Below are 72,089 nucleotides of genomic sequence, written 5' to 3'. Positions count from 1 at the left end.
TCATGTGGCAGTGCATCATCCAGTCATCACAGAAAACATCTCGTGGATTGCTTTTTTTCCCATTTGGCTGTGCCACAGCTTTTTCTTATGTTTCAGCTTGGCTTTCATTTCCAACTTCAACTAACAACATGTGAACAATCACCTCTGTTAGATGATCAGCTCTATCCTTCACATTTACTGTTTTGACAGATTTGGGCAGGGTCCTGACCCTCGACTCTGGCAGAGCTTTGAACTGCAGATTAAAAGCAAAGCAAAGGGTGACTATGTTCCAGTACTGCAGAGTTACAGATGAATGAGAATACTGTATATACAGGATGAAGAAATGTGCATTAAATTGCCATTACACTTAATGAAATGGAATTGGTTTCAGGAAAAAGATAAATTATAAGAGTTAAGGTCTGCGCTCCTGGAATACAAAGGAAATACAGTATGTAAAAGCATACTTCTCATCTACAGAAGCGTGTTAGCATGGGGAATCACAGAAAACAGGTCAAGAAGGGATCCAAGAAGGTCAGTTAGTCTATCCCCTGCTCTAAGGCAGGATAAGCTATATATAAATCATCCCTGACAGACAGCTGTGTTATGTCCTGCTAAAAAAAAACCCAGCGAGGGAGACACTATAGCTCCCTGGGCAGTCTACTCCATTACTCAACAATCTTGCCATTAGAGAGTTTATCTCTTGCCACAGTGTAAGCCCCCGCTTCTTCTGTCATTGCTTGATAGAGAAAAACAAGGTTTATTCCCTTTCTCTTTGCAGCAAGCATGTATCACGAAAGAGCAGAACACTGTCAGGAGAGTGGTCTACATATGGAGACTGTGATAGGGGCCATAATCTTTTCCCAATTTTAGCAAAGTCAGTGGGCCTATTCGGTTATTAAACTTGCGTAATGAGTTACCTATCTATACAAGTTACTGAACAGAAAGCTAAAGTGTTAATTTAAATCTTGCTAGCGACTCCCTACCACCTTTCCCTGTGGGTGCTTTTAGATATGTCTATATGACATGCGCACACGTACTTTGCCCTGGCCTCAGACCAGGAGTTTGTGATGGATCACGTTAGCAGGACATGTACTAAAGGACTGCCTGTCTAGGGAGGTGACTGTGAGTCAAGCCAGGACACAGACACACCAGGGCATGAGCTGCTCCATAAGAAATGCCCGTGTAGGAGGCATGCACTGAACATTAGGTACAGAGGAGTGGCAGGTTGACTAATTAAAAGACCTCCCCCTATTTTCCTGACCCAATTATGAAGCTCTGTGCATTGAGTAATGCCATGCGAGTCAGGCCACCATGTGCCTTGAGTGATGTGGCAAAAGCCGTGCTACAATGTGACATGGAAAAGACAGAGCACAAAGCTGTACATGGAGACAATCTGGTGCCTAGAGGGGACTGTTAGTTGCAGAGCCTTGCACAGAGGTAAGGCTAATGTCCTTGGCTCCTCAGGAGAAATAAGGGCTTTTTACAGCTCTGGATCTTGTATAAGAGGTGCCACTGGTTGGTGAATCAATGCATGAGTGGGCTCATGCGGGACAGGGCCACCAGGAGCAGGATGTGTGAGGGTCTCAGTGCAGGGAAGGTTATGTGCTCTAATTTCACACACCCCCTTACTTCTCCAAAATGTCACTCCCATATGTTAGCCCTAAAAGTACTTTTGTGTGATGTAGCTTACTTGACATTCAGTATGGGGCAAATTATCTCAATCTTAATGGGCCACCAAGATGATCAAGGGTCTGGGAAGCCTACCGTATAAGGATAGGGTGAGAGCTGCATTTGTTCAGCCTTGAGAAAAGGAGACTTAGAGGTGATCTCATCACCATGTACCAGTACTTAAAGGGGAGCTACAAAGAAGATGGAGACTCCCTTTTTACAAGGAGTCATATGGTGAGGAGAATGGGTAATGAGTACAAGTTACTCCCAGGGAGATTCTGATTGGATACGAGAGGTAAATTTTTCACAATGAGAACAGTCAATCATTGGAATAATCTCCCCAGGGAAGTGGTTGACTCTGCTACGCTGAACATGTTTAAGACTCAGGTGGACGTGGTGCTGGGCCTTCTCATCTAGATTGTGCTAGAAAGGTTGGACCAGATGATTCTTGAGGTCCCTTCCAACTTGGTATTCTATGATTCTATGATAATGTATAGTATGGAACTGGAACATGACATATCCTAGCTCACTGATTTCCCCATGTAGATGGGGAAGGGAAGTGGCAGGCTGGGGGAGGAGTGGCAGGCTGGGGGAGGAGTGGCTGGAGAGCTGTCTGGCGGAAAAGGACCTGGGGGTGTTGGTTGACAGCCGCCTGAACATGAGCCAGCAGTGTGCCCAGGTGGCCAAGAGGGCCAATGGCATCCTGGCCTGTATCAAGAATAGTGTGGCCAGCAGGACCAGGGAGGTGATAGTGGCCCTGTACTCGGCATTGGTGAGGCTGCACCTCGAGTACTGTGTTCAGTTTTGGGTCCCTCACTACAAGAAGGACATCGAGGTGCTGGACCGTGTCCAGAGGAGGGCAACGAAGTTGGTGAAGGGTCTAGAGCACATGTCTTATGAGGAGTGGCTGAGGGAGCTGGGGTTGTTTAGCCTGGAGAAGAGGAGGCTGAGGGGAGACCTTATTGCTCTTTACAGCTACCTGAAAGGAGGTTGTAGCGAGGTGGGGGTCGGTCTCTTCTCCCTAGTAATGAGTGATAGAACGAGAAGAAACGGCCTCAAGCTGCGCCAGGGGAGGTTTAGGTTAGACATTAGGAAAAACTTCTTCACCGAGAGGGTGGTCAAGCATTGGACCAGGCTGCCCAGTGAAGTGGTTGAGTCCCCATCCCTGGAGGTATTTAAAGAATGGATAGATACAGTGCTTGAGGACATGGTATAGATGGACTTGGCAGTGATAGGTTGACGGTTAGACTTGATGATCTTAAGGGTCTTTTCCAACCTTGACGATTCTATGATTCTATGTGCCCACACAGGGAAAAGTAGAATTTAGTTCAAACTAAATGTCTTTCACCTGACATTTTCTCTTTCCTCTTTTCTTCTTTTTTCACTATATTTCTAACTGACCCTGGTTTCCTCAAAGTAGGGTAAGAATTCAATAGCTTTCACATGTTATTGAAATTAGGTAGAGTTCACCCTTCCTTAATATTGAAGGTAAACTAGAAAATTACAAAAGTACACAAATTTAGGTTTAATACCTTCTCTAATTTTACTTCATCCTTTATAGCCTATATGATTCATGAAACTATGGACTGATACAAGATAATTTTAAGAACAAGAAACACTGCTGAGTGGTTGAGTCAGGAGTTTTGGTTCCAACAATGAATTTTCCAGCTTTTACACTCATGTCTGTGCTAAAATAGTGAACACATTATTCTGCCAAAGAATCTCCATCCCCACCAACTGAACAAAATAAAAATAATAGGCAGAACTGTGAGAGATGCACACATATACACCTACTTCCTTCAGAACCCTTACAGTACTTCTATGCATACATTAATATTGTGAATACATGACATGATAATGAAAATAAGACTAATGGTTTGCTGTAGGATTCTAAAGCTTCTTAATGAAATTGAAGAGATTGGAGATAACACTCAATTGCATAGTGTGTTTGGACTATGGATTCTGTACTTCTGTTCTTGAACAAGTCTGAAAATAACTCTGTATTGATAGACATATAACAGATATCATAACGCACCTCCTGTCCGCAGAAGCAGTCCACCTCAATGCTTTAAACATAACCATTCTAACCTTTGCAGATCATATTCTTCTATCAGTCAAAGAGCGGTTATTTTTTCTCTCAAAACATGTATATTTTATGAATGTAGAAGATTGGCATGTCTATACCTAAGAAGGACATTCCTGATGAAAGCTTACCTGAAATCCATCTTTCTTTTCTTTGACATCTGGGAATAAGGCTGGGGAAGAAAGGTGGGGTTTTTTTTCACTTTCTGCAGAGTATTTTGCTTTCCTCTGGCAACCTGCTGATTTCAATGTTATGGTGAAGTTTTAAAATGTCACTTTTATTTATGAGTAATTAAGTTGTACATATGTATGTGACTTTTCAGCGTTTAGTTTTAAGGTGGAATGTATGTGTAAGAATACATAACTACAGAGACAGTACATCAAGAGAAAAACTTGTTTCTACAGTATTGTATTTTTAAAAGACTTACACATGCATGTAGGGATAATGGAAATGGGAGAGTTTCTGTACAGTAGAAAATAAATCAAGGACAGAACTTTCCCAGTGTTTCTAGCAGCAGAGATGTGTTCTTTCTCAAGTTTAAATCCAATATCAACAGACTTGGTTAAGCCATTAAAATCCACAGAGGTTTAGGATTCTTCATGTTGCTAGGAATCCCAGAACATACACATCCTTAAAACAATATGCTTTTGAGACATATGTCATCTTGTTTTTTCTATGAAAAATAGATTAAAAAGCCTAAAATAGAGAAAAAACCTAAAATATGGCTTTCAGCGACCAAGACAAAGAGCCTTGCATGAGGCACAATGTAATTAGGAATTTGCAATACATTGATGCTCAATGCCTTCCCAATCTGCAGGCTAATCAGGATGGTGCAGATCATTTATTCTGAAGCCTGATGCAGCCTATTATTGTTACCTTTGGGCAACCTTGTCCAGTCTGCAATGGCTCCTGTTCTTACCGGTCCTTTGGGACATGGCAGTTGAATAAGGGAATAGTCCTGAATTCTGAAATTGTGACTGTGACCTTGACTGTCTGTTGGAGGGTAAATACTCCTTTTAGTCAAGTCTACAATGACTTATTACATTCTGGGTTTTAATATTTATAAAAGCCTTAGACAAAAGGTGCTGCATATTGCAAATTACAGTTACAAGACTATGCCCTGAAGTCTTTTTTTCAGTTTACCTGATCAGTAGGATTTTAGTTGAATTAACATCTGGCCTGTTTATTATTACTAATGCATACTAAAAGAACTATTCAAGCTTGTTTTGCCTATTTTCAGGAGGGTTTAAACTGTTCCAAACTGCATTACAGAAGGCAAAATCAGAATCATTCATTTTCTCATATCTCTGTTGAGGTCCTGAAGCATTTTATCTTAAGACACATTAAAATTCCTTGCTTATACATTTAATCAGAGCATAGAGAGTTTATAGGGAATAAAAAAGAGATTGGGTAGAAAAGGCTTTAGATGTGACTCATGATCATGAGTGTTCAGTTCAGAAATCTGAACTCAGGTCTGCCTAAATGTCAGAGGATGCTGCTTGTACGTAGGATTAAACTTTCAACATTTTCCTCATGTTGTTTTTGCTGTATTGCACAGGTTACCTTTGCCCCACAAAAGGCTGTTGGTTACTACACGCTCTAGTATACGTGAACAGCAAATTAAAAGCAGAGAAACAGGTCTACAGCACAACAGACTATTTTAGTGCCCAGTGAAACTAGGGTAAAGGTTGCAGCTTCTTAACAAATATTTTGGCAGAGCATATAAAGGAGTGAAAAAAGAAATCCAGAATGCTGAGGTTTGCACTATCAAAGACTTTTCAATTTGTATTAATTTTTAAACACCATAAAATGCTTCGCTTGAACATACAGGCATAAAATAGCATTCGTAATGTTTTTTAATACGAAGGCTTGAAACAAGATGCTGCTGACACAGAACTTTTGAAGACAACTCTAGCATTACATTTCAATGAAGGAAATTTACTTTTGAGCTATTACATATCAAGGCAGCTAAATACATTGGCTGGAAATATAGAATAGGATGAACCAGTTTATTCCTGTTGCTGTACTCCTCCTAAATGTGGTTCAGCAGAAACAGGATTATCTTCTTTTAAGGCTTGACTTCACTGCCCTGGTCAGATTGAATTACCACACTTGAACAATACACACAGGGTTTAACTCACAGGAATTCAGAGAGAGCAGAGAAGGAGATGACCAGAACTGGTCTGGACTGCATAAAGTCTCAGTATTAGCAGAGGGACCACATGAGCTCTCCCACTCCACATCAGCATCAGCAGAACAGGAGTTGCAAACTGTCCCCCAGCCTGACACCATAAGCATCACCTCAAGTACTGCTCAGTTTGAATTGGAAGGCTTTGCCAGTATGGATGAGTATTCAATTAGGCACTGAGCTGGCCTTGTACTCTGGGCTGACACTCCTGCCGAGACAGGCCTTTATCCTGAGCGTGCCTCACAGCACCAGAAGATCCACCTTTCCTCCTGTCCACCTTGTAAAGCCAGGCTTGAGGCAGGTCTAAGCCTGGCCACCCGGTTGATGCTCAGTCTATGGGGTGGGGGAATTCACTGCAAGTGAATTATACAAGAACTTACAATAGCTTACAGAAGGTGCACTCATTATTAGTTTGACATTCACTGGAGACTGTGTTTAAGTCAAGTCAAGTTTTCCTTAAAGAGTACTAAGTATAGATTATTTACAGAAGGCCAAGCAGACAGTCAAACTTTGTTTGCCTCAGAAGAACAGAGATTTTCAGGGTAAAGTTAGTGTTGTTTCCTATTTCTCAGAATATCAGTGGACTTTTACCAGCACCGTATGTAACTTGGCATGCTGTGCTATCAGGTGCTGTAGTGCATGTTTGCTCTGGTTCTTCCAGCAGTCCCCTATATCTCCCTCGCTTGATGCTGGGAAGAGAGGCAGGAGAGGTTACAGCTGCAAAGTACATGATGTTGTTTTGAACACATTTTTGGAAGAAGGAGTGATATTCTGGAACTTTCTCACCAGTTCAGTCTCTCTCCCACTGAATTAATGCCAATAACTGACAGCAGCAGTCCTTGATACAACAGAACTAGCATTTGAGGTTTTGCTCCAAATAAAATAGAAGTATTTTCCACAAGAAGCTATAAGCAATTTAAAATATATGATTTGGCGTACCATATATGAGACAGCTTTAGATGAATGTGATATAGTATGTTAGCAGAGGGACCTTTTGACATACCCAGTTAGATGGATAGTCAGTCCACCTTCCAAACAGATTTTCTCATAATTACATCATGTGTTTTTCAGCCACCCCATATAACATAAGGCAACTGCAGAAGGGATTGCAGTGAGAGTCTGAGCAAATATGAACAGGACAAACTACACAAAAGATGTAAGCTATTACAAGACTTCCACAAAATACTTTAACCTGCTTTCAATGGGTATTTTGTTCCACATATATCTTTGAAAGTTACTTCCCTAAAGATGCTCAGCACGGATACCGTACCTAGTTGTTATCATCCGCATGCTTTTCACCTTGCTTTCCTGGCTTGTAAGCATGAGTAGTGAAAATTACTTCCCAGTAGCACCCCATGATTGTTTCAAAGCAGGGCATGGCCACAAATGGTTTTCTCTGAAGATCTATCTGCTTGTGGCAGCAGGTCATACAATTGTTTTTTTCATTCTTTATATAGTTTTAAATGAATGTAGAGGATCTAGAAGTTCATGGATTTTGAAAGGTGACACTGTGTTCCAGGGCTTTCTTCAGAATGAGGTGCACAAAGAATAACTAAAAAGAAAAATTTGCTGTAAAAACATATTTTCCCTTGAATGTGCTAGAAAATGCTAGAATTTCCCCCTGCATCTGTAACAAAAACCAGAAAAATGGTGCCTAGTAGTTGACCAGAAGACTATGTGAAGCATCAGCTACTATACAGTGGATCTAGCTTTTGTCTTTTGAGGAGTACAACAAAGTCTTGCTTTTTAACTCACAGTACTAGAAAATGTACCAGGTAGGTACAAAGGATCAAATTTCAAAGGATCTAGTTTTTAGGGCTCAAAACTTTTGTAAAGATGGTACAAGTTTTAAACTTTCCATATAGAAGCTAACTTGGAGTGTCAGCAGTGCAGAGAGATTGCCACACAGAAGCGTTGTCTCAGTTCACACATATCCTTTCTGAGATGAATTAAATGGCACAAAAGATGCCTTGCTGTGCTGAGCATTAGAGTTAGAGAGAAAATGTACAACCCAGGCTCCTTCCTGTCCCCTTGGAGTCCTACATGTCCCAGCAGAGGAGTGGATGGTGCAGCCCACGTTCCCCAGAGTGTAAAGCCTGCGGCGGTACTGGGCTTACTTACAGCAGAGGGAAGAGCACTCTGGTGGTGTTTCTTTGAAAACAGCAAAGAGATTCTGGCCCTTTGAAAGTTTTTCATGAAAGCTGACCATGCTTATTCTGTCGTATCAGAACTCAGCCAGAAAACTTTGCTTTCTCAAAGTAAATTCCATTAAAATCAGCTGCTGCTGTAGTTGGTGGGATTGTTGCAATAAGAAAGGTTTTGGGGATCCAGCTCCTTTGTTGTATATCACCTTTACTGGAACTCTACATGTGCTTAACAAGTAACAGTAGCCAAAAGTAAGGAAAGATATCACTTTGGATGACATTGTTTATAAGATGGAAAACTGAGAGTACAGGAAAATGCAAGCAGGTGGGCAAGGGAAGTGGCAGAGTCTCCCTGTTTCACTGCCTTCAAAGTGAGACTAAGTGCTTCCTGAAAGATATTTTTCAGCCAGATGCAAGTTATTGGGCTCAGCCGAGGCCAATATCCTGTGGCCTCTGTTGTACAGGAGCTTGGATGAGTTTATTTACTAGTCCTTAAACTCAATGAATCTGTGAAACGCAAGAGGAAGGGCTCCAGCCCAATCAGTATGGGCTGTATGAGCTGAAAGAAAGGCAAGGGAAAGCAAAGACAGTAATGAGGAGAGGAAAGAGACAGAACCTTTCCAGTCTTATAAATCAGAAATGAATCCCTTGGCACCAACACATCAATGTAACAGCAGAACAAGACCTATATGCAGCTATGCTAAAAAGCCTTGCAAGGGAAATTATAAAGTTTCTCAAATTTGAGGCTCTTCATAGACTCTGAGAAAAAAAAAGGTAAAAAAAGCACCCATAAAGGACTTTTTAGTTTTAACAGTATATAAAGCAACTTAGTATGTTGTTTGATGTGTACAGGTAATAATAGTGTTGCATTTCTGTGTTTTCCCCAGTATCGCATGCTCTGTGGGTAAATATATTTTTTTCCTGTTGCTGGTAGCTTATGAAGGGTTGATAGTACTATACGTGAGTAGTGCCGTAAGTACTAGAAAAAGCATTGTAGTGCATATTGCAGAGAACCAATAAACGGCCAACAATGTATGGCTAAATGTGAAATTACTGGCTGCTCTTCAACAGTGCTCTAGGAAAATTGTGATTTTCAGATACGATCTGTTCAGTCAAATTAAAGTCTCATGACTGCCTCAAAATGTCCATTTATCACCCAAAATAAATCAAACTGAGAGAACAGGCAACAATACATGATTATATTCAAAGGCAACGCATCAGCACCTATGGGTAAAATTTTCATCAGCAGTCAGATAACAGGGGCAGGAAATAAGACTACAACAATAGATCACGTCACGACAGGATATTATAGAATCTCTGCTTGGTTCATAAATATAAAATAATGAACTACTGCTTTCATAGTCTTACCTGTCAAACTGTATTAAAAAACTCAAAAAAATGTTATTGTCTCCTGTTACAGCTGAAGATTTGGTCAAGGAATTACATAGATTGTACTGAAACAAGTACACCTACTTTTCTAATGTATGCAGACCTGAAAGCAAGAAAAAGAAAGATAACAGAGTATGTAATGCTCATTTTTAAACTACAGTTTCCTCCTTGATTTTGTTTTTGGATTCAGATTAAAATCTTATGAAACCTTTTGGTGATCTTCAAATTTGAAAGCTTTACTAGCAACCCTCAAAGATTGCCCAGAGCTACAGTTTAGTGCCTATGCAAAAAATCGGGAAAAAATTATTTGAAAATTCAGGTGAAAATCTGTGTGGAATTACAATTCTTCTCCAAGCATTAGTTGGAGAGTGTGAAGAATATTTGAGCAGAAAGTCTGGCCACCAGATGGAGGACCAAGATAATTGGAGATAATGTAGATCAACAGATGGAAGCCTCAGAAATATCTGAAAATGAAACCTTAAGAAAGCAATTTGTTGTACTGAGCACTTTATGTCTTTCTTTGTCTTGCAAAATGTGCAAGTTGCAAAGCAAATGTGTGCCCAAAGTGGACGTGTTGAGCTAAGTGGACATGCTGAGCTAAGTATTAGAAATGGGAAAGAAAGGGGCTCCTTCCCTGCATGTCAGAGAGTCTCTATGTAAGCTGGTACAGCCCTGCAGGCTATGTCCCGGCACAATGAGATGGGCCCTTGCACAACAACAGCTTCTCAACCACTGCTCTGAAGGACTTCTACCTCATTCAATTTAAATCACAGCATTATCAGCACTGAGCTTCACAACAGGAGGAGGTCTACACCACTGGGCAGACATCTGCATATATTTGCATAACTCTATTCCTTGCAGCACTCTAGAGGACAAAGTCTAATTTTCCATGTCGCACAGTCTGTGAAATACTCCTGAGGGTAGACTGAAAGCACCCACTGGAGGAGAAAAATCTGAAGGCCCTCCCACACAAAATCTGAATAACTCACCAGCTGGACTTTCCCCAGTTAAAGTGCCTAGGGCTCCTGAATTCAAAACATTTTTAAAGACTGCTGACAAGAAGGGCCATCTGAGTTAGAGATGAACTAGAAACTGCTCCTGGATAATGCTGCACAATGAGGTAGGATGAACCTGTGTACATGTTGAGGATTTGCAAAAGAATGAGCTAAATATATCTACTTCTGCAGCCACTTAAGCTACAAAAGAGCTCCCTATCCTAATTGCACACTCATTAAATTGCAGTGAATGTAACAACATTTTCATAGAAAGGACATTTCATAGAAAGGACATTTCATAGAAAGGACATTTCATAGAAAGGGCATTATCAGGCTCCCTAGTACCTCAATTGCTATTCAGATTTAGTTATGTACCTGAGCTCCCCATGGACACTGGAGTCATGAGGACAGAGTTGCATACAGCTGGCAGAAGAGGATATGACTATCTGCGCCTTGCGGGTGAGCACCTACACATCACAGTTGTTAGTTTCATTGGAATGAGTGGGTTCTTTCTTATTGAGAAGGAAGTGCAGTAATTCTGAAACCTGCAGTAGATGTGCACATGGCTCACTCTTATGTGCATGAATTGCCTGTGGGATCTCAGTGATTGTGGAATACAATGGAACGGCAGCCCATGTGATTGTATTAAGCACTGGCCTTGCCCAGGGAACACTGGCTAGGGAAAAATGTCATCTTCACATCCCACGTAGCACAGCTGAGTGTACTATTCCCCTTGAATACAGCAAAGATGTCCAGGATGGTATCGACTTTCACCAGACAGGAAAGGAGCAGATGGTGGTGGCCTGCAGACTTTCATGACTTTCACAGCCACAACAGATTTACTAACACCAAATTGCTGTGCCATGGATCTATAGGAGTCTGGCACAAACAGCTTCCAAGGAGAAATGCCCATACATTTCTAGACTGGGAAAAGGAAAACAGAAAGAAGTGTGACGCATCTCTGGCACTGAGCAGTTTCCGAGATAGACCCATGAAGGTAATCTTTTGCATCCAGAAATTAGCAACACATGAATGTAAATCACCAGGAGGGGCTCATGATGCGTGTCCAGAATTATTAAGACTTGGCAAAACCAAGTTTGGTGGTGGTATCTGCCATGCTTTTAGTGCACCAGAAAACAGCAGAGATTCAGCTGGTGCTGGCACAACTTTTGAAGAGTGTATTCTAGGAGATCCAGTAGCCAAATGGCCTCCAGCAACTATCCAGGGTGATGGGTTTTGCTGTCCTTGAATCTGGAGGCACCTGGAGCTCTTTGCTGCCTCTGTTGCCCTTTGTCAACCTCACAAGATGTAGCTTGTTGTCATGCATTGAGTACAGTGCAGATGCTGTAAGATGGTGGCAGGCAGTGGTCCTACAGGCCCTGTAGTCTGTGCAGGAGTAAGAGGTGTCTTTTGAAGGAGATATAAGAGCTTCCATGATTGTAGTCATGTCCTTGAGAACTTCATCCTTGATAAAGCAGGAACATACCTGTGGCAAACTAGGGGAACTGCAGACTCAAACAAGGCACTGCAGCCTGGGGCCTCCTTATTGCGGTCATGGGAACAGTGTAGACATGGACTAATTCTGCTTACTTGCCTTGTGGCACTGCAGATCTATGGAAGAAACAGCTGAACACACAAATACTTATGTGTAAGATTTCCACGTAGCTCAAATATGCATACATATAAAAGGCCAGTGCTAATGATGCATTTCCAAGCTTCATTACAGATTTCTTACAGTTTGAATACTTGCTTTCAGATCTTCACTTCTGTAAAAAGATGTGAGATTCTTTTAGGTAGGTGTTAAGATTGTGCCTTTTTCTCCTACAAGCCTAAAATGACAAAAATGACTCTAATGATCCTTTGGCAAGATGCTGCAAATTTGCAGAAGATGGAATCTGGAGCCATAAAGCAGCCAAGAGGCAGTCCTTTCCAAGCTGAGCCTGCTGCCAGTGCAGAGAAGAGGGTGAGCCAGATTACATTTAGTACCTGGAATAGTACATCAGGGAAACCACAGGGAGAGGATTTCACCCAGCGGGAACACAGCTGCTTTACAGACCCTCTTGTGCTTCTGAGATGCTGCCAGGGCCACCCTGGTGGTCCTTGTGAGCTCTGCTCCTCGGGAAGACACCTGCAACAGTTCAATCTCTTGTTTTTGAGCTCATGTGTTTGCAGGCATCCTTCTGCCTCCAGTGAGGGGTGGCAGGACCAAATTACACCATTAGCTTGTAATTCCTAAATTACTTAACTGTGATACAAATGAAACGTTTGACATAGACTAAGTGCTTGAGTTTTAACAACTCAATAGAGAAACCCTAAATAAATGAATCAAGGGAAAGGAAACGGTGCTTTCAAAACTACAAAAGACTATCTATTTCAGAACTATCAAAGTTCCTATCAATTTCAAAACCATAAAATAATTCTTTGATACAAATTACTATTAGAGCAACATTTTGCAATCATATTTTGTTAAGAAAATTGTGAAGTTCTGCAGTAAGATTTTCTGATCTAACTTTTGCTCATTTTTTGTACTTCTGGCAAATTAAAGAAGTCATTATAGTGTAATAAAAAAGGGTATTATTTTGGACTGGATTATAATTAAAATGAACGAGGTCAATGAACTGTATCTGAATCCCTGCTTTCATACTCAGAAATGCTGTTTGGTTCAGATGATATTTTATGTTTCTATTATACGTACCACACTTTCAGACGAATCAAAAAATCTAAAACTGTATCTGTGATATATAGACAAAATCACAGTAATTATGTGAATAAAATTGAGTGTCTGAGCATAGGATTTGCTCTTACTTTTTGGGTTTTAATTTCTTTCTGACTAGCTAACCTTGCTCTATGTGCTGTTGTGATTGATGCACAACCATCTTGTGTATGTTTGCCTGAAATTCTGAATATTGCAAATTGTGCATAAAAGAACATGCTTAAAGATTTAAACAATTTAATTTGAACTGCTCTTATTTGTGAATACTTTCTTTAATAAGGTAATTGGAAAACAGCACTTCATTATAAAGTTGCAGGTTTTAAGTTTTTGAGAATGATTTTCTCCAACAATATTAATAAAAGAAGCTTTAACATCAGGTATTTGGTGTCCTTGGGTATCCTAGATGAGACTACAGAGACAGAGGTCTGTTGATAAACCAAAGAGTACCTGTACCCAGATCCTCAGAACTATTTAGAAATACTCCTCTTGATTTCTGTCCAGGCACTGCTCTTTCTAAAGGCCAACAGTACCAAGCTGGTGAGTTACAGAGCAGATGTGTGAGAGCTGAAGCCAAAGCTGAGCAAAACTACTTTGTTCTGGCAGCTTGCCTAACTTTAACCTCTCTGTGTGTGTCCCAGTTCCAATAACAAAGCTCTTTCAGACATGCAGAACTACTTTTTTCCAAAGTTCGCTTAAAAGAAAACTGTAGGTATAATGACAAATTGTTCTTAATTATTTCTCAAACTCCTGGCCAGTGCCATTCTGGTGACCCTGAAAGGGCTTACAGTGTGTTGGTCAAATATCATGTGGCAGCAGTTCTCCCTCTAAGGTTAGCAGCAGCTGTCGCATTAACAAGTGAGGACAGCCTATGATTAGCGGCTGCAGGATTTTACTCTATCCACATTTCGTGGTTTAATTTCAGCCAGCAACTAAGCACCACACAGCCATGCACTCACTCCCCCGCAGTGGAATGGGGGAGAGAATCTGAAGAGTAAAAGTGAGAAAACTCACGGGTTGAGATAAACACAGTTTAACAGGTAAAGCAAAAGCTGCACACACCAGCAAAGCAAAACAAGGAATTCATTCACAAGCAGGTGTTCAGCCATCCAATACATAACCAATAATGATGCAGAGATGAAGCCTCAATCATTTATTACAGCTTGACACTTTTTATTTACTAAGGATTTACAGAATTTGTCAGAGATGGAGATAGATAATGCAGGATTTGATCACATGTTTCTTCTGTCCTGAATAGAGCTTCACTTCCAAGCACAAGGTAGGTGAAGGCTCTATATGGCTCATTTGTGGATGATAATGAGATCTTTAAGCATTTAATGGGACTTGTAGATAATTGCAGGTACCAAAGAAAGGCAAGTGTTTGAAAAGAGTATTTCTATTTCCACAAAAAAGTGTCAGATGGCCTTCTTTTCATAGTCAGAGTAAGTGTAACATGGACACTGGCAGTACAAATTTCCTGTCTTATGTGGGGTTTTTTGGTTTTGTTTTTGTTTTTTTCTAGAGCGACTAGGACTAAATGTGAAAGGATAGCATCTTCTCATTTCTTGAATCTTCAGTCATTTGCTCAGGCTGTCAAAATGGATCCAGTTAATATCAGTTGCACAGGTGAATTTAATCTTTAGTACCACACGAACATCTATTTCACATGGAAAGAACTGATGACAATGACTCATTTTATATGTCAACAAGTAATCATTTGATCATAACCATTATCATCATTGTAAATGGTAACTTTTAACCAACAACAACAAATCTATTGCTCCTCTTGAGCTGACAATCTGCAAGTAACAATTTTCATTCCATTATCAACCATGGTAGTGGTATTGTGTTATTAAATAGACAGTCAGTATTTTGTTTTCACTGACTGAAAGAATGAAATGTATGTGTAAAAAATCAAAGCTAAGACCCACCGTTATCCCTGATTTCATCATACCCAGTGCCTGTGTTGCAGAGGATATTCTTCTACAGCAAAGCCTCTGAGAAGTCTGGATCACAAGATTTGTGAATTGTTAGTGCTGAGCATTGCACAGGGTTATGAAAAGACCACAGTTTCAATTGTGGCATCGTATGTTTTTGGTCATGTACGGTCTGTGTTAAGTTTTAGAGAAAGCTATGTGAAGAAAATCTCATAGGCTTGTATAGATATGTCTGAAGTTTTAAAAACATTTTTTTTTTAAGTAGGTTTTATCTTGGCAGACTGTAAAATAATATTTCTTTATCACAAGGCAGGTTTCAGAAAAAAAGGTGTTTGGTTAACGCCCTGATTCCATTACAGAAATGTTACTGCAAATGATTGGTGTGCAAAAAAAACTGAAACAGAAAAAACAGATAAATTTGAAATGATGTATTATTTTTCTGATGAATACTGAGTGATTAGTTATTCTTAAACTGCTTCTTCAATCAGGTTTTTTATTTGATTTGATTTTCAACTTCATATAAACTGGTGGAACAATGGCATCATCACAACTGTTGTGCAGATAAGATAATTCCCATTTCCCCAAAAGTATCTAAATTTCTATGTATTTGTCAGGGTTCACATGTCACAGTGGCTCCTGTAAAAGAAAAAATTATTTTTCAAGCTTTCTTTATGGTACAGGAGGCAACACATGCCTTCATTTAGTAGCACTCTATGCAGACTAAAAGAACAAAACTCCTGCTTACTAAATCAAATTATGGAAAGGAGCTTCTTAGTCCATCCCTTGTAGTTTTATTTTTTGGACAGCACATATTTTTGATAATCCTACTGTTCCCACAGCAAATATTTAACTGCATCTTTTTAATTTGTAATTCTGATGTAACCTGTTGAAAACTAGAGCTCTTTCTGGGGATTGTCTCTTTAGAAACTCTGTAGATACACTCAGCTAGACACACTCAGTTCTCATGAAACTATGGTTTTGACCATGATTCCTCCAGATGGCCATCAGCAAAAGGCATAAAGTGCCCAACTGAAATTTCACTCTACATGTGGGTTTGATCTGGTATCATTTTATCATTCGGTCATCATCTAAACAGACTTTAAAAGACAATGTTCTAGTTTGCTTCAGGCTAGAACTGGAAGGAATTTTGGCAAGTGAATATAGAGAAGTTAGTATTTGCTTTGAGGAGGTCTTCTGATCTAGCTTTCTGGCATGGTAGCCATTTTTTGTTTTGCTTTACTTTCTTATTTGCCCTACATGAAGGGATCAATTAATCCATGAATTCTTATTTTCTTTGTCACTGGGCTGGGGTCATGCCCATCACAGTTTGAGGGGTTGTTCACCTTGTCAGTTGAGTCATCATTTTTCCAAGTTTGCTCTAATAATTTCCTTTGTCTTTGAAGATTCAGTCTGTTAGGCCATTTAAAATTGGATGATGCCAGGAAACTGAAATAGGGTTAACAATAATCTTGTTCTTCTTTGTGTCATCCTCCTTCTCAAGGCAGCAAGCCTCTGTTTCTCACCCTAAATGCTTATTCAATACTCATCTTTTCATTTTCTGGCTAAAGGTCCAAGCTGGAGGCATCTGTGACATTGGGAGATTTCCATTCATGAATTGGTACATCAGTTTCCCCATAGGAGGAACAGTCTATAATGTTCAGAGGTTTTCAAAAAAACTGCATTTCATATATTGGTCAGTTTGACTGTCTCTGAATGCAAATTTATACATCCTTCAATACCATTTCTGCTGCATTTGCTAGTTCTATCAATTTGAGCCAGTCATTACATTTTAATTCTCTAAACTTTACTACAAGACAGACATACATCCTGTATCATATCCTTTAGGACATTTTCAAGTGTTTAACAATCAGCTAGTTGTTTCTTGTTTTATTGGAGTAACTGTTTCACCTTGCTTCTCCGTTCCATTATAAAGCTTGACGTGTTCTACAATACCTTTGGTAGCTTTGGTATGTAAGGTTTTGCTGGTCTTCTATAATTTGGTGGTCTTCTATAACTTCTGTTTTTCTCAACAAAATTCTTCAAAGAGAGTAGATCGGATTGTCACAGGTACGAGAGGATAGGAAACAGGAGGAGGGATGGAGGGAACAAATTAGTGGTAATCCTAATCTGTGATCTCATACATAATAATTTAGTGTACCTTTTCAATGCTGCCAATTCCAGTATTCTGCCAAAAGTCAACTTTCACATAGAGTGTGAAAAGCTTTCCATTTCCAAATTTATAAAGGATCTGTTGGACTTGAATTCACTCCAGAAGCTTGCAGTTAACTTAATGTAACTGCATTGCAAGCAAAATGGAGGAAAAACATGCACTTAAGCAAGGTGAGGGAAATGGGCTGTGCATTGTCTGTCTGATCAGACTCCTCATAGCTGAGACTGACCCTTGTAAGACCATTTTACAACTGTTGTACTTCAGTGGTATAAGGTTAAATGAAAAAATGCCTATCATTCTTCTCACTGGTAAATCAGAACGCGGTCAAACTCAACCCTTTATTTAGAGATAGGAAGTAGATAGAACACTGACCAAATAAAAATAAATAAGAAAACTTACTTTAGCTGTGTTAAACTTTGACTACACTATTGACTCTATTCTTTAGACCGTTGTCTGAATTTTGTTTTTCCATACTGGCATTTGCTAAGAAGACCTGCTATGAACCTGACCAATAAAATTATACTGCAAGTATACTTGTGTTTCTGAAATTGCAAGGCTGCGTGTAGACCTCAGTTCTCATTTGTCAGAGAGAAATGGATTAAACTTCTGCAAGGCTGAGAATATTTTAAACTATAAGAAGCAAGTAAAGGTCAAGGAGCCAGGTGTTTTTTGTCAAGCAGTTGTATGCAGAGTCAAGTCTTCTGGAACCACAGAGTCTAGTCACTCTGAGGAGAGGTACCTGTAGCACCAGCAGAGTGTGGTCAGCCTCCCAGTTACCTGAAGGAGATCCTCTCCACCAGCAGCACACCAGTCTAAACACCAATTTCTATGATTCTACATCAAATTTGATATGATGCAGTGTCACAGTAAGTAGACAAGCACCTGTCAGTGTTGATCCTGCCATAAGAGGCAGAGGACTGCAGCAACACATCTCAACTGAATTGGTCTTATTTAGAGTTAATTAGCATTTCTTTAAGACTCATTACAGAAATAGCTCTATGGTGAGAATCATTCACATGTTTTTGTTAGTGCCTTGGTAAAGCACTTCCTACAGATTAAGAAACTCCAGATTAAAGGACCACTTGCCATTCTTTCATTGCCTCTTCCTTGTTTCTAGGATGGTAAATCTGTATTTATACTGTTTTAAACCTGTATCTATACTGCTTTTGCAGCAGTGAATATAACCTCAGGTTCCCAAGGCTCCTGGCGTGCAAACAGTTGATCCTGACACAGACCAAACATTTGCATCCACATTGTACTTTGGTGGGGTGTTTGTGGGTTTTCATTGCAGAACTTGGTAATATGATTACTAATCCCAACCTGTCTGCCTCGTGTACACCCTGGGACCATGAAGGACATTGGAAAGATGAGGCTCTGTCCTCTGTGGTTACTCTGGATTTGTCAGCAAGAAAGCTAAGACCTACAGTTAGGAATCTTCCCTCATGGCCATCTATGTGTCCATGAAAGAACTAGGCAAACAAAGACCGGTGAATAAATTCCTTCTTCTCCCACTAATACATTTCACCAGCGAGGAATCATAACTTTTTCCTGCCTTGAATAGAAAGAGGGTCATTCTACCTCTAGTCTGACCAAGGGTTGTGACCTTCAGATCTTGGGGTCTGGCATACCCGAACAGGATACCTCTAAATGTTAAAGCAAAGTTTCCAGTTCATAAACACAGTATCTATCTGGGACTACATTGCTTTCTCCTTCTCTGAAAGCCTTTGTCATCCTTTTGGAGTTCCTCTCTCTGCTCTTTATGCTGTCTTCTAGTTTTGGACCCTGAACTCCGCAGGAGTTGGCTGTGCTGCCTTGCAGCAGCTGGTCATGCAAGGAGATGAAACCTTAGGAGCCCTAGAATTACTCTGGAAAACAAGAGAGATCAACATACCTTTAACAGTTCAAGCACGTTTATTCAAATAGGAAAAGGGAAAACTAGGTCAAAGATCAAAAATGAGTTGAGAAAAGCAAAACAAGATAGGAAAACAAAAGCATGCAGATAAGATGCACAGTACATGCAAACACAACATGTGATAGTGAATAACACACAAATCATGTCAAAAAGACTTCCCAGACATAAACATGAGGATGTGTAGACAAGGGGACCTGAAGAAGCCCCTCATCATCTTTCCTCAGCTCCAGCAAATGCTGCCAACTATGCCTTCATTGCCGCTGAGATGAGTTTGTGGTTGGAGTAAATTCTGCTGGGATGCTGGGCATTTTTACCTTGAGAGGTGCCCAGCTTGGCTACATTTATTTTTTCATGGAGCCAACTTGAAGTGCAGTGTCTGTATGTTGTGCCTAGAGGCTCAGCAGTGGTGTCAAGTAGGACTGAGACTGGGACTAATGGTCTCCCAAAGAAGCTGCTTGTCTGCCTCTTTTCTCTTCTTCTTGCTCGTAAGTTGTCACAGAAGCAGGGATTGGCAGTGCTTATTCTCTACTTTTTCATTGCCGACATGTTGCATATTTCAGGCAGAAAGCCCTCCTTACTTGTCTAAAAGGGACTGTGCACCAGCTCTTGCTGTGCTAGAAGACTTGGCACTGGGGGTGTAGAGGCAGCTTTGCAGCAGCCTAGGCAAAACCTTCCCACCAGCAGCATCTGTGGAGACAGAAACTAACCACACTAGATTCATTAAGATCTAAAGAAATGCAATAACTGGACCCTAATTAGCCACTTACACCCTAATCTTAAACAAGTTAAATTTGCAAATGGATGCCTCAGAGAGACTCACTTGTTTGCCAGCTTATTGGGCTCTGGACCTCTCACACCAGGCACCAGTGACATCACATTAAATTAGCTAACGCTTGAGTTAGTGCCAGGAACCTTGTCAGGGAACAGATCATGATTGTCTGTACTATTAAAATGTTAGAAAGGTCCTGAAATGGCTTGGGGTTTTCCCTGGCTCCTTCCCAAAAATTCCCAGGCAGCTTGGGATTTAACACAAGCAAGAGACAATTCTTCACAGACCATTTTGGATGTAACCTAATCATTTTGTAGGATAAACCAGTGTGGATATAGGCCATTCCATACTAATTGTCTTCGGGGCCAAAGAATGGTCCCAAGTATATTTAAACTACTAGTACAGACAGACTGTAAGTGTGTGGGAGTCTAGAAAAAATAGCAGAGTCCGTGGTCGGTCCTAATGATGTTTGCACTTCTGAGGCTAATTGGTTAAAGTGTGGGAGAAGAAGGAAATAACAAGTATAATGAACTAAGCATCTGGCCTGCCATTGTTGCATAAGTCCTACACTGTCAGTGTCCCTCCACTATGCCTCTCTGCAGGCTGGTCTGATTTGTGAGTGGATTAAGACTTTCATTTTGCTTCAGATGGCCCTGTAGAAAATGGAGCAGGTATCTGAGATACATAATGACATATTGGATGTGTTTATTGCAATGGAGCAGATTAGACGTACAAGGACATGCTGTGTGTGTTTACTGTAGAGTGGCTCTAGAGGAGACAAAAGTTCTATGGAGGAGAACAAGATGATGATAGAAGAATGAGCCATCTACGTGGGGCTGCTTGGTCCTCCTGATAATATGGCTTTCACTAAATCAGCAGACATTTGTGACTTCTGTAGAGCTAAGGCAACTGTCATTTTTCTTGTTCCCAGGTGTGAGCTCCCACTCACTGCAGCAGATTAAGCTCCTGCAGCAGTGTGCACTTTAAAGCTTGGTTCCTTCCCTGAAGCTTGTGTATGAACAATTTCAGACAGGTCCTTCTACACCTGCAGGACAGTTGTATGGGTTGGGCTCTAGGTTCTTCTGATGTGACCTGACAGGTGGACACTTCTCCAGCATCCTAAACACCATCACTGTACTCAGTATGATGTTAGTGCTGGGGTGAGAAGATGGGGAAGGAGCAAGGTAGATTAGAGTGACATCCCCATCAAATGGACCACAGATCACCTGACTACAAGGCATAGCCACCTCACTGTGTAGGGCTCCTGCACACCTTCATGACATAACTTGTCCCGACAGTTGGTTCTAACCCAACTGCACAAGTATACTATCTTTGGCTTAAATTTGAAACAGTTCTGCTCTGTGATGTGGTGGATGCTGGCTTGGGCCAGCTCTGTTGATAGGTTAATAGGAAATTTTCCAGCTGCAAAATTATGAATATGTGCCTCTTGTTTGCAAGCTCCTTGATTCCTTTTGCACCTCATGCTGCTCCATTCTGAGCATCTGGCCTGGTGACACAGTAATTAGCCAAGAAATGAGGATGCCAATGTTGTCATATCTCAGTGCTGAGGAATGTTGGCTATACACTGTGGGGCATGCTAGGCTATAAGCATCTTCTAAGATGCTTTTGCAGAACTGCAAAGGTATCAGGTTGTGTTCAGTCTGTTGAGGCTGAGTCCATGCTACTTGCATGGACGGAGAGAGAGTAGGTACAGAAGTGAATCAGAGCATAGTCTGTGTGTGTACATCAAAATGCAACGGTACTGTTTACAGCAATTGGAAAAAGTGGATGCTACACAATAAAATGTTTATTTGAACCAAAATAGACAAGGATACTAAAATACACATGGTTTTGGCCCTGCATCTCTACTGGATGTGAAATTGAATAACAAGCCAACTCTTCTCGTCTCTATAGATCAATCAATTTCTAGGGACATATTAAATGATTATATAAACATGCCTGGGATTCAATTTCACTTTATTCAATTACATTCCATTACATTACATATTCTATTTTGTAGAAATACAATTTATAACCCCCATATTTGGTCATGCTGGAAACTTAAGGCTTCTTCTTTGGAATACTTGAGAGACGAAAGTAACAAAAAGTCCAAGTATTCATATGCCGCCTTAGAAAGATGTAAAAGATGTAGCTTGCTGAAAGAATTTTATCAAGCTTGTGCAGCTTGTGTCTGGATCCAAAGAAAAATGTGTTTCAATTAAATGCTAAAATACAGCTAAAATAACACACATTAAAATGTTTTTCTTTTCTTATGAGTGTAGTGCACAGGACATGGAACTGAATGAAGAGAAGAAACTTGTAACAGTTAGCTTTTGAAAACTTGATGTATTTAACTGTAAGTTCACAAAGTTGTACTAACAATTTAGCAATGCATATAGTCTTTTCCAGTATTTTGGCAGTGCAGTTTATAAGTCAAAATATGTGTTTTCCCTGCTTTTGCTGACATTTCAGTCAATGTGCATCATTCAGAGGCATGCTGCATAGAGTCTAGAGTTCAGCAGTTACCCTTTGCTTTCAGTGTCATCTCATCTGATATCTTAAATGATCAGGAATAAAAAAAAAAACTTTTTCTCTTAATTCATTTTTTTCAAAGTATTTCATTCACATTTGTAGTAAGGATTAAAAATAATAATAATAATGAAAAAGTGCCAGAACTTCCAGTGAGCAATTACTTCACTACTGGGAGCGGTCATTACTACAAAGCTGATGATTTGCAGTGGTGCCACACACTGCAGTGGTGAAGAGAAAGGCTTTTCCTGTCTCTTCTGTGCTCAGGCTCTCCCCAGCAGCTCTATGGCTCTGTGTGTCTTTTGCAGGCTACATACAATATAATTCCCATTCTCCTGCCACCTCGCACACTGGCATTTAATTCTTCATCAGTTCCTCAAACCCTCCTGGTTTTGACAGATAAGCCCTGCATTCCTGCCGAGCTGGCTGGCTTGGCGGAATATTTGAAGAGTAAAACAAATGAATGAAAAAGATAAGTGATGGCACTGGTCCTTGGCAGTAGCTAACAAATCAAATAGGTTTTGATAACTAATTTTTCCATAGTGTAGGTTTGCTACTTTACATAGTGGAGCTACTTAATTTCTTTATCGCTGAGCAGTACTTACATAGAGTCAAGGCCTTTTCTGCTTCTCACACCACCCCACCAGCAAGCAGGCTGGGGGTGCACAAGAAACTGGGAGGGGACACAGCTGGGACAGCTGACCCCAACTGACCAAAGGGCTATTCCATACCATATGACATTATGCTCAGCCTGTAAAGCTGGGGGAAGAAGGACGAAGGGGGGGACGTTCGGTGTGATGGCATTTGTCTTCCCAAGTAACCGTTACGCGTGATGGAGCCCTGCTTTCCTGGAGATGGCTGAACGCTTGCCTGCTGATGGGAAGTAGTGAATGAATTCCTTGTTTTGCTTTGCTTGCATGCAAGGCTTTTGCTTTACCTATTAAACTGTGTTTATCTCAACCCATGAGTTTTCTCACTTTTACTCTTCCAATTCTCTCCCCCGTCCCACTGTGAGGGGACTGAGTGAGCGGTTGTGGGGTGCTTAGTTGCCGGCTGGAGTTAAACCACAACAGCAATGAAAAAGTGCAAAATCTGCTCTTCCAGGTGCTTGGGAGGAGGGAATACTCTACCCCCATGTTCCAAAAATGTACCTTTCTGCATATGCATGTGGAAAGATTCTTTCATTGAAATTGTTCACATCTCTAAACATTAATGTCAGAGTACCTATACAATCATTCAAAGGACACAGCCGTGAAGCAATACTGTAGAATTTCCAATGCCACACTACTCTTCCATAAGGCTAAGTAACAAGAAAAAGTAAAAAAAAAATTGTCACAAAAGTGCATGGAAGACAAGACCCAAAACAAGTCCCCAGAAAGATTGGCATCATGCTCACAGGTATTCCAAGAACTGAGAGAGTAGCTATGTTTATTACATAAACAGTGTCTAGTGAATAATTAACAGGTCAGCTTCAAGGTGAAGCTCAATATAGACTGTTCTTTTGTTTTTGTAGTTGTGACTGAGATGTTTTAATGTCTAAAAAAGGGTTATATCAGGTAATCCTGGCAGGATTAAGTGGGAGATTTATTTATTTAATGGGTCATATTGATTTCATTTTTAGATTTAAGTTATACTTTTGATAAGTATCCATGACTCATGGGATGACATATAATTCAGTGTTCCGTCCATTTTATAGTTACGCATACACAAATGTTAAATGAACACTTGTTAAAATCACAATACTAGCCAGTCAAAAGGCTGAAAATGTTCCTTCTGTAAATGCATTTTTATGAAATTGGGGATTATGTACTATTTATTTCATAGGGCCCCTGCCTCTTTTGGCATGAAGTATGGGTAGGACCTGAGCTTGTGAAGTTAAAGAGATTATAGAGTGCATTTTGTAGGACTTCTTCCATTTTGTGACAGAAGTTGGGCAGTGAATGCAGCAAAGGCTTCCAGGGAGAAAAGAACAGGTCAGTGGTTAAGTCAATTGAACGCTGTCTTGAAAGCTAAATTATAACCTTGCCCCTGAGTTTGTAATTGATGCTATGCACATTAGTTACATTTATCATAGGTGGCCACTAACCAATTTTTTTGAGTGTCTGATGAGAATCTGATTTATCAACATGCTGAGTACTTAAATCTGGATCTGAAGTGAATGAGAGCTATAAGTGGGTAAATGAAGTGTGGCATAGTGCTAAATAGTTATACAAAAAAAAGTCCTAGACTGCTCTCATATGAGACACCTGACCTTTGTGGATTCTTTTACCTCAGCTCCTTTGGATCTCAGAATTCCCACTTGTTAACTGAAGATAATAGCATGCCTTAGTTTTGTAGCAATGCTTGAAAATAAGTGTGCTAGTATTTTAGAAGCATTCTGTCAAAATAACCATGGAAGAAAAAACACTGGCAAAATCTGTAGTTCTGTGTTCAGAGCATTACTTAAAGAAAATACAATAGATAGGACATAATGCCAGATTGAGTGGGAGAAACGGTGGAAAACTTCTCATTAAATAAGTATTTTCTATGCCAGTGCAATGCATGAAACAGGGCTCCAGAAAAAAACTGGTAAATGACCATGTACACTAAATGATATAGTAAAACAATACACATGCAGCTGTGAAACAATTTAAAGTTTCACAGACCTGATGTTCCCCAGCTCCGGAGTGTTTTGGTATGGCTCCAATACGGATGGATATTCATGCGGATCACAAGAGAACCACTTATGTCTGCTTTCTTGCCAAACACCATGCCTAGACCATGAGCATGTTACAGCCTATACAGTTTTTATGACAAAGTAATGGCCTTGACAAAGTTATGAGTTGATTAAAACAGGATCTTAAATCTGAAAGAGAATGGCAGATACAATAAATGATAATGTTACTAGCTCCATCCAGGACACAGTGCTATCACTAGAAATGCCCACCCTCATGGCCCAAGAGGAGCACGTCCTACAGCTCTCTGGGGAGAAGCTTCCCTTCTTTCAGGAATGGATTTGGCGATTCAGCAGAGAGCCTAGAGGGCATTTATGGTGGCAAAAGCAAATGAGCGGTGCAGAAGTATATTGCCCCAAAATAGAACAAGTCTCAAAATGGATATTCATTATTAAGACAGAAAAGAGGTGACTGATACAATGACCTAATAGTTCAGTTATGTTTAGGTATCCATAAACAAGTAGCTGTAACAGTAGGTAGGGACATATGATGTGAATGGGGTATAAAAAAATATGTAAAATTTTCTACTCTAACAGTGCTTTTTTACATAACAAGATAAACGTATGGGGTAACAGGTGCTAATGTTTAGTACCAACCCAGCTGCAAAATATTTTCTCTGTCAGTCTTGCAGATTTGACAAACGTTTTATTCAGGAAAGACCACCATGTTGTCAAGACTCAGAGCAGGTCAATAAAAAGGTCCAGGAAAATACACTGTGCTTATCTGGTACAATTGCTGTATAAGTATTATTTTACAGGCATTTTCCCTGCAGTACACTTTGCATCCTTACAAATATGCTAGGAGCTATTATGAAATATGTCCTTATCATTTAAGATAGGACACATAAGGAGTCAGATAACCTCGCAGTAACATGGTATCACACACCACACGTGGCTGTGTTCTTACCCACAACTCCTGCTACGAAAAACAATGATAAAACACTTCCTTGTGGAGCAGGAGCAATTCAAATAGCCAAAACTGTTTGTTACGTTACCTGTTGACAACTCTGAGAGGTGTGGTAACACATTGTAGGACGGGTTTTGCCATGAGATAAGATTACAACAATTTAGAGAGAGTTGTGCATTTATGTATGGGAAGAAAATACTTACTTGGTGATCTGGGACTTAGTATTAACTTCACAAAGACTTTAGATTATCACAGGTTTCGCTTGTTACCGTGAGAGTGGAAAGCATTCCTTTGATTTCACTTTCTCTAGTGTATGGGCATAGTACTGTGAATATTTATAAACAAAATAAACATCTCTACTGAAACAGGTACCTGCCTGCTTCGTCCCCCTCTTCCTCTTTCCCACCGGGGAGAGAATAACTAACTAACGCGGCCGCTCTTAGTCCCCGCTTCATGCACTCCAGAAAAGTGCTCAGAGATGACAGCCGGGAAGAGGGACCGAAGGGACCAGGACGGGGGGGGTGGGGGCTGTCCCGTCCCGTCCTGTCCCGGGGCTTTTCGGCAGCGTGCCGGGGGCTGGCTCCGTCCCGTCCCGTCCCGCCCCACCGCTCCCGGGGCGGGCCGCCCGCCGCCGCGGCCCATATAGGGGCGGCCCGGGGTACCGACGGCATTCGCTGCGGAGGGGAGTACGGTGCCGTTCCTCCCTCCCAACGGCCGCTTTCCCTGGGCGACGCAGGTGAGCGGCCGGGTCAGGGGCTGGGGGGGCCGCTGCGGCGGTGCCGGGGGCTGCGGGCGGCTCTTCCTCCCCCCCCCCCCGCGCCGGGCGCGGCTCCCCTCGGCCAAGCGCGTCGTTCTCCCTGCAGGTTCCTCCCGGAGAAAAGCGATTTTCCTGTCGCGCTGCTGCCATGGCCTCGGTACCCTCCGCCGGCTGCCTCCTGGCCAAGAACCAGTACTACAGAAGTAAGTGCTCAGGGGGACGGGAGCTGCCCTGCACCCCCGCCCCCCCCCCCCCCCCCCCCGGGCTGGGGTGTGCTCCTCTGGAGGAGGGAGGCTGAGCCCCCCGAGCCTCTCCCGAGGACATGTCTGGATGGTTACCACTCAGAAAGTCAGAAAGTGTGTTTCAGGTGATGTCTGGATGAGCTGGAGGCAAAAGGGTGTCTTTACCTGGTAGTTTTTAATTGCTTGGAGTTTTTCAGTATATCAAGGAACTTCAGTTTTAATGAGCATCTGCCTCTGGTTATTTATCTACTTTTTTTTTCCTACTTAGAATTGTTCATTAAGGATATGTAATATTTTTTTTAATTAGAAAACATGACCTGGAAAAAGTGTTAGCCCAGCAAGTCCTGGCTTCTAGCTGTACTTCATATTTACTTTGCAGGCTTAGACAGAACGCAACATCAACTCACATTTTTGTTTCCAAGTATGTGAAATAGTCACTGGTTTGAGAGTGATCTGGTGTGTTAGGATCCCTCTGTACAGGATGGATACTGTAATGAGAGTACAGTATTTATTATATCACAGTGGAAAGTATAGCAATTAGGTTGTTTTGGACTTGAATATTCAAGAATAGACTCGTTTGTCTTGATAGCAATGTGTACATGATCATAAGATTTGTCACTGGTTTTGGTGAAAGCTATGTAAACAGATCTCAGTATTGCTTTTAAGTGAAGAGTAAGTAGACTGAGAGATCAACGTAGATTTTTTTATATAAACAGCTGTAGTAGAATGGTGTGTAAAATATAGAAGTTATACTTTGTAGCTAAGTAAACTTATCTTTTTAGATTGCTACCTCCAAGATAGCAACAGGTCTGAAAAATAGTGTACTCCTGAAGTGTTTTGTTTTTTGTTTTTGTTTTTTTTTAATTATGTGTGTGTCTGTTTTCCATGAACAGCAAGACAGAACTCGGAATCCAGTGTTTCTTCTAGCTCCTCCTGCTGGTCGGATGCTGTGAACAATACAGACCAGGACAAGGCATTTAATGGTATTGTTCCCTTCTTTCTAAGAATATTCTGGTTTTGCCTGTTTGTTATTCAGCCAGTGTCTAATGGTGTGGGCTTTTCCCCCCTCTTGCAGGGTTACCTGAATTAATCGATAAATGTTGGTGGATAAAAAGCTTCTTCCATAGTGAACCATCTCCACCAGCTGTTGGCAGAAAAACACTGTCAGCAAGCAGGTGAGTCCTATTTTTACAATGATAGGGATAACTTACTCATTCCATTCTACTTCTGGTAGAAGTTAGTAAAGTTGTAATCAGCTAAAACGATCTGGGGGGTGCAATGCTATTTTGATGACTTAAATAAAAGATACTGCAAGTATATGGCTATACAAGCTTCCCATGTTTTCATTTTAATAAATGAACTCATGTGACTTCACATGAAGCAGGTGCTAGTGACTATTGCTATTCTACATTTTTAGTGATATTTATTTAATCCCCTACTTACAGCACTTGCACACCCATTTATGCAGTTTACCCATTTTACTTTATGTTAAAAAGCTGATATGAATGCATTCAAAAATACTTAGGCAGATAAATATCTTTGAGACAAATATAATGATAATTCTACTCATAACATTTTTTATATATTTCTGCAGTACCAACAGTTGAGTAGGACAGCATGCTGGCTTTACTGACTGAGATACTACATACAGACTTGCTTTTCCAAGAGGCTTGGGATCTTCCTAATGTCTGGGTTCAGCTGCAAGAAGAAAACAAAACTTTTAGGAGAGTGGAAAAGTGTGTGTTCAAAATATTTGTCAGTAGCTTAAATAATATTGCTTAATGGCCATGTCCATGGCCTACTTTGTTCATTACAGAGTTGCTATGATTTGAGATGTCTCCAATGGAAGTTACCTGGATTAAATATCCTGATGACTTACTTGGATAGCTAGAGAAAAATGACAGTAAAACTAAGATATTGTAGGTTTGAGAAGCATGTGTATTGAATGACTTTGCAATAGGTGATACTGTTAAGTTTTACCTTTCAGATATCGGCTCTATAGGCAGTCACACTGATGTAAACAAGATTCAGGTATATAGTCCAGAGTGGGACTGCTCTATGGTACATGTTTTCTAACACGTATTTGTTTGTTTACCAGTTACAGGGAGTAAGTTTACAAGAATGTTTGTTATAGCTTTGGTTTTAGAAGGCCCAATTACATGAAGAAACAGTAATTAGTTTGGTCTCTTTGTTTGAGCAGGGTGCATAGATCCCAATGTCAAATACTCAGGTACAACTTTCATTCATATCTATGCATGTTGGTGTTTGAGGACAGACTAGGAGAGAGATGAGAAACCAGTAATCCTAACAGACACTGACACCTTCAAGCAGAAGAGCAACCTTAATCAGAGTTAATACTCCTTTTTTTTTTTTTACTTTTAGATTACTCTCACCTGCTTTGCTGTAGCTTAAAGAGCTACTTGTTCTCAAGTGACTAATCCTACCAATATTCACTGCTGTCTGTCAGCTTGGTTATGTGCTAGATCTGGCAAAGTGTTCAACTCAAAGTAATCACATTAATGTTGTTAACCAAGTCTACTTTTGTCATGATTCATGCTCTTGAAAGATACTGTAATGTAGCTTCATTTGGTCTTCAGCATTGCAAAGCAGTACATCAGATAGTTTTCTACTGGGTATGACTGAAATGCATCAGAGGTCATAGAAAATAACAAGTATTTGGCTGTATGATATTTCTGTAAATTATCTATGCAACTTTTTGATATACTGTCATTAAACCTACCCAACCTTTGTCCATCACTCAATGAATTAACAATAGCAAACATTAATATAGCCAACACTTTTCATTTTAGGTTAATGGTTGTCCTAGTTATGCTTAGGACTCCAAAGTGTATTAAGTGACTGCTACAGGAAGTTTATAGCTTTGGTGGAGACCATAAATGCATGGCAGATGATAACAGAAAAGAACTCAATTCTGAAAAAGTAGTTCAGAAATCTTTAACTTGTTACATATCTTTACTGCTATTGTGTAGTTTCCTCTTTGTCCTTTCTTTAAGTGTACAGAATGAACTATTTTTTATACTAAGTTTTTTAATAATAAAGATTTAATCAGTATTTGGTCTGACTTATTTTTGGCCTGTAATAACAAACGGATGTTCAGTGTTGCTGGTGATGTGGCTGGTGGGTGTTTTTTTTTTTTGGGATGTGTGTGGTTTTTTTTCTTTGTTTGGGTGGGTTTTTTTAATGTGAAATACTAGTAAAATTAAAATTCCCACAGAAAACTTTGTGTGTTCTTCCTTTAGCCACTTTAAAGTCTGATGTAAGATGAAGAAGGAATGGTAGAATGTAAGATAGGCGAAAGACCCTGACACCTTTTTCTGTAACATCATGTTGTAAAGGAAGGGGAAAAAGACTTAACTACTAGTTGCCAGAAGGTGATTGTGGCTCTTTGAAGATGCTTGAAGCCACAGAAGAAAGAACTGCTCTAGCTTTTATTGTACATGAGGAAATACAGTACTTAGAAACACTGGAGAAGTGCAGTGACAAACTTCCATATTGCTTGCTGAGCTTAACCTGCTTCTGTCCTTATATAGTCAGAAAGTGGAGTGCTGAAAGAGCTCATAAGCTGTTAAGACCTACAAAAATAACCCCCCCCTTTTTTTTTTTTTTTTGAGGGAGGCAGGCTGGAAGAACAAGAGGAGGAAAACTATATATTGTGTGCATTCATCTGCTTAGGCTCTATGAACTACTTGTTTTTGTCATGGCACCATGGTGGTGGAAAACACTGTTCTGGAGAAGTGGCTTCATGCCATCTCCATCATCTTTTACTGTGATCAGCTCAGCATTGGAGTGGCACCACCATCAACTCATAGTTATTTGTGCCAGTTCTTCAAAGTATAGTTATTCTGCAATGAATCAACTCTTATTAAATAACATCAAATGTTGCTACGACAAACTCCTGAGAGGATATGGGTAAATGGGACATTAAAGTGCTTGCTAGCAAAGGGCTGCATTTTGTTACATCACAGTAATAAGGAAACATCAATTTTCTTGAATTAAATGTCACTATAATGTAACTCTGTGGGGGGGAAACCCCAAAATTTAAATAATTTAAAGAGAAGCTGAGACAAATATGAAGGGGAAGCTATATTGTATAGTTTAAATGCAGCTTAAAATAAGAAAAACAGGAAAATAATATGATTTTAATACCTATCTGGGTAAGACAAGTACAAATGTTTGCTCACGGATTCGTTGTAGTAGAAAAAAATGTTTTCTCCCATTAGAAGGACTATAGGTAGAGATTTATTTTGATGAAGTTAAGCTGTATATTGTTATCCATCTGGAAAAAAATTAGTATCAGAACCAGAACTTGTGTCAGCATGTAAGTACTAAGTTAGATCCAGCTATCATCACCAAATTAGGAATGGAGAGATGGACTTGAAAAAGACTTTATTTTGCTCAAATGCATATGCAGCAGCAATATTCAGTAATGGGCTTCCATTTCTTTCGTAAAAGAAAAACCTAAGTCATAGTCTACTGGTGCTAGTAATACCCCATTTTAGGAGTCAAAATAAAAGACAAAACTTATATTGTTTGTTTTGGTTCAAGAAGGGTGAAATCTTCCTGTTGATCACATTTAGAGAGAGAAATTCATTACCATGAAGTCTTTTTTTTCCCCATTTGTTGTGGTCTGGAAGAAATACCATAAAGTTGCATTTCTTTCCAAGGATTTTCTTGCCTATATGTGAGGTAAGCAATACTACATACTGTGGATGGTAAATAGTTAGGATTAACTGTAAAAACTATAGCTGTTGCTATGAAATGGAATTTTTTTTTTAGTGTACTAGCCTTTTCTGCAGAAACAAGAATGATAAATGAACCCATTTAAGAAACAGGTTTTCAATATAAGAATGAACAGCAAATCAAACCCAATTTGAGTTGTTAGGAATAAGTAATTTTTTTTTCTAATATGTGCAGTGATTAAGACTCCCATAAACAATGTGCTTTAGCATTGCTTTGCAACATCTTTGGAAGGGTCATTTCTGTTTGTGATATTACAACATTCTGACATCTTAAAATATGTGCAAATCCCTCTTTTTTTTCCACGATCTTAACTAAACATGCATTATTTCTTCCTGAAAGCAGACTCTCTCTTATTGTCACTTCTCAACTCTTCTGCAAAAGAAAAACCCAAGCAGGGTTCATTCAGACATTTCTACCGGGATTAATGTTTGCAAAACATTTCTTGGATTATTGCACTTACAGCTGGCGACTGTGGAATTTTTGACCATGACCATGTTCAGTGTCCTGGCTGACTCTTCAGTGATGGAGGGATTCTGTCAGATTTCTCTTGTCATGCACTCTGTCATATGCCATTTTAAGCTGTTCTGGCAGTAGCAGATCTGAAATACACTGTATGTAATCACTGGAAGACAGGTCTTTGTAACACAAAGAGGCTATCACTAATAGGGAAGACAATCTGATCAGTATATTGGGAGGAAATCAGGGGAAAAGCATCTGTTTTCCTTTTTTCCACTTCTTCTGTCTCTCTCAGAAACTGTGGAGAAAGAAATCAGTTTCCCAACCCTATGCCATAAGAGAAAATTCAGCTCCCAGTTACAATACTCAATGGTATGTTCAGAGACACTCTATTGACCTTTTCTCAAACACAGAATTATAAAAGTGCTTGTAGTCATGATGACAGGACATGACCTGGACAGAGATATAATATTTTCATTAGATCAACTCATAACAGGAAAAAAAAATAGCTTGTACACTCGAGAAGTTGTTGCTTTTCTTAGTGGTGTCAGCCACTACATCTCCTTAAAACTTTGCCATCTTTGGCTTCAATAAAATTAATTTTCACTTATACCTGTAAAGCAGAACCACCATCTCACTTTACTTCTGTAGATGAGGTGGCAGTATTGTGTGCAAGATGATAGAAATGTTTTGTCGGTTTGTGAGGTGCACTGAGGTACAGCCTCTACCATAAGAGAAGAGGACTGACAGGACTGGCTGGACAACAGTCACCCTACTGGGATCGTCTCCTGGGCAGGCAGAGGCTGGGATGTCTGGGAGAAATGCAGCAATACTGGGAATAACTTTTTAAAAAGATGTTATTCAGGTTTTGGTCTGTTTGGTGTTTTGTGTTTTTTTTTTCTGTTGCTCTTTTTGCAACAAGTGAAAAACCATCTCACCCTGACTTTGAAGTAGTCAGTGATGGAGAGTCTGTAAAACACCCTAGTAAGATTTTCAGTGGTTGATTATACTCTCCTTTAAAGATCTTCCCCATTACTGCCAACTTGAACTTCTCTGTGAACGGCAGTGAAGGGGTTAGTCAGGAATGCATGACTCAAATAACAAGCAAAAAAGTTTTGAAGTGCTGATTCCACTTCCTCTTCAAGGATCTTGACAGTGATTTCCGAAGAGGTTGGATCATTTTGTTTAATCCCCAGCTACACCGACTTCAAGAAGTATTTCAGCACAATAGGAGTGGATCAATAGGTGGAAGCAGCTGGAGATATGCTTTTTGCTTCAGTGAGTGAAAGCTAAAAGCCAGGCTCTTAGAGTATGTTTCCCACTCTGTAGTTTACTTATTTCAGGTTAGGTGAGGACATACAAACTATTGCTAAGTAAGCCAAATGAGAAGGAAAAAGGTGATGGTGAGGTTTTGGGATGGCATAAAGATGTTGGCCAGTTTGAAATCTTGGAACCTAAACCTCATACTTTAACTCAATTCACTTGAAAATGGAATTTAATGAATAGATTCCTTAATATCTCAAATCTTAATATGTTTAAAGAGTTCTACCCATTGCGACTACTTGTATGAAATAGCACAGCAATTCACATTTTTTTTAAATTTAATTTAAAAATAATTTTCAATCCTCTCTGATGACATGTATTGTGTGTTTTTTTGGTTTTAATTCCATTGTCACATTATGTATAGAGTAGCATCTTCACCTCAAAAAAAGCCACTTTAAATTTTGAAGAAAGTTTTGGAACCTATTATAGGTTCTTACAAGAAACCTATTTTAGATATAATCTATCTTTCTAAGAACCTCTAAATTGCAAGTTTCACTGTCTCATAAAAGTGCAGAAGTGAAAGGTTAATACTAGAGGTAAAATACAAAATGAAATAAGTTCCTTTGAATAAGTATTATCCCATCATATTTTAACCAAGTTAATTTAATGCTGTCATGACTCCAGCTCAGACCCACCGTACGTTTAAGTTCAGGTGAAATCTAGAATTACTATTGAATCACACCGACAGGATGTGCTAGGGGCTAGATAACTTTTCCATGGTAGTAGCAGATTGAGTAAAGTCATGAATGTAAAACGTGAGGTAAATGCACATTGTATGTAGTAATCCTTTCACATTCTGTCACAATAAAATGCCTGCCTGTAAAATACAGAATCCATTTGGGGAAAAAAACAGAACATTCCACCAAAAAAAACCTTCCTGTTCTCATTCTGTGCTTTCCAGAAACATATTTTTCTATATGAAGCATTAGTTGCTTTGTATTTCTTTCTGGTTTCATTGCAAAAGAATGACAAGCTGAAATGCATTAAGAAAACAGACTGTTACTTTCACTACTTATTTTTCCTGGTTGTCATAATTATTGTCCTACATTAATCTTATGCCGTTATTGCTTAATGTATTGAGTGGAGGAGTTGTTTGTTCTCTGTTTATCTATCACCATACTGTGAAAGTAACAGAAGTGCTATCTGGAGGGCACAGCTTTGTGATGTAAACACTTTCTAAACACCTACACACCATTAAAACAGAGCTCCAGTGACTAAGCGGGTCAGCTCAGACCTTAGATAAATGTGCGTAGACTGTAACTCTCTCATGTAAGGACTGATTGGACATTAATCTTGAAAGGCATCAAGTGCTAGGCGTTATAATATTATACGAGGCCTTTATGACTAATTCAGAAAATGGATGTCCTTTCACTTCTTTTTGGACATTAAAGCATCCACAGCATTTATTATATATTTTAAAGGAAGACTTGCCCTGAGTAAGGACTATGATTTATTTGCCAAAACATTGCTCAACTGAGAACAGGCCTATTTCTGTACAACATCAGTCAAATACTATATCCTCCATATATTTAACTTGCTCATGCTCATAGCATTTAGTTCAGCCCCAAACAGGAAAGTCAGTTGAGATTTATTTAAACTGAAGGCCATCCCTCTTCAATGTCACCTAATGCTGAAATCCACTGCAGTTTAAGTGCTTTTCATAATAAATAAATGCAAATTCTTTGGTAGTGAATTTGAATTAAAAAATTAAAAAGGTCACAAAGTGAACAGTTGTGATACTCATTCCCACCTACCTAAAATCCTAATGATAAGTATATATAGCAATCGCTATGGCTCAAAGCATCACAGAGATTAAGTTTACATCAATCCTCATTCACTCACTCTCCTCTCCCCTGGTTGCTCTCTGCACTAATTAAAAAAAAACCCAAACAATCTTTTAGCACCTGCACTGGAATAATACAGAAATTATATAGAAAGGATAGCCAGGGCAAACAGCAGTCCCTTCAATCCTAGAATGGGTCAGCCAGTCTCCAGGACATGCATCTTTCTGTCTCTGGTTAAAAAAAATACCAAACCAAAACAAAAAGTATTTTGCTCCGGCCAAGAAATGACCTAGACCATATCAGAAGCTCAGAAAGACCAGGCACTGGTGTCATTTATACTGAGCCAACTCTCAAGTATGGCAAGTAAGGAACATGGATTGAAAGAATCCACAGCCTCACTGTAAAATGCAATCTTTTACCTCAATAAAACCTTGACTTTCTGGCTGAAAAATAACATCCCTGAAATATGTTGACAGGATGTGTTCCTATGATGGCTAGTAGGAGTTTTGTTTAAGACCTCTTTTATGGGCTGGTCTATTCAGGAATTGCTTCTATTGTCTGTCCCCCGCACCCCCCCGCCCCAGCCCTCATTTTATGCACATGTTAGATTAAAGTGGATTAAGTCTTTATGGGGAACACAGGGTGATGGGCTGCAGCCAAGCAAAACCTCCTTGAGACGTACCCCAGGTGTGTATTGAATTCAAAATGTTGTGAATTTGGGGACAAACATAATTTTTTAAAAATCTGTAGTATTTCAGTGAAAGAGCAGAAAAAATATATGTCAAAATATTTTGACTGACCGTGATAACGACTGTTACAAGGAGATGTAGTGTGAGGAATAAACTGAATTTAACATTAACCTGCAATATCAGAGAGAGGAAGCATTTTGCTAATCTCTGAGAAAGTAATGCTAACCACTGTAGGAAATTGCATATGGGAGCTTGATCCTCCCTTTCTTTCAAAAAAAAGTTGGACTCAATAATCTTAAAGGTCTTTTCCAACCTAAATAATTCTATGATTCTATGATTCTAAACAGCACTAGCAGTGCTCTCTTACTTAGACCTGAGCCATCAAATGAGCAGGCTGAGAGGAGGTAAGGAGGATGAATAAGCCAAACTTTCACTGGCTGCTGAAGTTTATCAGAAAGCAAATCTGCAGGCTTATCTGGGGTCCGGACCTAACATGACGAATTTCTCGTTTTCTTGCCACAGAACTAGCGGAGGTTGTCCACCATTTTACAGTAAAAGATCAAGGCTTTTTTCTTTTCTTTTTTTTTTTTTTTTTTTTTTTTTCCCCTTAACCTGACAAACACTTTAGCTATAGGGACTGGAATCTCTAATCAGCTGAAAATGCTTGGGCAAATGGATGCCCAGAAAATGATGTTGGTATTTTTTTAGCTCCTGAGAATTTCCCCCTGAAACATAGCTACATATATTATTATGATTTTGATATGCATTTAGCTTAAAATAATGCAAATTCATTAACAGAAGTTACTTTTCATTTACATAATTTACGATATGAAGAGTGACAATGCAGCTTATGGCAGAATATATGTAAAGACATATTTTTAGTAGGATTTCAGCTACTTTGGTATCCATTTAGTTGATGAAAGGTATGCACTTTCAGCATGAACAAATAAAGGATATTTTTATGGTGTCTTTTCAGGATTGAAAAGGCTGTTCATCTGACAGTAAATTTCAGTTAATAAACCTCACTTCCATTTCCCTCATGCGGAGGAGTGACCTAGAAAGAACACTGCTTATATTTGGATACTGAAATACTGTACTGCAAATACAGGATGAGGAGTTCATCTCACGTACCTCCTTATTTCCAAGAAATCCAAGTGCCTCTAGTATTACATAAGTCACCCAGGGCACTAGAGTTCAAGTTACTGTGCTGAGGCTTGCTTCTCACTGTTCTATAATTAGTTGGCAAGTCAATTCAACATTTATTTCAAGGGTACGAAGGAGAAGCAGATTCATGAATAGATAATAGAGAAGGCATTCATTGTCTGAACGCATTAGTTTAAAAGAGCGTTCTTAAAATACTGCTTTATTGAAAGAGTGCATCTGAAGATCTTATTCTGTTTGTAAGTCAACACATTATGTGCATTACACTTGTATTAAATTATTATGCCTCAACTAAATAAAGGCCCTCATTCCTCATGCTTCACTTTTATGAGCCTCCTACAGTAATGTGTGTAAAGGCACATAGGAGAGAAGGAGAAGAATTCTTTGTACTTTCAGTGTTTATTGAACAGCACAGTTTTTGGGTCATTGCAAAATGTAGGCACAATTTGAGCAGTAAAAGCATAAGCAAAATCTCTCTTTCGAGAATGTTCTTTTGAGACTTACCAAGATTTCCTTTAGCAATGTCTAATTATCCCGGCTTTCTGACACAGCATGAAATGAGGACACAAAGAGTTCTCAACTTGGGGGGCGATGTGGGGCTGTTTCATGAGTTGTACATTAAAAAATGAACAGATTGCAACACGTACAGTCAGTATTTAAAGATATGGAAAGCTAGAAACATTTGAGAGGGGAGAGACAGGAGCAGAGAAGGTGGAATATAAACCCTCTGACTTTAGCTTGCTTCTTCCTTCTGCAGTTTTCTGAAAATCCTGAAGTGACCATTTGTTATCAAATAGATTTTTTCCATGTTATAACTATTCTGCTTTTTCCAGTCAAGACTCTGGCTAGACAGGAATGGGAATACTTAACATCAGTGACTTGTAACATACAGGGTCTAAAAGTTGGAATCTAAAACCTAACATCAATAGGTACAAGCTTTTTCTTTCAGTAACAGGTAAAATGTTATTGCAAAGCCTATATTAATATCAGGGTAAAGCAACAATGTCATACCTTATCAAATGCAAAAAATAATATTTCTGGCATTGATTTAGCAATTTTATACACATATATACTTTATACGCTCATTAAACAGCATAGTGTGTATTTATTGTACTACAGCCCCTTCCCCCCAAATTAACATTACTATATTATTGTATGCAACACAGTGTTTGGCATTTCCATAGAAACTCTTACTTGCATACCCAAACTTTTTTGGCTGTGTAATCTTAAAACTTTATCAGCATCTTTTCTTTTCTTTCATATAAAATGGGTAATGCTGCGTGTGTTTTGTAAAACAATCTATTTCATTTCCTAGTTCCCTGTCTTCAGTCTCATATCAAACCACCAAAGGACCACTAATGATGCTTTCGCCTAATTGTAGGGGCCTGTACTAGAATAAGTTTATAATCAAGGATGCTGTGTAATGGAGCTTGCATTTCTGCAGGGAAAATTGTTTCTTAACGTACTGAATTCTTATAAAGCGGTTTTCTTTTTCCTAGCAGATTGCTTCATTTTTGTAAAAAGATACATTCATGCATATATTTTTTGTGTACATAAACATACATTTAGAAATAATCATACATGGTGTATTTAAAAATTGCTTTATTGTTAAAATCTAACAGTAATAATATTAAAAATAGTAATTTTTGTATTCATTATAATGCTTATGCAAGCATTACAATATTGTTTAATTGGGGCTGAGCTTCAGACTGAAATAAACAGCATAGTTAATGACACAGTTTTGGTAACAGGTGCTACTAAGCCAGTTGAAAATATATGAAATATATCTTGTTTTACTGATCAGGTGGTATATTAAAATAATTGTCCTCATTTACTGGGCAAAGTTTCCTGGCCTGTATTATGGAAGATGTCCTCACAGACCTACTGGATTCAGAATCATGAATCTGAACTCAAGTTGGGCTGTTCTTCTACCAAAGGCATGTTGCTTTAGTTTTTAATGATTGATCAAGCAGGCCTGTGCATACGTGTCATGGTTTAGCCACAGCTGGCAACCAAGCACCACCTAGCCGCTCACTCACCCTCACCCCCACTGGTGGGATAGGGGAGAGAATCTGAAAAGCAAAAGAAAGAAAACTCCTGGGTTAAGAACAGTTTAATAGTTGAAATAGGATAATAATAATAGTAATAGTAATGAAAGGAAAACAACAAGAGACAGAGAAAGAAACAAAACCCAGGAAAAACAAGTGATGCAACTGCTCACCACCTCCTGACCAACACCCACCCAGTTCCCAAGCAGCAGTCCCTGCCCCCCAGCCAACTTCCCCTGGTTCATATACTGAGCATGGCATCATATGGTGTGGAATAGCCCTTTGGTCAGTTTGGGTCAGCTGTCTTGGCTGTGCCCCCTCCCAGTTTCTTGTGCCCCTGGCAGACCATGGGAAGCTGAAAAAGTCCTTGACTAGTGTAAGCACTACTTAGCTACCAAAACGTCAGTGTGTTATCAACATTATTCTCATCCTAAATCCAAAACACAGCACTATGCCAGCTACTAGGAAGAAAATTAACTCTGTCCCAGCTGAAAGCAGGACAATATGTTATGTCATCCTCCTTTCATGTCTGAGCTTATCCTGGACTTCCCTGCGGCTGAGGAATCGGTCAATGAGTTAAATGATCCCTCGGTAAATCAAGTAGAACAGGCAAGTCCGGAGATGTTGCCAATATTCTGCATGACTCTCTGCTAAAACATGCACTGAACACTGAATTAAAATCTGCAGTGCTACCCACAGAAGTAGTAATGATCTTAAATCATAGGATCATAATTCAGAAAAACTGGTATCTGTGTCAAAGTAACTCTTCTGGCCCAAGATGTTCTCTGGTTCTCTTATCTGATGGTAATAGCCTGTGTCAAACAACATGATAAGCCTCAGTTATCAAAGCTTTCTCTTGTGGCTATCTTGTGCTTTGCTCAAGATTGAATCTTATTTCCACCAAAATAATGATTATGATCATAGTAACAACAATAACAATAATAAAGCCCTCACCTCTAGCTTATTTCCACTAAAATAATGATTATGATCATAATAATAACAATAACAATAATAAAGCCCTCACCTCTAGCCTACTCGAAGAGGTCGGCCCTCTAAAGAAGCATATTTCAGGAAAGACAAATTGTCTTGGTGCAATCATACATTAAAGCAGTTTTGAAACTTTAAACTTTCTGTAGCTTAAAGATACATTTATTCTTGAACATATAATTTTCCCGTACATTTACCATGGACAAGTATGCCCTTCCTTCTCATGCAGTCAACATGTTTAAGACAATTCACCAAAAGTGAAAATCAATGAGGTTGCAAAGGCACTGAACATTGCTACAAGTCTTTTATAATGGGATTTTCTTGATGGACTCAAAAGTTTCATCTGTTATTCCACAGTGGGAAGAGGATCAACAGGTAAAATGAATAAGTGGAATAGCTGTCCCCAGGATACACTATTTGGTATAGTGTGTTGGTGTATATTTATTCTTAGTGGCATAATGTGTCATTGCTCTTATCTTTTTCTATAAAGACCTTATCCTTTTGCTATTAGAATTAATGTAATGTGGAAGTGGGTATTATTGAGCCCCTGTCATTCCTTACATGGGTTTCTGAGCGTGTGTGCTTACAAACAATCTGGACAAGGGGACTGAATGCACCCTCAGTAAGTTTGCAGATGACACCAAGTTGGGCGGAAGTGTTGATCTGCTGGAGAATAGGAAGGCTCTACACAGGGATCTGGACAGGCTGGATTGATGGGCCAAGGCCAGTTGTATGAGGTTCAACAAGGCTAAGTGCCAGGTCCTGCACTTGGGTCACAACAACCCCATGCAATGCTATAGGCTTGGGTAAGACTGGCTGGAGACCTGCCCGGTGGAGAAGGACCTGGGGGTGTTGGTCAACGGCTAGCTGAATATGAGCCAGCTGTGTGCTCAGGTGGCCAAGAAGGCTGATAGCATCCTGGCTTGTATCAGAGCTAGTGTGGCCAGCAGGACCAGGGAGGTGATCGTCCCCTTGTACTCGGCATTGGTGAGGCCGCACCTTGAATACTGTGTTCAGTTTTGGGCCCCTGACTACAAGAAGGACACTGAGGTGCTGGAGCATGTCCAAAGAAGGGCAATGAAGCTGGTGAAGGGTCTAGAGCACAAGTCATGTGAGGAGCAGCTGAGGGAGCTGGGGTTGTTTAGCCTGGAGAAAAGGAGGCTGAGGGGAGACCTTACTGCTCTCTACAGCTACCTGAAAGGAGGTTGTAGCAAGGTGGGGGTTGGTGTCTTCTGCCAAGTAACAGGTGATAGGACAAGAGGAAATGGCCTCAAGTTGCACCAGGGGAGGTTTAGATTGGATATTAGGAAAAACTTCTTCACCGAAAGGGTAGTCAGGCACTGGAACAGGCTGCTGAGGGAAGTGGTTGAGTCCCCATCCCTGGAGGTATTTAAAAGATGTGTAGATGTGGTGCTTAGGGACATGGTTTAGTGGTGGACTTGGCAGTGCTAGGTTAATGGTTGGACTTGATCTTAAGGGTCTTTTCCAACCTAAACTATTCTATGATTCTATGATTCTAAATGCTGCAGGGATGACTAGTTTTTATGAAAATACATACTGCAAGTGTTATAAATGGAAGTGAGGACAGTAGCCAATTTAAATAACTTCCCATTGCTAAGCCATCTCCTACCCTAAAAGGATTCTAAAGCACATTTTACCCTAGAATAAATGATGTGTGTTTTTTTTTCTATGAAGTTAAATTAAATCAGCATAAACAAAAGGGAATAAAAGTAGACATGTGGGATATTGCTATCCAAATAGGATTTTGGTAAGCAAACAGACAAACAAAAAAAACGGCCTGTCAGTTGTCGATTATGGTCACTCATTTAGATCCTTTACTATATGCTAGGTACCAACAATGTGCTCAGAGCTGTGCAAAATATCATTGCTGCCTACTCCTTAAACTTAGGACTTAGACAGCATAGATACTAAGAAGGAATGATGTTTGTGAAATGCCTAGGAAAAAAAAATATTGATTTGTTTCGGTTTTAATAATTGATTTCTGTATTGCTTCAGTGGAAAATGCCACATGACCTTTTAATGACTAAAAGTGTTTTATAACCTTTTCAGAAGATGACACTTCTAATAACTTCAAGCCCTCACTTGTCTCGATGAACTGAATAATGTAATTTTCAGACAGCCATCTAAATTTGTCCAGATGAGATGATAGCTGTCCAATCTATTCAAGTTTCTACTCAGTATACAGTTTATAAATCACAGTTTCTAATTGCCCTTTCACTGTTCAAAACATATACATAAATACCAAATTTAGTCCATATTTTCTAATAATTTACATACCAAACTTTTGAAGTCCAGCCTTCAACAGAATTGAACCCATGGTCCATGACATAAGAGCCCATGGTCCTTGATGTTGGTGGGGGAAAAAAAAAAATAAAAAATAGGAGAACAATTTCTCTTTTTATCACTCCTATGTTAGGATTCAAACTGGTGTATGCCAGACTAGTCTCAATTTGGTACAACTAAAATGGTCTGCAATGTTAAAGTAAGACTCTCTCAGTCAGGAAAACTGCATTAGTTACTTCCTCCCCTGCACCCCCCAAAAAAACAACCATAGTTCAGAGTCCCTGAGAAGAGGCATGTGACTAGTAAGGCTAAATAACCAACGTACCTGATGTCCATGGTTTTGGTCTGAGGCATTCTCTCTCCAGTTTTCAAGAACTTCTATGGTTTGTTTCCTGTGAGTTTCATGCCAATTTTGTATCAGGATTTACGGTAGTTAATTTTTGCATCAACCACTTTCTTAAGCTATGTGAAGACACGGGAGTGAAATCTGGTCTCACTGAAATCTCATCCAAGAATGCATGGACAATTTTTCCTCAAGAGTTTAGGTGAAAACTCTATTTCAGGAATGCAAATCAAATGGCTTTTGAGACAGCAAAGTCCTCTACTTTTGATGGGACATAATTTTTTCATAGACTTATTCAGCATAGTAACCACACATAATTCCACAAAATTAACATGCAATGTCTGCATTGTCTTTAAGAATTTAATACTCAGTTTTGCAAAAGTCACTAATTAAAGGATAAAATGAAAGTCAAACAACAATAAAAAAATCACACTTCTAAAATGAAGAATAAAACATTAGATTAGTCAAAGCACATCTGAAGGAGAAAGCTGTGATCATGAATTATTAGTACAAGAAAAGCAATGTGTTCACCTTTTAATAAAAAGTCAGTTCAGTGACACACATGTTCACAAGGTGACTCCCACATTTCTTAATTTTTGACATTTCCAAATCAGGTGCAATGGCCTGAAACATCTTTCAGCACAGAGAGATGTTTTGTTTGCATCATAATTTCTCCATCACTTCGCTAAATCATAATCCACGTAGGAAAAGATGCACTAAAACTTAAACTGAAGGACTTTGGTCTTTCTATGTGATATTTGCATACTCTGTGTACACAGAGTCTCTTATATCACCCAAATTTAAGTATTTATTTTAGCTGGTGACTTTGGCCAGCTCTTACATATGAAAAACATTATGAAAAAAAAAATTACATTTTGCCAAACATTGACTCCAAACATGACTAAGCTTAGATGCCCTGTCTGTTTCTGTTGATTGTATAGGGAACCTAAGGAGATCAGTTTTATAATTGAAGGCACCGAGATCCCCAAGGTCTGAGTAAGAGTAGACTACCTGTGTACAACAGCAAGAATGCAATCAGGAGGATTCTCAAAACTTTATAACCGTTTATATCCAATTTATATCTAACTTCAAAATGCAGTTGCTTCTCACCAGTCTGCTTAAATATCTGTTTATATCACAGCAGCATTGTAAAACTGTTTAGAAGTGGCTCCATGGGGGTTTTTTGTTTGGTTGATTGGGTTTTGTTTTTGTTTTTCTCTTTTCCATTTTACTGAAGTTCCATTGTATTTATATATGAGCAGAGGGAATGTGATACTCTCACTGTTGGTTGCAATATGTTTTGCTGAAAGTTATGCTCTTGATAGAGTGGGACACAGGTCTCTCTTTCAAGGTTTACTGGAGAGGACTGATGCTGGAGATAAAACAGGAATATTTTGGAAATGAATCTTTTTTAACATAAAGAATTTGTAGGGAACTGTATTTTTACCAAACTCCCATCAGTGGTGTTGTGTCAGGCTGTAGGTTCATGTTAGTTTGACGTCATGTTTTAAGGGATATTGAATGAAACAGACTTCTCTGGACCTCAGTGGCTGTGAGTGAATACCACGTAACACAGTAAAGAACACTAAGCAGGTAGTAGAAGAACAGCTTCAAGTAAGCCGAAATGCTGTGTAACAAAATAAATGGAGAAGGATTTAGCAATCTCTATTCATTTTGTATTTGCAAGAAGTAGTTGTCATAAAAAATTAGAAAATCATGGGCAGCCTTTTCAGATCACACTTTAAGCTCTTGTGGTCTTAACAGCTACCCCGAATGGAAAAGAGTAACCTTGAAAATCTATCATATCCATGTGAGCCATCATTAAATAAGAAACATAAAAGGGACAATGTTTGATAATACTAAGAGAGAAAATGTCCACCTTTTGGTTAAAAATGGGACATGTCATCAAGAGCACTCGGAGCAACAGTGGACCAAATCCTCTGAGAAATCATTTGAGGCTATTTCCCAAGGATAAGGAAGCCCTCAACACAAAGCATATGTATGTGAAGTCTCTTACTTTCATTCATTTCCCATTTTCTACTTAGCAGTTGAAAGAGGAGTAGGTTTCTTGCCCTGTATGTTGTTTACCACAGAAAAATATGAGTCACTGAACAAAACCAAACCAGTGAAGCAGCTGACCTACTGAGGCCTGAAACAGGCATCAGCCCTGGTAGGTTACCACAAGCTCCAGCACTTAAATTTAAGAAGTACTAACTCAGTGCTGCTGATGTTGAGCCTTGGGAAACAAGAGGCATAGATCAGTTTGGGATGCCTCAGAGACAGGCTGAAAACAGTTAGCAAATACACTGTTCATATGAACCTTCTAAAGAGCTGATGGTCCAGCCTGAGCTCAGGAGAGAAAGGGGGATTGTGCAGCAGTGACATTAAGACATGACGTGGGAGCAGATACTTCACTATCCTATGCAAGGGAGAAAGCTAATCACTGTGTCAAATCCGTGCTTGTTTCTGAGGTCCATCTCTTAGTTAAATTTGTGAAGGAAGATTTTGCTCTTCAACTGGGCAATGCTATGTGTGGAGCAACTGCATTTGCAGCAATTCCGTACAATCCGGTCACACTGAAACGGAGAGTTCCCTTGGTGTTGCTACTGTTCATGGGAATCAACTCATGCCATTTCCTGAGAATCAACTGTCTTCACAGGGGTTATGATAGAACCTTCTGAAGCAAAAATCCTACATAAAACAGTTAAGATTTTCTATAATTGCTGCAGAACTATTTCCATACCACACGCATATCCTGCCACAGCCTGAAAATATTCTTTTTCATGAAACTTTGCCTCCAAGGTGCCTGACCCAAAAGGAATCACTGGAAAATGGGAGAAAGATGCCTCCTGCCATTAGAAGGAGGAAACTTAAGGCAATAGTACTGAAAAAGACCTGGGAAAAGTAGGAAATATAATTTTATTTATTGCTATACTGTATTGCCATCCAAATCTGGCCTTATTGCACAGACATTTGGACGAAGTGTCTGTTAAAAGGAAAAAATAATAATTTACTGGAATCTTGGTATAGGGTAACACTTGCATGGGAGAATCAAATCTCCCAAGCAGGATGGCTAATGGCTGTCCAGTGGTGATAGGAGGCTTAATCTCAAGGGTCCTTACAGTGGTGCATTCAGACAAATCAGGAGAGACCCCTCAAACTACCATTTTTCTCTGTTCTTACAATCCATCTGACCACGATGCTATGTGACCACCCCAGCACATGCATAATTGATTGCTATTGATACATCTTAACTACACACAAAGCACCTTCCTATTCAGAAGACTCTACTTGTGACCATTTCTGCAGGGACAGATTCTATTGACTTTGACAAATGTCTTATCTATGCACAATCTGATACTTCTGTAGTAATGACACTTTGGGACACTTCACCCAGGACATTAATCAACACATTTAGGCATCAACACATCGAGCTAGACACAGTGCGAGTTGCCTTGGAGCAATTTCTACAACCATTCAAAATTCGCATGCGGAGGGCTCCTGTAACCATCAGTCAAATACTTAAATGTGAAGCTTCAGTCAGTTTTTAAGTTCGCCCATTGCCTTAAGCTGATCCATTATCTCACCTGTGAAGATGACTGGCTGGGGAGTTCCTGAACCACTCAAGGAATTAAGTGTGCACTAAGCATGTGTATGGGCACAGCACCAGTATCCAGCTGTACCAAAATTATAACTTAAGAGCAAACTTTATTTTCATACTTTGAACCCACTTTCAACTTAAGTCCCATAGCCACAGTCTGAGTATTCAGAGAGATCATATTATTAAAATGAATGATAAATATTCTGCATATAGTTGCAGTTAAATTGTTCTTTGAATTTTTTAGACACATTTCTACAAGTTTGACAAGGAAAAGGGAGCTAAAAGGACAACATCTCTTGAAAGACTTGATAGGTGGAAAGACTGTTAATTGGAAAAGACAAATATTTATGGGCTGATAGTTCTTGTTTCAATAAATGGTAGATAAGTGACAACAAAAGAAAAAAAGATACAAACTGGCAATATTACTGTCTTTGGAAGATATCAAGACCAGGAAAAGAAAGAGAGAAATTAGCTCAATAAAAAATGTGCAACAACAGAAAGCAATGAGTTTACTGAATGAGAATCATGTGCCATAAGAAATACAAATCTTTATACTAATTCACAGATTGCTGCTGGAAATTAATAGCTTGCTTGCATATAAAACAATTAGAGATGGCAATGTTAATAAAGTGGGGGAAACAGTCCTGGCAGGGATGTAACCAAGGAGGGAACCAGCTTCCACATTTCTAGTTTATGCAAACCAGCTGTCTTCAGGAAAAAGGGATTAACTGTGGACAGTAACAACGATTGTTATTTGCATAGTTTTCTTTTTAGGATGAGAAGGCTTAAATTGTTCAAACCTAGTCAACATGAGAGCGTATCAACTGCTCCTAAACTGTGAAGCAGCTCCACAGGGCTACATTAGCACTTACTCAAGAATTAGAGTTACAAACGTGGCGGATGTAGAACAGCTGGCTTCCAGGTTGTGGCTTGATGTTAGTGTAGACATGGACAATGTCTGAACCAGATCCAAAGTACAAATCATTTTAACTTGTTTACGTAGGCTAGTCTACCGTTGTTGATTCCTGGTTCCATTTCTTTAGGCAGTAAAAAGCTGTACTGTTTTATTAGAAATATTTATAGTGGTTTTGAATATGGTAGTGTTTTATTAGAATACTGTAATTTCCAGAACTTGTTTTAGATCTGAAGCTACTTTCTCTTCTGAAAAAGAGAGTGAAGCTGTACCCCAAAAGCTCTGAAGATGTGTAGACCTGTGCTGTGCCTGTGAAAAGTAACATTCTCAGCCTTTGCTCTCATGTGTGACTGAAGAGACTGAAGAGGATTAGATATACTTTAGATCTGCTGCCAAATACTTGGGATCAGAGTATTTTTAAACTTTCTGTAGATGCAAAGAACAATTCTGGATATGATACCTGTTGTAAAACTGACCTTTTCTATTATTGATAATACCATGATTTTGTTTTTAAGCTAGATTGTTTAGGACTCCTTGAAAACTGTATGAGAGCTCTTCTTTAAAAAACTGCATGAAGTAACATGGAATCCAAGCCATTTTTCTATGTCCAAAAGGTGATAAAACTTTTTTTATTTTAGAAAAATGTCAGATGAAACAATTTTTTTTTCTTTTTGTGAAAACCCATTCTCATCAAATTTTCAGTGGTTAGGATTCTCAGGTCTAAAATTAACACTTCCTATTTTTAATTAGCTTCTCTTGTTCCAACTAGAAATAATACATTAGACCAGACAAACATTTTCTCTCATCTTTCTCCCATTTCCCTTTCAAGTGACTACTCAAATATTTCAAAAAATTATGATCACTTCAGTAAGAGAAGTTAACTTTGTTCCAGCCTCCTTTCTCTCCCTTTCTTTGTTTTTCTATTTTTGGAAAACTTTTCCAAAGGTTTTGCGTTGTTCCTAATGAGAAACAGATGCATTTCTAAAATGTTTCTTCCTCTCACCTCCTTGACAAAAATCTAGTTTAAGAAGAAAGCAAATAAGTCCATCTTTGATTAGTGGCTTTCTTGTGCTCAGGACGTAAAGCCAGAAATAGCTCATTGTTTTGTGGAAATTTGAAAATCTGAGGATCTGTAAAACTAAACTTTTCCTTCTGAAAAAAAGATCTGATGCACCTCTGCTCCTAGAAATAGGTTTTGATTTTTTTTTTTTCACTGTACATAAGGAAGCCCAGAACCACAATTTATTAGCACTAACGCAACTAATTCTAACAACTTTACAGAACAAGACATGCAGGATCAGACCTTATGATTCATTTATAAGTTGCTATTGTGTTTTTTTCCTAATGTTAACTGGAATTAATTAAAGTCCTTACTGATAGCAAAAGAAAAAACTTCTTTAATTTATTTTGAGGAATCTCAAACTAGATTTTTAATTAAATGACTTTGTTTTTTTCTCACCTTGGCTTGCTATCTTAGGTAAGAAGCTCAGATTAGATGTAATAAAGTATATTTTTAAAACATTTCTGACCATCATTTAAATTTTGCTTCAGATTCCTAGTCTGGACTCCAGGCTTCAGTATTGTTTACAACCCTGAGTGAAAGCTCCACCATCTGTTCTTTGTCAGAGACTACTAGCATCAGCTCAAGCTAAAAGTAATTATCATACATGAATGAATTGAAACAAGTTGATTTTCCACAGGCTTTAATATTACAAAATTTATTAGAAGTATCAAAAACATTGCTTGTACAGCGTTCTACAGGAATGTAAAAATTTGAACAGAAAATCACTTCCTCAGATCCAACCAAAGCTTTGTTATTCATGCAGAACCTAAAATTACCTACATACATATTAGAAATACGTAATAGAAGTTGAATGACTCTTTACAAGTCTTGAAGGCCATCTCCTTTGAAACACTCAAATCCAACAGGTTATAATATTTTGGGGCTGTTCCATAATATTGGCTTTACAGTCCCTCCTCTCCCCAATGAACTCATAAATTAAGGCAACAAGCAAGGGTTTAAAATATTTGCCATCAGCTGTGCATGCTTGATACTATTTATTGCCTTCAGAAACTCCTGGAACAACAATAATCACTTAATTAAACAGATTTTTGCTCTATCATACCTTGTGTATACACAATCACTGTGCAATATTCATTAAGTTTTCTGAAAAGCAACATCTAATCGACACATAAAGAAAGAGCTTGTGAGGATTAAATAAAATAAAACTGTTGACTTAATTTAACTCAGTAAGATCATTACTGAGCTAGGAAATTTACTGCATTAAATGAAATTTAAATATATTGTGAGGTTTATTCATGTCTTTTATTCAGATAGGCAATCTTATGAATAATGATCAAGAATCATTATTAGGAATCTTCTCTTTGGAAGAAGCAATCACTATTATTGAGTTGGTATACATCACAATTCTTCCACAGGTGGATGAATTAGTCATGTGAAAGACACTTTAGTGTGTGTGTCAGAGTGCGTATGTGTGAACATCAAGGCTGTTGCGTGGGAAGAAGCAGAGGGGACACGGAGCGGAATCTGCAATGGGGACCACACTCACAGTCAGGCTTCCAAGGTGATGAAAAGACAGATGCTTCCTATGGACCTTGTGGGGATGTTATTTCCTGTGACCCCAAATGCCACTGGAAGCTGCTGGACTGAGATTAAGTTTGGAGCAACCCACAAGAGCTCACTGGCTATGAAAGATGTATATGTTCCCAAAGCATTTTATTTTGATCTGCCAATGGATCAGAAACTTGCTGTGCTTAGAAAGCTTTTCTGTCTTGTGTTCCTTTTGACATGGTCTCCTTAAGAAAAATAGCAGGCAGATTCCTCTCAAGGCTTTGACTGATTTTAGGTCCTGTCACAAAGTTTTTCACTTTTTTTTCAGGATATTATTTACCCTAATTTCAGATATAGTCATTGTGAGATAGCCATAAATCATAGGTTCACATTTTCAGTCCTGAATACTTAAAACCACACATCTTAAAATACATACTGGTCATTGATTTGCCAAATTAGAGGTCTGCCAAAAAAATTCTAGTATCTGTTCCTTCAGAGAGGTCTCTCTTGTGGTCTCTCTTTGCAACTGAAGAGTACGACTAAGGTACTATTGAAGGTTAAATAAAAGTAATGTCAATAACATCTCCTCCTATAAAGGGGTGAGAAATTGTTTCTGCAGGGTGCTCAGGCACTATAATGAACTGTAGGGAAGAAATGCTTAGCTCTTTAAATGAGCTTTGAGAGCACTGGCATATTAGCTATTAGGAACTGAATTTACCTTAAACTTGTCTTCACCCATCCATGTAGATTCCTATCATGAAAACTAAAAACTCTAGAGCTTAAGGTAGAAAATGGACCTATCCAACCCACAGAAAACTTATCTTTCTCATGATCTGCCTGCCTCTCTCTCTTCACAGGCAGACAGAACTGTTGTGAGACTCGTGAGGGCCAGGGCTTAAAGCAGAAAAAGTTGGAAGCCCTCATCTTTCATTTACCTGCTAGATGACAGGCATTGCCATCTAATTCAGGGAGATGACTGCTATACCTCCTCTCAACAATTGCCAGAGGTATGGGAAGCAGTAACATGTTAAAGCTAGATTATCAGAGGGAACTGTGGTTACTCCTTACTCTTCAGAGGAGTATATTTGGGGTATAGACATTTTCATATGGTCAGAAATTTGAAATTCTTTTGACTTTTCATTATAGAGACTCCACACACCTGTTCTGGATAGGTACAGCATGGGAAGTGTTCCTGTGCTTTTCTCCTTTTGTATCCATGCAGAAAAAGACATAATTTAGCACTAGACACTGACATTCAGTCTTGATCTGTAGTCTTGATCTGTAACAATACTACAGAACTTTGTCTGACCTCAAGAAGAGTTGCGTACCCCACAGGCAAAACTGTGCTCAGTCTGCATAATGTCAAGAAAACTAAGTTTATTCAGAACGTTCTTGCACTGCTACTAAGTCCTGGGTGATTTAAAACTGAATCTTTAAGAGCAGGCGTAGGCATAGGCATCTGATACGTATTTTCAACTGGGTTGATGGGATGTAGGATGCAGCAAATTAAAATGGTTTCTGCTTTAAGACATATTTTCGCATGTTCGTGTTCATTGTACCACTTGTTCCAAAAAAGCAATCTTGATCATTATTTGCTTTGTATTCCACAACTATCCTTGGCAGCAACAATCTTCCTAAATCTATCATCACCCAAAGCAGGGAAGATACTGAATTTTTTCCCCTTATGAGAGCTATGTCATAAAAGAAACAGTGCCCAAAGTGAAATTTTTGCTAAAGAAAACAAAAGGATGCAGGAAGAATTCACTAAGTTAGCTCTAAACAACCATTTCATGATCAGGCTCCAAGGGCCTAAATTTAGCTTTGCCTGCGTTGATCTGATGAAAGGCTACTGTACACTTTGAGGTGTCAGGGTGTTTAAAGAAATAAACATACCCAACTAAGCTTTGCTTATTACCAAGGTTTATATTCTAATTTTTAGCACTACATTTTTCTTCTGTTTAAACAATAGCAACTAGTGACAGATACTATATTATAGAAGATACAGGTGCTCTTATAAGTCTCATTAAATTCAAACCCAGTAAATTACTGTTTTTGCCTGTGTTCATTTTGTATGGTACCTTTTTGAAGCAGTTATTGGAACAGTTTTCTGAGTAATCTAATTTTCAATTTATTTTGCATGACTAATAAGTACAGTTAGCAATATGGGCACACAAAAAGATTTTAACAAAAGCTATAACTGAATTGAGCCTTACACATCTTTCTGCAGGTGCTAAAACTGTTTGGTGTATTCCTGAGAATTAGCTTGATCCTGTATTCAATATCAGTTCATATACCACTATCAATATCAGTTGAGATTATTTGTTCCTCCTCTTGTTGAAAACATCTGCTGTTGCTGCTGCTACAAGCATGATTTAAATTTATGGTTGCTGTAACCAAATATATTTTAATATGTTAATTTTAATGCTGTATGTGGGCACTCTAAAAATGTCTTTATTCCCGTGTCTTTAAACTTAGGGTTTGATTTATACTGACATTATTACTTTCATAAGGAAATTTTATGTTCCAGTGCTCTGTAGAATGTTTTAATATCTAGTTTAAAGACTTGTTAGCCATTAGAGAACCAGAGGCTTTTCTCTGACATTACAGCCTGCAAGAAAAAAAGGTGATAACTTGCTTCTGAAATACTCCTGAATGAGCCAAATAAAGATTTTTTTCTTGAATACACATAATTATAACATGTAGGCATCATTGCAGAAGCGCAGTTTTAGTCCATTAGAATCTGAAACTAGTACTTTTAATTTTTTGTTTTACTGCAGCAAAAGGATGGGTAGAAAACAATAAATTGCCATAGTCATATATCTTTTTATTAAAAATGTGTTTTCTGATTTTTGTTTCAGAATACACAGTGGCCCAAAAGAGAAATGCTTTCAAAATACCAGCAATGTAACAACCTTGCATTGTATTGTGGTTAAAAACTGAGACAAAATTGATAGCACAGATACCATTGCAGTGCATTTACCCTGTTCAGTTTTATACAATGTTGTCTTCTGTAGTATACAATGAGGTCCAGTTGACAAACTGATCAACAGTAAGCATTTTTTTTAACTTGCCTGTGACGTTGAGCTTTAATAAAGCATCATGTTCTCTCTAGGATTAGCCAGGAGGTACGTTCCACTCTATACAACACAGATCATGCCTCAGTAATATTTGTGTAGTTTTGCTCCTTCTTGGTTTGATTATGAGATGGTCCAGGTGGATATGAAAGCTACAGCCTTAAGAAAAATGGAAATAGAACATTTTGTATAAGTAACTCTGCTAAGAAGATGACTGCAGACTTTTTCTCTACTCACTAGCTGATCTTACAATACCTCATAAAGCTTCTAAAGGACTAATGGATTCCCACAGGTAATAAGGAAAACTTCAGGCCTTTCTTTCCTTGTTCCAAGTGCAAAATACTATTCTTAACTGAAGCTTTTAAAAGCATGGTATATAATGGGACATCAAGAAAAAAAAAAAACCTCTTCCACAAAGCAAGAAACCACAATGAACTGCTCTGCAAGACTCTGTTTCTTAAAGCGATGGTTAATAATCTGATCAGCAGTAGTCAAAATAAATATTCCACAGCTGAAGTGCAAGCAAAGATGCAATACTGTATCCTGAATCTGGATAACTTTTTCTATCGGCTAGAGACTATAACAAAATTAATTACTTGTGGTTTCCATTTTGGTACTGAATGTACTTCATTCATTATGTACTCAGGTATTCAGAAAAAAATATGCCAATGAAAGCACTTTACATATACATGGATATCACTCATGGAGGAAAAGCTTTGCATACAGAAAAAGAGCTGAATTAGCATATCTGCAAGACAGGGGAAAGTGACAGATTGCTCTCTATAAAGCAATCGCACAACTCGCCCTGGCAACTGTTTGGTATGCTACAACAGTATTGATCCAGGAGCCACGTCACAATCAATCAGACTCTCAGAGGACCATGAAAGAATTGCAAATGCCTAAGTTAACTAACCACACAGTAAAAAGTTTTATTGAAATAAAAAGTGACTGTTTTCAGCTGCAGGTACTTACCAGCTATTTTTTTACCTTAGCTTGCTTGAAAAAATAATTATGTGAGCTTAATAACTCTTTCAAAATACCGAGATCATAAACCATCTCACTAAGGGTGCTGTTCTCTAATAGTAACGTCAAGTCACATCAGAGTAACAAAACATGCCAAAACAAATCTCCTAAACGATTATTTAATTCTAAGTTTCCCTCAGAATAATAAACCTCTTCTACACCATTTTTACACTGAAAATCAAGGTGCAAGACGATTGGCTGCTAATGCAGATCAGCAGTATATATGCATATGTATCTACGCCCCTGTCTCTGTATTACTATTTGCTCTGTGGGCACCACCTTTATTAGTACTGAGACTTCCTTTACATGAGTGGCATAAAGAACTCCATGTTGAAGTTGCTCTAACTTGCTAGAAATGTCTGCTATTGTCTAGGCCTGTGCCCGGTGCCATCAGTGTAGACTTACTGTCCTTTTCTGTTCTTCTCTCCACCTCTCATCCCCTCCCATCTTGTTTTATTATGCCAAAAGCAGGCTTGGACACATGCCCCATAACACCATGCAACGGTCTGGCTCCACATGGATATGGACATTCTGACATGGACAAGTCAGTCTTTTGTAAGTGCACTTGAGTCTTTCTCTCTTTTTTTTTTCCACATATTGGGTCTGATTTTTGTCAAGTGTGGATGAGTTGCAGGTTATAGGAAGATATTTTGCTATTAATCCTTCCACACCTGTCTATTCACATGTGCCTTCTCTATTACAACTTGTGATGCTATTTTTAGTGAAACACGGATATCTTTGTTTAATACCTTTAATCAAAATCTTACCTTTCAGATGCAAATTATTAGAAAGAGAAGCTCTTCTCTAGGTGGTATATAATCCAGAATGTAAGGAACTAAAATTTCAACTGCAGTTTCTAGAAGAAAGTTCTTTATCTCATCTATAGGCTGGCCAAGAAAAAAGGTTATGCAAAATCCTTTCTTGGACATTTTTAAAACTAGACACTGCCTGATCTATTGTTGTAAACTAATTTTAAAAGTCCTCTAGAAATAAATTTGCTAAGATTTGATTTGCCCTAGCAGCTTTGTACCATCATCTAAGGTTTCTTCATATTTTCTCGCAAAAGCAGGTCCGCAGATCAAGGCCTTACCTGATAGTATAGACTTATTTCAAGGACTTATCAGAAATACTATGAACTAAAATTCAAAGCCTCAGACACTGCTGCATTATTTTTAATTGAATACTCAGCAGTAAAATTTCATTAAATGTACATTAATAGAACAGCTTCTGCTAAGAATGATAGCATGTTTCTCATAAGCAGATGTAAACTGAATAAAACCAAAATGCTCCTAATGTGTGTTTGAGTGCTTAAAGGGATTCATTGTTCAAATCATCATGACAGAAATATATTTGCCTTTGAATATATGTTTGAATATAATCTAACGTGTGGGAATCATTTGTTAAAATACTTGTCTACATTGTTAAGTGTTGCATGGGGAGATTTATACACAATGATGCCATTAATAAGAACTGGACTCCTACATGCAATTTCACTTTGAAGTCTTAACCTAGCTCTGGTTTAAACAGCCAAAACACTTCACTCTCTGAAAACTAATATAGGAGACATGCAGAACATATTTTAAGAAGCTGGAAATCACCAGGCTAGTTGGTGACTCAGATGATAAGAACTGAAAGCTTTCTTCATGACCATAAGGAATCTTACTCAAATTTGGGTTTAGGTATGTGACTCCCAGGATCTTTAGCCATACCCCAGCATTCACTGGTCAGAGTAGCTGTGCAAGCATGCCAATCCCGTGGTCTTTTACTGATAGTATAATAAAGTGAAACTGCTGATGCCTAAAACAGTGATGACCAAGAAGGTCCTCTCTGTAACTCAGTATCTGAAGCAAATGTCAGCCATGTCTACTAAAGTGACAGAACTGTTATGAAACAGAAAGATGGTACGTTAACTGCATAGCCCACGAGGAAAGAAATTCTCTGCTGTTTTGAACCTAGGAAGAGGGGAAAGAGTGGCACCCCAAAGTGCAATCCGAACAAGCCCGCTGCTCAGACAGCTTCTGGAGTACCTTTGAGAGCCACAGAATAGCTGGTCAGAAACTGGATAGAAGCAATCAGACATCTGGTCAAGAGAAATGAACTCAATGATAGGAAAATAGGATTTAGTAAGCCAGTGTCACTGTCACCTTCCTGTCTATCAGATCATTTGACCTTCTCTAAAGACTTTGAGGTATAGCATGATGCATTAAGTTGTTCCTTGAATGGGTATAAACCAAAACCCAAACCAAAACAAAAAAAACCCTGCTTTATTTGCTGAAACCACAGGGGCAGCTGAAGCACTGTGACCTTCAGTTATTTTGTCTAGGTAACCATAACTAGGTTACATGGAAAAGAAAATCAAACAAACCCTGGAAAAAAATGTGGACCACCTCGCAATCTCAGGACTTTAGAACAGTATTATTCATCCACTGATAAAAAAACCTGGATGGAAAAGTGCATACTGGGAGCTGGACTGAGATGGGGTACGGGAGATCAACCTGTTGGATGGTACAGGGTTATGACATAGCATGTCACAATATTTTTTCCTCATTCAGCTAGAAAGACGTGATATTTTCCCTTTCAAGTGCAGTTTTTCATGTTCGAGATCCAGATTTGGTGCTCAGAAACACAGAAATATTGTTAGCCCTGCTGTGTAAACTGACCAGATGAAGAAATGTGCAGTGAACCTAGAGATAAAGGAAGATTAAAGTGGTGATCAAGCTGTAACAGTGTTGTTTTATGTTGTATGTCCTATTTATTACAGATTATATGTACCTGTTGAAAATCAGCCCCCCTCTCTTCCTGCTAACAGCTGACAGAAAGATTAAGCATAAAGCTTTGCCTGAAGATGTTCAAAACTTGGCCATTGCCTTTCCCTGAGAAAGCAAAAATGCTCAAGTTCAACTCTTTTTCAATTATTTTTCCCTGTGTCAGCTGATAGACCCATTTCCTTAAACAACTCTCCTCCCTTGGTGTTCTTCCAATTTCTAAGATCTCATATTTTCTACTTTAAAAATACAGTTTTGCTTGCAAATGGCTGTGGCTAACATCTGTATTACAGGACTGAACAAAAAACAAATCTGAAAGGAGAGAGAAAAAGCCCTGCAGATCAAACATGTTTGTACTAAGTCTTATCAGCCTTGCCCTCAGGGCCATTTCACACATTTACTGTGTCTCTACAACAGAGGAAACAGCTCTTGGCAATGACCTTTTTCAATCTGGCGTATCTGAAATGTGCAGCAGAGCATAGCATTTCTCACCAGTAACCTTTTTTCCTACTCTCAAATGGGTCCTTTCAGTGTTTTATTCCTTCTGTGCATAGCTGGCACTTCCTCTCTCTCACACACAAATGCAAACACACACACACAAAAGCAAGCGCGCGCACACAGGCACACAGAGTCTGTAAGAATTATAAACAAGCTTCTGCAAACTCAGAGGTTATTTTCCAACTTGGAATTCACAAGTAAATACTGGAAATCATTAATCCCTAGCAAGCTCTCAGAACCTTTTGCACCTCTATGTATCTCTGGTTAGGACTCCTTCAGGAGCAGTTCTTTAAGAGGATGTCCTCTGATCTACCCATTCTGGAGAGAAGTGCATCTCTACAGTAACAGTGGCACTGTGCATTTTTTTTGTGCTCTATGGCACTGCTTCAAACACTGAGCAAATATGCATGCTCAAGAAACAAACAGAACCTAGCAGCCTGGGTAATTGCAAAATTATTTGTGATGGAAATATTTTCAAACAATATATTGTGACTAAAAAGTCCCTGGAGTATGGACTTCTGTTTGGAAAATGTCTAGCATGCTGCAGGATTACTGCTACAGTCTAAACAAGACACCACAGAAATCCTGAAATGAATCTCAAAATCTTACCAGCTGTGTAATATAACCAGAAGCTTCTCCAGTTTCATCTGAAGGAGTTGGTCTGAGGAATAATCAATTGTGCGACACTGTGATCTACAGTTCTACATAAACCAATTTGTTCAGTTCAGGTTTGCAAGGTAAGACCGAGGGCCAGTAAAACTGATGAGTGTAACACTGACATTTATAAGCCATTTAACTTATCTATTACTTTACTTGAAATAGTCTATTACTTATTTTATGGAGTATCTCACTCTCTGCATACTTTATACATGGAAAATAATCATAAATATTCTGTCTAGGACAAGAGCAACAAAATGTTTCAGATCTGTTAAGATAGGGCCAATGTTAAAAGATTTTCCTCTTACAGCATCTATGATCCTGCCTACAGGCTATACTCCCTGACATTTGCACTGTATAACCCAAGAATGCCTTCAGATGCATCTCTCTGATCCAGCTGGAAAACCAAGTGGAAGACCTGATCTTTCTCCTCAGCATCCGTGCATCCCTGGAGGCAGTCTGGGGCACCCTGTCTGGAGGATATCTGAGTGCCAGTGCACACCCTGCAGTGCACTGTGCAGTGTTTATTCCTTCACAGCCTCATGCCCTGCCAGGTGCTCTGTACCCCTCCATGAAGACGTCCCTTCAAAATGTGGCACATCTTTCTTTTATTTTTCTCACATCTGTTTGTGTATGGTACCCTAACCACGGTAATCAAAGGTCTGTCTGAATTTACATATCTTTGTATCAATAAGGGAAGGATGAGACAGAGAGGTTAACATGTCACCTATGCTTTAAGCAAAATGGAGTTACTTTGGCTATATTTACCCCAAATAAATTAGTATTTCTTCAAATCTGACTAGATGGAATGAACAAATGTGTCCTTTTCATGTAGTGTTGAGCTGGCCTGAGTTTTAATTTTCAAGAGGTTGTTTAACCCACTGTTGAATTAGCAAGTGTTTAGCAGGCACAGTCTTGAATTTCAAACTCCCTTTGCTATGATAGCTATTTGGTCTGTGTTTAGCAGTATTTGTTTATGGAAGTTTTAGTTCCATAGAAGACTTTTCATTCCTCATCATCCGAGTTGCAATGGCATAAACAGGATTGACATCTGATATGAATTTCAGCTCCTATGTTTAACAGAATCTGGAAATCGGTAAGAGACTCATATACCAAATAGCACAGGCATAACAACACCATGCAGATGGCATCTCCACTTTAGCTGAGCCCGGCCTCCTGATCACTCACACTGACAACTTACTGGCTGGCATCTAAGTTCTAGCTTTGAGGGAAACACCTAGGCTCTAGCTTTGAGTGAACCAGCTGACTCTCCAGTTAAGGAAAACCAGGACTGCTCATACTCAAGGTGTGTCTCTACTGACAGTACAGCTGCAACTGACTCTGGGCACTTACCTCTATGACCTTGAGTCTGAAACCAAGCACAGTTACCACAGAAGATACAGATGTAGGCCATGTACATAGTAGGAGGCAAGGGACCACTTCACTGACGAATGTTTTCTCCTTTTATGAATGTGTACACCAGTTGGTTTGTGCCCATCTCTAATACATCATTGATAAGCAGCTGTTATTTTTTCCAGCACGAGAATGTCAGACAAGCAGTGTCAATGCTTGCCAGTGTAGATTTGCCAACACATTTGAATTTCATTTTACCTCTGTGTGTTGCTTTTCATCAATGCCCATGAAAGTGTCAGATCTATGAGAGAGGAAGGCAGATCAAGTACACACCAACACCAGTGCTAAGTGTGATTGCATCTGCATCCTAATAATACAGAGAACTGATAAAAAAGAGCAGACTGTTGCAACAAATGATTGACATTTTTATGAATTTGGAATGTAACACAGGCTTCAAATACATAAATACACTAGTCAAGAGTTCTGCAGCATCAATTGGAATATTAAAGCTGAAATTTAGCAACTGATACAAACTGCTTTAAATAAAACATGCAAACACCTACTCACATACTCTGATTTGTTATCTTACTAGGCAAATACTATTAATTTAGCTTATCTCTAGAAATTATATATTGATCTTGCAAAAGAACTCTAGATAACTTGGAGGCTGATTTTAATGATACTATGCTCATCAGAGTTTAGACAATCACAATAACCATTTTCTATTAAGGAAATGGGGAGAAAAACTACAGACAATTTTTTTTTTTATTATTCTTTATGGGTGGAGAGGTTGTGTTTAAATTAAAGAATCAAAAGAAACATTTAAAAAGACAGAAATAACCCAATGTAAATTAAAGATGGACTAAAACTGGATAAAACGGAGCGTATTGTACTGTCAGGGAAGAAGAAACACTGCAAATAACATGAATGATTTCTTACAATGGACTGAAAATTAGGCCTTCATTCAACACAATGTTTGGAGGCTTTGGTGCCTGCAGATCTCAGCCTGCAGAGGACTGGAAGAATGATGGCTTGAAAGTGCGATCTTCAGTCTCTGTTCAAAACTAGGAGGGGCTAGGGAGAGAAAAAACACAAATAGCAAAAGGTGAAATCTCAGGTCCTCCAATCTTCGTAACATAAAGGGTGTGAGAGACAATAGTACATGGTCTCACTTTGGCAAGGAGCTGAATGCAAGGCAAATCGCCTGACTCTGCTGAGCTGTGCCATGGACCAGCAATGGACATGGGACTGATAGCGGAAATTGCTGGAAAGATATCATTGTGGGCTGCTCTCATTGGCATTTGATGCTGACAATTGGATGTGAAGGGCCTCAGCTGATGATGCACGTGTGTGTGCACACGTGTGTGTGTTTTTTCTGACACAGCTGATCCCTTGCTTGGACCACTTTAGAAATTGAGCTTTGCACTATCAACTTGTTCTGTGTTCCTTTCCTTCCACCCCTGGGACACAGACTAATCTCCTGACATTGAGTACTCCACTCACTCCCTTCAGAAACAATAAAATATTTTGTCAGTATCTTCATTAGGCCAGGATTTAATCTCTGGTATCTAAGCAGGCAGGCCATCACAGTCTGGCCATTCTTGTAATATAATTATTGGGAAAAAAGAGGTAGGTCTGATGGCTATGTGTTTTGGATTAACAGTTTAAAATTAAATCACATGTGCAAAGTTATAGAAAACACACAGAAATATTAGCTACTGCTTTTGAAAATTGGTATTTTGATTATTAGTTGAGAGTATTTTTGCAGAGGTAAAGATGCATTAAAAGGCAATGCTGTTTTGGCAGAACATAGCACAATTTAAGAGTTTCCATCATGCCACTAAGAACTATAATTTGCAATTAATCTGTTCTATTGAATAACTACAAACACATAAAATTGTGTAAAACATTAAACAACTGTAAATTCCTCTTATGATTTTCACATTTAAAAATAACTGAAAAATTATTTATGAATCAGTAGCAAACATCTAGCATGTAGGAAATGAGTGCAGGAGCAAGCTCCTTTCAGATAGAAGTATAGAACTACACAAAATAGAGGTATATAACTATACAGTACTATCCCCAGCATTGCTCAACATTGTTACTACCAAGGTGGAGTCCCCCCTGCTGCCACCGCCCTGCCTCCCCCACTAGTGTGATGGCCTTAGTTACTTGCTTTGCGAGGGAAATGGGAGGAAATGGGGGGAAATGGGAGGAATCTGTGCCTGACCCCTCTGTCTCTGTGCTGCTGCGACTTTGATGCTGAATCTGGTCAGATCTAGAAAGCAGAAGCTGCACTTTCATAGTTTCTTTGCAATTGTGCTATCTCCTGGATGATGTTAGCCTCTTTCATATCTGGTTTGGCCTCAAAGCTTCTAGTCCTGGGAGGCAGAGACCTCCCCTCCCACAGCATGTTTCGATACCCTCTCTGGTCACTCATGGTCCCCGTTTTGGGGCATAGAGTAAACATATGGATTGGTACTGATTCTCTGTGAGTATAAGCTTGTGCTTGTTTTTCCTTGGTTGTTTTTTTATATAATTTGAACATGCAGAAGTTTTAGATTAGGGCCACATGCATATATTTGCCATAATAAATGGTAGTTTCATATGTGCCTTAATTTGCCATCTATAACAGAAATACTGCAGAGGTAACATGGTAATTAAAAAAAACCAAACAACCAAAACCCAAACAACAAAACTTTTATCTATCTCATTCCAGGACTCTATTTTTCTTTCCACTGCTGCCTATCATTACTTTACACACACACAGAAAATCTGACAAACTGGAAAAAGTCTGTTTCCATATGGCAATGAAACTAATACGTCAGTGTGCTTTTTCTGTAAAACAAGACCCATTATTTTGCTGAAATGTAGAAATTTTCACATTTATGAAAGTAAACATTTTTCAGTTGGCTCCATCAGAAGAGAGATGGAATACAGAGGAATAAGGCAACTGAAAAATAGTTTTATTCATTTAAAAGGAAAATACAAAAGCAAGCCTGAAAGACATCAAAGATGTTGTCACATCATAGAAAATTAATTGTTATGCAAAAGGTTAAGCAGGTATTTTGCTGTTACATCTGGATAGTATCAACAAGTTAAGAATAAAAATAAGTAAGAGAAAGAAAGAAATGTAGCCATATGCGAACACTAAGGAATATACTTCCCTTGATAAGGTAAGTAGTGGTTTAAAGTCATGGTTTTGCTATGGATCCCTTTGGGACATCTGGGTCCCAAATGCATGTCCTTCAGAGGCATGTGGGACAGTTAGATACCTAAATGCTTACTGAAAACCGGTGAAAACTGGATGCCTTCTTCCAGTGTTTCTCTAGAAATCTACCACAATGGAAACGTTTGCTGTTAGCGAACCAAATGCAGACATGAGCTTTTCTATTCAGGCTTTAAACCATTCCTCTGACCTTCCAGACCAAAAATACCAGTTTAAGGAAGGCTGCTGATAGTGGGAGACTTTTTTTGTGGTAGAAATCTGCATGCTGTAGTTTACTTATGAAGTGCCCTTGTTACAGTCCCAACTGTAAGACTTCATGAGGATCCTCATGAAGGCATTTTCTTTGTGGTTTTTTTTTTTTTTTTGCATGAGTGCAAAAAGGAGACAGAAGGAGGCAGAACTTGTTCTGACTGCTCATTCTTTATAAACAAAATATATCAGACTGTAGTTTAATTTCCTGTGTATCTGAGTCCTGTGGAGGAACCAATCCTTATTCAGAAAACTACTTAAATATATGCCCATCTTCCCACTGATTGCAGCCCACCCTAACAGCTAACCATTATCTTATGATATTTATCTTAAGAGATAGTTGTAAGTGTAGGATTATTTTTTTCATGAATCAGGGCCAGAGCCACAGAATCATAATTCAGGTTGCAAAGGTACTCCAGAGGTCATCTAGTTGAATTCCCTGCTCAAAACAGGTCTCATTAATTCAAGGCCATCCCACCCTTATGGTAAAAAACAAACAAGCAAACAAGCAACATCGATTAGACTTTCCCATGCTCTAACTTGTGTCAATTATCCTATTCCCACGCACCTTCTTTGTATCCTCTGATCAAGTATTTTAAACAGCAATAGGTCTCCAATTAGCATTTATACTCCAGCCTAACTAGGAAGGGTGCATTGCTAAATCATGGTCACCCTGCCCACTGGGACATCCAGATCCTTCTTTGTGCAGCTGCTTTCCCAACCATGCTGTTGCATGGGGTTATTCCATTGTACTGGGTCTGGCTGGGTTGGAGTTAACTTTCTGCATAGCACCCCCTGCGGAGCTGTGTTTTGGATTTGTGGCTAAAACAGTGTTGATAGCACAAGAACTGTTTTGGCTATTGCTGAATAGTGCTTGCACAGCATCTAATCTCTTTTTTCTTCCGACTCTGTCCCACCATCAGAGAGTCAGCTGAGGGTGGGCAAGACGTAGGGAAGAGACACAGCCAGGATAGTTGACCTGAACTGAAAGAGATATTCTATACTATATAATGTCATGTTCAGCAATAAAGACTGGGGTAGATGAAGAGGTAGTGTTTTGTTTTTTTTTTCCAAAGTGGCTGTTGTTTGGAGACTGGCTGGGCATCAATCTGCCCGTGGGTGGTGCTAGAGATTTCCTTTGCTTTGCTTGTTTTTTTCTTTCCTTCATCTGTTAAACTGTCTTTATCTAGACCCATGAGTTTTCAAACTTCCATTCTTCCTGTTTTCTCCCCTGTCCCACTGGTGGGTGGGAAGTGGGATGTGAGCAAGCAGCTGTGTAGGTGCTTGGCTGCTGGCTGGGGTCAACCCACCACATTCATCCCAGGTGCACCTGGCACTTGCTCTTGTTGAACTTCACAAGGGAGTTCATGAGGCCTGTTTCTGTCCAGGTGTCTCTGAATCACAGCCTTGCCCAGCAGCTATATGGCTATGAACCTCAATGACTAATTCTGGAACTCAGGTTAAGATAGATTTTTTATGGTCAAACTTTTTTTTAACAACGTTTTGCAAATGAATTGTTCAAAAAGATCAATAAATTCACTGGAGAGGCACATAAAATGTGTCTAGTAAAAGAAAAACATGGAAGCATCTGAAATCATTGTCGAACAGGTGAGATATATAGTTTAAAAAATAATGAGAATAACACCTTCCAGGTAATGAACAAATCAATTTTCTTAAGACTATAAATTCTTGGCGCTAACCACCTTAAACCAATACCTACAGATGTTGCCTGAAATCAGATTAAATAGAAAATAAACTTATAAATTTAATTATCTTAGAGTTGTTTTTCAGGTGAGTCACCTCTTATTTACAAAGGTATCTGAGAATTACTCCTTATTTAAACAATGATGTAATAAGATTTGATATCCGTGGTAGGTGTGACTTGGATTGATGGTTCCCTTCCTGTATTCCTGGGGAAGAAAACTAGCACTCTACAACTTGAAAGAATTAAAAACTCTTTCTGCTTTGAACAGCTAATTGCATCTGGTAGAAGGAAACACATAAGGCAGCCATTCTTCAAAATCCTCATTTCCAGCAGGTGACATGGTGGTTTGAAGAACACTGTCACCTAGCATGAACTGAAATATGCTGTAGCATGTGACTGCTGTTTTGATGGAAAATGCTCTCTCTAGTTTTGCCATTAATATAATCACTGCTTTGGAACCATTCTCTAACAAACGAAACTCTCAATAATTTCACAAAAACTAATATAGCATTAATTGCAAAATAGCCTACACAATAATGGGAAATCTAATGTGGTTTAACTTTAGAAGAATTTTTCCTTTGTTGGGTAATATGTGGAACAAATTCTGCATGCATTATACACACCTTCAGGCTCAGAAATCCTGTCCCTTTGCAGATCAGGTTTACCAGGTTGCAACAGGAATGGCTACGAGGAAAAAAGAATTGCAGTGTATGAAAAATTAAACTGATGTTTATTCCAGGACTGTGCTGGAGGCAGTTTTGCCTGGTTTAAAGGATATTAAAAATCTTAGTGGGTTCCTAGGTATTAAACTGGCTCTTAAATGTGACCTGTCAAGCTGTACTCCCTGCTGCCACTTTCTTAGAGGGAGCCTCACTGCCCATATTCATGATTCTCCTTTTCCACCCAGAGTTTTTGTCTTGCAACTGGAAGTCAGTATGGCTATAGAAACCTGTCCAGCATGCTGTAGGTAGAATTGATGGCTGAAATTGGTAATTCTGCAGTTTAACTGTAACTGGTACCCAAGCAGGCTATGATAAAGATGGCTGGAATACAGATATAGCTGCTCTGGTCTCACCTTCTACTGCCCTGTAGATGTACCCTCTAGATACAAATTTTTCAGAGTAGTACTGTGCCTTGCAATAGAAGGTTAATTGCAGATTACAGATTATTTTGCATTTACTTGTATATGACAATGACTCTCAATATAGGCTATAAAGGTCTACGACTGGTTCAAATACCATCAAAATGGTGTTTTGTGATAATTATTATCCACAACTTCCACATCCAAAAAGGCAGCGCAAACACAGTCACCTACATCTACAGAAGAGTGTGATCCCCGCTCTAGAGTGCTCTACTGAAAATATGCACACTTATTCACCTCGCTCTTCCCAGAGAAGTTTAAGGTTTGAAGACTCAGTCCTCAGTGTATCAGTGAAGTGTGTTTGAGCAAGTGGGTGCACAGCTGTGATGCAGACATCAGAAAGCCTTGAACACACTGCACAAGTGACAACCCATGAGAAACTGTGCATTCTATCTTTTTTGATCTATTTAGGACCTAGACTGTGGGAATCCCTTCCTTTCTAATCAGTGCTGGTGCTTTAACTGAAGCTCTGGTAACTCCAGCTATGAGCAGCTATGAGCACCTCAAATGTGTACACACACATTTACACACAGTTCAACCCTGGAACAAATTAAATTTCATTCAGAAATAAGTGAGGGGTTGACCGGATTCCTTTATGTTATCTATGCTCTACTTACAGAACTGAAACAATTTTGCAGTCTTATAGAAGCTTATCTGTTAAAAGATATAAATCTTTTCAGACATGAAGAGGAAGACAAAGTGAAACTCAAAGTATTTTAACCCTTTTACTTGTTTAAGTGAAATGTGATTATTTATTTATTTATGTATTTATTTTGCTGGCTATTAAGGTTTTGTGAGACCCTATTATACATTTAGCTTCCTTGTAAAAATCTTAGCAGTGTATTTTAAGGGTTTTTCTATGAATGTGGGGTATGATGTGTGATCCTACAAGAACCAGGAAATGTTCTCAGTTAGAAAGTAATAAAGTGATTTTGAATCACATTTCAGTCTTTTAGTTAAGTTGAAGGAGCTCTCAGTTTAAAGCCTCCTAAAGCAAATTTCTAGATTTGAGAGACGGCATAGAGCATTAAGCATTACCAGTGTTAGTTAAATTCCAGGAGAATTCCATGACAATTCCTATAGGAGAAGAATGTGATAAGTTCCTTTCATCATTTTGGATCTTTATTCAGCACTTCTATTTGGTCTAAGTTTATAAGATAGCACCTATTAGCTTTATTCCTCCATCATAAAAGATCTAGTGTAAGCTTCAAAGAATTCTCAATCTTCTTACATGCTGAAGGCATTTACTTTGTCCCTTACTTCTACAATTGTATATACTGGCTCCTTTTCAAAATGTATTTCATTATGCCTAGTTTTCAAAGCCATGAAGTCTATAAATTGATTTTGTTTTTCCTCTCTTTTTAAGTATACCAATGCTAATATTATTCCCTTTATTGCAGCCTTAGAGGCTTCCTAGACCATTTGAATATTTACTTTTCCCACTGTAGTATATCATAAAATATCAAATGAAGTCATTCCTTATGTTCTTCATTGTATCAGAATCTTCTAGCAGGGTTGTTATTAAATCTCTGCCTTCTATTTTTTTCCAGGAGTAGGTCAACACTTCACAGTCACTTTAATTAGTACATGCATAATTAACTCGCTAGCTATATATCCTCCTCAGATCAATGCTATGAAATATACTCATAGATAGATGGTCTTGGAAGATAACGATTGGACCACATGAAATGCACTAGGTAAAGAGAGAGCATATCATCTCAGACATCCAGGTTTTTATGCTGTTATCTATTCTACTGTGTCTCTAAGAAGAATCATTTGAACCTTTCATTCAAGATGACACTCTCTTGATATTGGAGAGGAAAGCTGGGATGCCTATGTAAAGAAAGTTACAGAGCATCATACTGATTAGCTGAAGGCACATTTGTTTTCTGATACTGCAGCATGCATAGTGTGCCTGGTAATTAAAACATCTCACCCGTGCTTTGCATTTCTGTCCAAAACGAAGCCAACATGTAAATTAGATTAGCAAGTCCACTTAGTTTTAAATGAGAAAAGTATAATGGCTTGTTTCACATATCCCTCAGTAGGTTACCACTGTTATCATGGACTCAATTACTTCCCAGTATGGGCAGAGGCAGTTGGAGGCTAGAATAGTGTGGAAATGTACAAAACCTTGGCTGTGTTGCTTCCATGTATTCTTCCCCCAGAGACATATATGCAGGTGCCAGTGTGGACTGCAGGAGGGAGCAGTTTGGAGAAGACGAGAACTACCTCTATGGAGAAGAGGAGAACTACCTCTATGGAGAAGAGGAGGCTGAGGGGAGACATTATTGCTCTCTACAACTACCTGAAAGGAGGCTGTAGTGAGGTGGGGGTTGGTCTCTTCTCCCAAGTAACAAGTGATAGGTCAAGACGAAATCGCCTCAAGTTGTGCCAGGGGAGATTTAGATTAGATATTAGGAAAAATTTCTTCACAGAGAGAGTGGTTAGGCATTGGAACAGGCTGTCCAGGGAAGTGGTACAATCACAGTCCCTGAAAGTATTCAAAAAATGTGTGGGTGTGGTGCTTAGGGACATGGTGTAGAGGTGGACCAGGCAGTTAACAGGTTGGACTTGAAGATCTCAGAGGCCCTTTCCAACCTTAACGATTTTATGATTCTATGATTCTATGATCTCACATACAGAGGGGCAGATGCCACGTGTCACTAGCAATAATTTCAACACTGGGAGAAGAAACAAAATAAAACAGTGAGATTCTGCAGTTTACTGCATGGCTCAACTAGCGAAGACGAATAGCAGTGTAATACTTCAGATATGAGAAAGAGGAAGAAATTCTGTTGACCCAGTGTAGACTTCTGCAACGTAGACTAGGAATCTACCTAAACGGTTACTATAAGGACAAAGATACTTCACTTGTGAAGGTCATTTCATGCTATTGCAGATGACATAGGCCAGAGGAACTTTACTTTAGGATTGTCAATTTTTCCCAATGGACTATAAAAGTAGTTCAGATGACTAGCTCAGGTAAAGATGACTACACTGCAGACATCTAAAGTCAGAAAAGACATTCCATTTGGGATGAATGAAAAATTGAGAGTTCTATGATCTCTTAATGGCTACAACAATAGCCATAGTTTCTATAGAAGATAGTGGAAAAAACACATGTAGGAAAACAAGATTTGGATTTCTTTGTGGCAATTACTCTGTGTAGATGATATACTAAGATAATACTAAGGACACTTCTTAAATGTTGCTTCATGAAAATCTGGCAAGTAATTCCTAAGTCATAGAAAATCAAACACCTAATCAGAACTTCCAGTATAAGTTGGCACTTGAACAGGCTGAAAAAAAAGAAAAAATAAACTGAATTATGATATATTCTGAATTTCTCACATATTGAATTTCTCATATTTCTGAGAAGTACAGAAGATGGCTCAGGAGCCAAATATTTCAATATGAGAGTAGTTTACTCAGACACTAGTGAGACAAAATAGAAATTGAAGAAGAAGCTGGCATCATAGGCTTTAGTTTTTTAATGAAACAAACCCCGAAAATCTCAAAGTATGTCTGTAACAGTGGCAACTGATAAAGGAAAATGAACTGTGGGAAGCAGAATACCCTAAGATGGCAAAATATACAGTTGCTCATGAGTTTGCACAAAGAAGTGAAATACCAAAATAAGTAAAAGCCAGTAATAGAGAAATAAAAGGCAGTATAATGTAAAAGATAAAAAAGGTAAAGCTAAGAAACCTGCCTCTCTCTGGCATGCCTCACCGAGTTCAGTAACTGTCCTGGACACTCAGCAGATGCTTAGAATTTTATTCATGCGTAAGACAGGCTGATGCTCCTTATATCATATGCTTTTGTGTTTCCAGGCCAAGAAAACTACCTGTAAGTTGATTAGCATAATATATCAGCCTAGAGTTCTAATAGAGAAGGGGGACGACATGAGGAAAAAAGTAATGAACCTAATTATTTTGAGTATTAGTGCAGATAGAAAATAGCTGAGAAGGGGACATTATTGATGAAGATTTAGAGTCACACTTTGTTGTTGGGTAAGACTAGTAGCAATGAAGTCAGTAATGCAGTTTTACACTGATGAGATTGAGATCGTAGTTTAGGATTCAGAGTTGAGTTCAACATTGCTTGGATTTAGACACACAGCATAAAGTCAGAATGGAGTGCTTTACAGAAAATACTACACTTCATGCATTAAAAAGTGTACAAGTCTTAGGCTGTGCTCACCAGCTGTAAGAATCCCATCATTCCCTCTGAAAGGAAAAAATAAAGCTGTTTTTCATATCCATGGAAGAACTGCAGACATTTTCAGACATTTCTGAAAATTGTCACTACCAAAAATACCTTCCAGAATGATTCTCATTTCAGTTTAAATGTGTTCTGCTGTTATTCTGACATTAGGTATAAAAATGCCAATTCAGCCATTTGCCTCTGAGAACAAATCAAATCTTTATTTCCAAATTATTATAACATAGTTTTGATTCTTGCAGTTACATTTTCTTACCAGTTTTAAGCACTTAATGTGATTCCCAGATAAATCTGTGAATATGCAATTTGTTGAAATTACATCAGTTTAAAAATTCTACTTGTTGAACATTTTGGATCATTTATAAGTTATAATAACAAAGGCAGAGCTGTTTCCTGGAGACTCCGACCTAACTGGTGTGAATAGCTGTAATGTCTTTTAAAATGAGTAATGTGCCAAACTCACCAATGGATCACCTTTGTTTGCACAACAGTAAATGGTGGTGGACGCTTCTATTAGCAAAAAACTATTAGATTGTCCAGGCTGTAAAATGCAACTCTTAATCAATGGCCATAAATAAATTCATCAAAAATAATGAAAAAGAAAGTCTAGCCAGGTCAAATAAGAAGTCTGGCTGTCTTCCAGTTAAGGTTTTGCAAGGACATAATGAGAAATAAGCCCACTCACTTCCATTTATGAAGCCTCAATGAGAAGCAGCAGCAGAATACCAACCGTCCTTGTCAGGAGGCAAATACCTCCTATGAGATAAGTAATGCTTCTGGCAGGGAAGTATGTATTTGCTGAATTAGCTTCAATAAAAGGGCATTTACATAAAGCCGTGTTAATTTCATCAGGGTGTTTAAAATTTCTGCTTTTTCTTTATCCATCTCACAAAACAAAAATGGTGTGTAACAAAAATGTGTGTTGAAGTTGTTATTCAGTCTTGGAACCAGAGTATTATTTACCAAGTTTAACTCAAATGTTTCACTTTATACATAGCTCCTTGATGGAATTATAATCTTGCTATGAACAGTTAAGGGCACATTATTCCATATTTTTAATTGAAATAGCCCCAAAGTTACAGCTTGCCAGCATAAGAAAAATGAAACTTTACATTTCTAATGCCTACAGAGAGCTACAATTCACTAGCTTCCCTACCCCCTGGGTACTGCTGTTGTCAATTATAGGCATTTCTGAAGTGTAAAACAAACACAGAAACACTTTATTCCTCAGTACTGTGTGTTTAACCATCTGAGTAATTCCCAGATCACTCCACTGCACTCTAAGGGGACACATTCGATTGGTTCTGGAACTGGAGAACAGCCATATGGCTGTGTTTGAAACCTAAAAAGTTTCATTTCCATTGCTGTAGTCCTGCCTGAGTACCTCTAATGCCTTGCCAAAAGTTTTCTAGAGATGCTTTTAAATTTTTCTTGAGGCAACTTCTATAGTTGCTTTGAACATTGGCTCCATTTATTAGAAAATTCTGGCTAAAACACAACTCTGTTGGTAGGTAGAGCTATTTGGAGGAGCAACAAAACTGCAAGGAGGCAACAGAGCTTAATTTCATAGATTTCTTGTATAAGTTTAATAATACAGAAGGAATCAGCAATTCATGGGCATGCAAAAATAACCAAAACCCTCTCCAAATGGACTCCCTCCTGCCCTCATCAATTTTTTCACATTCACAAAGCATGAGTCAAATCTTCAGCCACAATCAAGGAACCAATTGGTGATATACAGGTGATAAACAGATGCCTGAAAGCACTCCACATAAGAGCTTTTCTTGATTCAAATCAGAGCTATTTAATACTCTCCTATTAATTACCACTTGTAAAGGTTCACAGCTATATCTATGTTGCAGAAGAGTTCTGGATATATTTTCTTTTGACTAGTCCTGGCTCCTAAACAGATAGCTGACAAGAGTGCTACATCCAAACTGTGGGGCAGGCAAGTGTTTTAGGGAGTCCTCTGCACTTCTGGTCCCTCACCTTTGTTTGTGATAGGGGACCTGTCAGAGGGCACTTGCTGCCGTATACATGGGTTTTCATCCAAAAGAAACCAGGGCATTGGAGAAACGCAGAAGGGTGAGTAAACCTCGAAGGTGGGATAGTACACTCCTGGGTCTCATCCCAA

The 72,089-nt window shown here is 38.9% G+C and overlaps 1 protein-coding gene across 1 annotated transcript; it reads left to right on the top strand.

Moving 5' to 3' along the window:
• The first annotated feature begins 26,694 nt into the window (after positions 1-26,694).
• On the top strand, positions 26,695-30,164 carry PPDPFL (pancreatic progenitor cell differentiation and proliferation factor like). The gene is made up of 5 exons (XM_087735822.1): positions 26,695-26,829; positions 26,957-27,053; positions 27,986-28,075; positions 28,168-28,267; positions 28,687-30,164. The coding sequence occupies exons 2-5, from the start codon at positions 26,999-27,001 to the stop codon at positions 28,697-28,699; spliced, it is 258 nt and encodes an 85-aa protein (XP_087591948.1). The 5' UTR covers positions 26,695-26,829; positions 26,957-26,998; the 3' UTR covers positions 28,700-30,164.
• The last annotated feature ends 41,925 nt before the right edge of the window (positions 30,165-72,089 follow it).

Source organism: Nipponia nippon, unplaced genomic scaffold (assembly GCF_047370975.1).
Source record: "Nipponia nippon isolate SJK-2023a ecotype South Korea unplaced genomic scaffold, ASM4737097v1 scaffold_1, whole genome shotgun sequence".
NCBI classification, from domain to species: domain Eukaryota; kingdom Metazoa; phylum Chordata; class Aves; order Pelecaniformes; family Threskiornithidae; genus Nipponia; species Nipponia nippon.
This window is presented reverse-complemented; position numbering and strand designations above follow the sequence as displayed.

Bases quoted from the DNA above. Each gene is read 5' to 3' on its own strand.
- PPDPFL (XM_087735822.1), top strand. From the start codon at position 26,999: ATGGCCTCGGTACCCTCCGCCGGCTGCCTCCTGGCCAAGAACCAGTAC. The intron at 27,054-27,985 runs GTAAGTGCTCAG...TTCCATGAACAG, and splicing joins CAAGAACCAGTACTACAGAA to CAAGACAGAACTCGGAATCC. The intron at 28,076-28,167 runs GTATTGTTCCCT...CCCCTCTTGCAG, and splicing joins CCAGGACAAGGCATTTAATG to GGTTACCTGAATTAATCGAT.